The following is a 72,089-nucleotide window of genomic DNA, read 5'->3' on the forward strand; positions in this document are numbered from 1 at the left end:
TGATAAAATATATTGAAAATGTTTATTTAGGTACATAAAAAGAGGAAATACTAGAAGAAGATCAGAGAGGTTGCTCTGTTCTTTTACAGATGGTTACTTTTTACTTCCCTTCTTGCAATTTATCCAAATTCTACTGTGGATTATGAGTTTAAATAGTAAACTAAAAACTGAGACCTCAAATAAGATACCAAGTTGCAGTTGTAATGTTCAATTTCTAGTATGTATCTATTAACATAAATTCCTGGATAATCTGCTGAGGTCTGGAAATCACCAGGATTCTAATAAATAAATCACATATGATTCGTGCATTGCATATTTATCTCCTATATAATTTATACTTAATCAATATTAAATAAATACTTTAAATAATATATATCAATTTAGAGATTGGCTGAGGTATCCTTGGTCATCTGTGCTTACATCCCTGAAGGAAAAATTGGGATAATTGGCGTAGTCGGCAGTAGATGGCTCCCACTAATTTGGTTCTATATATTCCTCCTACTGTGCATGAAATATTAGAAAATCTATTGTGAAAAGATGTTTATTGAGTTGCTCAATATAACATACAATACAGAATATTCAAAATAAAGTGTGACATTAATATCTCTACTGCCATTACTAAAATAATTCTTGTTTTCATTAATGTTTATTGATAAAATTATAGAGAAATTTGTATTCTTGATTAGTGTTAAGGAACAGCAGACAGTACCAAGTGGGAATGGATGGAGCCAGTATTATAAGAACCCAATAAACTGGGTCTACATATTTGGCACTTTAGTCACCTCCCTTATATCACACAATATATAATACTCTGTATAGACACTGAGAAAGCTAAATGAATGTACAGAATTGCTAGTCATTTATCAAGTGCAATAGGTTAAGTTCATCTTCATTTTTGGGTTTTATTCACAAAGTACGCAGAGATCTCTGGGGTCGGGGGATACAACTTCCTTGAAGAACAATGTATAAGTCCTTAAGGAATGTCAGGCTCCACTTACAGTCCCATCTCTCAACTCTGCCATTAGAACAATGGGTTTTTGTGGTTGAGTAAGTCCTTGAGACACTATTTTCAGAGGGATCTGCAAATGTTAAACAGCATATGAGAACCAGTTCATGAAACACTGTTAACAACAGAAGCAAAGTAGATGAGATACATTAAGGACAATAAAGTTTTACAAACATATAAAAATTACTTTTAGCATAATATATCTTTACTTCTTTATACTTCTTTAGTAATCTGTCTCATCCTGATCAGTTAAAGCATTCATCAATACATTCATTCAAGAAAAAAAAATTTTTTTAATGTATGTGTATATATATACTAGAGGCCCAGTGCATGATTGAATCATGCACGTGTAGGGTCCCCTACACGCTTTCGCTTTTCGCTTTTCGCGGTGGGGCTGGGTGCCTGTCCACTGGTGCACCAGGCCTTTCGGAAGTCTCCGGCTCGGCGGAGGCTTCTGAAAGGCCTGGTGCCAGAGCAGACAGGCACCCAGCTCCCACGCTTTTGATGGTCCGCAGCCGCTGAGGGGGGCTACCCTGCTGTTGAGAGGCCTCTCAACAGCTGCTGAGTGGGGGCTGCCTCGGACACCTCGTTACCCTGCCGTTGAGAGGCGCAACTGGGTGTCCGCAGCAGGTGGATCTGGCCGTTGCGAGGCACAGGGGGTGGGAGTCCCGCCCCTGCGCCTCTCAACAGCAGGGTAGCCCCCCTCAGTGGCAGCGGATCCGTGCCTCTCAATGGCCGATAGGCCACCCCGAGTCCCGCCCCCCAGCCTCCCGCTGGGCAATCGTGGGCGTAGCGGAGTGATGGTAATTTACATGTTACTCTATTATTAGATAGGATATATATATATATATATATATATATATATATATATATATATATATCACCTATTCTGTACCAGGCCAAAGACAAAACTATGTTTGTTTGGTTTTGGTTTAAATTTTAAATAAAAAGGATGTGTTTTTTAAATTTAAACCAGATTGTTAGGCATTATGGGAAAATATTTGGAAAAGCCAGGTAGAGTTCATTTCGTGCATGTTGAAACTTGCAAATTAATCCTGAGTACATATTCCATGTTTTAATTATATGGACCATCCTCGACTTCCAAAGCCCAGCCACCTCTACCAGTGGAAACCTTCCAGTTTCATGATGGAAGAAGGTCTTTGTGAAGTATTGTGCCTGTTTTCTAACACCTCCTAGGTCCCATGTGTAGTGTAAATAGTGAACATCTGAAGACCTATACATTCCTTTGACAAATTTTTTAGCTCAGTTTTCACCCAGTCACTTCTTCAGTATTGGGGGAGCCTCCAACACAGAAACCTTCTGATCTCAGTTCACTGAAGGGCAAGAAAATTGTCATGGAGGGTGAGAAGCACCAGCAATAGAAGACTGGAAGTTTTTGGGGAGTGTCTGCCCCACCCCAGGTGTGCCAGAGACCCATTTCCTCTCAGGGCTGAGTCCCTCATGTGTATATACTTACAGGACTCCTACACAGCTGCCTAAAGCCACAAATAAGGTGGAAATTATCTCTATCTTCCTCTTCCCTGAGAAAGCTTACTTAAGGAAAGGAGCTGCATAATAAACACACGAGTCCTAGAAATAAGCCTTATTATAGGGCCTTGCTTGATATGAATCAATGGCAACTATTCTGCATGTTCTTCAAAGAAGAGACTCCAGATCTACCTATTAATGTAAAACCTTCCTATTTTGTAATTTCACCTCAAGGCATGTGTATGTAATGCTCATTGTTAAATTTTTCAAATTAAATTGATTAAAATTTGTATCCAAGAGCTCCAAATCAACTGCAAATCACTCTTTAAGCATTTTCTGCATGACTACAAGGTACCATTGGGAATTTATGAAAAGAATAAAATGAGGTGCTAGAATTAAAGACATTCTTATGTACATAAAGAACCAAACTGGATAGTTTAATGAAAAAGTATTAGGTTAGGTGGTACGAGTGATGATACTAGCCTGCAGTAACAATAATATGGCAGAGGAAAAATGGGCTCTGGACTAAATGGGGAAGACTTCTGGAAGGGTTTTGGGAATGAACTCAGACTTGAAGGATGAGAGGAGAATGAGAAAAACATCACAGAATTCTTATTAGATGTAAAAGGAGCCCAGTTTGATCACAGCAGGGCTGCCAGAAGGAGGGGTCAAGTAGCCAGGATGGCCCTGGAAATCAGGCAGAAATGCTTTCATCAGTGATTCTCAACCTTGACTGCACATGAGAGTCAAAGGTGGAGCTTTTAAAGCCACAAAAAATTAATTATTTTAGTATCTGAGATGACTTAGGCATCAAGATTCTTCATAACTCTCCACTTATTTTGTTGTATAGCCAGTGGTTGAGAACCACAACTAACACAAGAAATTCTGTAAGTTCTAGTGGAAAAGAACAGTGTTCGAAAGTCATGATTCAGTTATCACTATACTTCAGGACTGTGCACAGCACTTTCTCTTCCTTCTGGTGGACTTGAAACCAAATTTAAACTTTTCTCAAAGGACTCTACATCATCATGTCACACTAACTACGTTGACTCTAGATTGCCTTTATAGTTGGATATTTATAAAAACACAGGCTTAGCACTCCAGACTAATGGGATCATAAAGGTCACAGATGACTCCAAATACAACCTCTAGCTTAGAGAATAAATTATTAAACAATAAGTGAGCACATTCATACATACACATGCATATAGTATACACACACACATATACGTTTTTACAAATTTCCCAATAAAACATTATTTTGGCAGAGTGGTAACATGCTAAGTATCTGACCTGTGTTTCTTTGCAAGGTTTGAAGGAGAAGTTCTGTAAAACTCTGACGATAGCAAGTTTCATGTTCATGATAGCGAACCTCATTCCAATGCAGTTTCGGGGTCCACTTCCAAAGGGCATATATGTGTACGGATTTATACTGTCCTGGTTCTTCTTACTGAACCTGGTTCCACAACAGTAGATTAAAACAATTAATAAAACATATACACCATAATAGCCACATGTTTGGGGTTCTAGTATACAGGATACTCCAGTGGGCTAGTCAGTGAGATCCTGCTCTGGTTATTTTGCTGTGAGAAATATAAGCTAGAGATCATTTCCACTCCCCTTACTCTTTAGGAGCTTTCAGTTTCATTGAAGAAAAAAGATGAATGCTGTTTAAAAGAAAATTTGTTTTTAAACACTAAATTACATTCAGGATGTTGAAATATTCACACTCTAAAGGCAAGAAAGAAATGAAGGAAAAGATGGTTTCTCCCTCCATCAAACTCATGCTTGTCACATGCTCATGGAGGAAGGAAGCAGGAATAATACTTCCTATTAGTATTTTTTTCCTTCCCTTCCCTTTTTTCCCCTCCCCTCCCCTGACCTCCCCCCTTCTGTCTGGCTGTCTCTCTCTCCCTCTCCTTCTCTCTCTCTCTCTCTCTCTCTCTCTCTCTCTCTCTCTCTCTCTCTCTCTCTCTCTCTCTCTCATTGAACAGCTTAAATCAGATGACTCATATTGGCATATGATACTCCTCTACTCTAGTATGATCACTGGTTTCCTTAGTATCTGTTTCACTAGCCTATAAATTCTCTGAATGGTAGATCTATGATTTATTCAAATTTGACTCCTCAATATTTTATTATTTTAAGGAAAAATATGTATTTGGGAAAAGTGATCATGGCATCGTGGTTATATATTTTTTAAGAGTTCTTATATTTTGGGAAACATTGAAAATATTTACAGATGCTGTGCCTTAAGATAATGTGGAAATTAGGAGGGGGATATCGATGGCATATGGATAGGGCAGTGGATATGGGTTGATGGCTGTAAGGCAGGTGATGAACACATATAGATGCGTTATAAGTATTTCATAGATGTGTATGTAGGAAATGCTTCTATATATACATATACTTTTGTATATGTTAAAAAAATTTTAAAACATGGATTTTTCACGAACTGGCCCACTTTCTGACACATGGTCAGCACTTACTCTTTGATGACTGATGAAGCAAAGTACAAGATGACTAACGGATATGTGAAAAAATACTCACCACCGCTAACTATAAGGGAAATGCAAATAAAAATTACAATGAGATACCAGCTCATTCCAGTTAGGACAAGAAATAAATATTGTAGAGGATGTGGAAAAAGAAAGCTCTCATACACTGCTGGTGCAAATATAAACTGGTGTAGCCACTATGGAAAACAGTATGGAAGTTCCTCAAAAACATTAAGAAAAGAGTTACCATAAGACCCAGCAATCTAGAGGAACCAAGATGGCGGCATAGTTAAACAACTAATCTGCTGCCTCACACAACAATTTCAAAAATACAACTAAAAGACAAAAACGTCTGCCACCCAGAACCACGGGAAAGCTGGCTGAGTGGAAGATTTACAACTAAGAAGAGTAAGAAGCACAATCGCTGAAAAGCTGAGGTATGGAGGCACGCGAATCGGGCCGGCGGCGGGCGGCTGGGTGCGCGGCTTTTCTTCAACCCGCAGGGAGACAAGCTCCCGATCACTCTGAAATCCAGTTTCTGGGGACACTCGGGGGACCCAGGCACCTACGGGGAGAAGCTGGACTCTCGGCCATCGGGTCGGAAAGTGAGAGTGACTTTTTTGCAGTGGTGCACCCAGCAATCATTGTTTACTGCGCTGGAACGCGGGGCGCAGGGACTTGGAAACATGGAAAGGCAGAGACGGCTGACGCAGCCATCGCCGTTGGCCACGCCCCAGCCTAGTGATGCCCTGAGACCCCGCCCAGCCCTGAGGCCCCACCCTGAGGCCCCGCCCCGCACATTCTACAAACCCGCCCCGGCTCCACACAGCGGCTTTTGCATATAAATGGCCTGTTCTGGAGCAGCTTAACCAACTGCAGCTCCAGTCAGACTGCTCCAAAACTGCCCAAGCAAAGGAGGAGAAAACTAGCCCTTGCTGTAGCTCCTGCTGGGGGACACACAGTACACAAGGGTACACCAAGAGTGTCCACCTCAAGTAACTGGGAGGCTGACCCGTTGAACCAATAGGACACCTAGTACACAAAACTACCCTACCAACTTAGGGAAGCAGAGAATATGAGAAGGCAAGGAAACAGATCACAAACCAAAGAAATGGAGGAGAACAAGCGACTGGACATAGAGTTCAAAACCACGGTTATAAGGTTTTTCAAGAATTTCATGGAAAAGGCCGATAAATTCAATGAGGACCAACTAGAAATTAAACGTACACTGACTGAGATAAAAAATATTATACAGAGACCCAAAAGCAGACTAGAGGATTGCAAGAATCAACTCAAAGATTTGGAATACAAAGAGGCCAAGGACACTCTTCCTGAAAAGGCCGATAAATTCAATGAGGACCAACTAGAAATTAAACATACACTGACTGAGATAAAAAATATTATACAGAGACCCAAAAGCAGACTAGAGGATTGCAAGAATCAACTCAAAGATTTGGAATACAAAGAGGCCAAGGACACTCTTCCAGAGAAGCATGAAGAGAAGAGAATTCAGAAAGTTGAAGATAGTGTAAGAAGCCTCTGGGACAACTTCAAGCGAACCAACATCAGAATTATGGGGGTACCAGAAGAAGGGAGAGAGCAAGATGCTGAAAACCTATTTGAAGAAATAATGAACGAAAACTTCCCCCACCTGATGAAAGAAATAGACTTACAAGTCCAGGAAGCACACAGAACCCCAAACAAAAGGAATCCAAAGAGGACCACACCAAGACACATCATAATTAAAATGCCAAGAGCAAAAGACAAAGAGAGAATCTTACAAGCAGCAAGAGAAAAACAGTTAGTTACCTACAAGGGAGCTCCCATACGATTATCAGCTAATTTCTCAACAGAAACCATGCAGGCCAGACAGGAGTGGCAAGAAATATTCAAAGTGATGAATAGCAGGAACCTACAACCAAGACTACTCTACCCAGAAAAGTTATCATTCAGAATTGAAGGGCAGATAAAGAGCTTCACAGATAAGAAAAAGCTAAAGGAGTTCATCACCACCAAACCAGCATTATATGAAATGCTGAAAGGTATTCTTTAAAAAGAGGAAAAAGAAGAAGAAAGATAAAAATTATGAACAACAAATACATATCTATCAACAAGTGAATCTAAAAGTCAAGTGAATTAAAAATCTGAGGAACAGAATAAACTGGTGAACTTAATAGAATCAGGCATAGAATGGGAGTGGATTGATAATTCTCAGGGGGAAAGGGGTGTCTGTGTGGGGAGTATGGGAAGAGACTGGACAAAAATCATACACCTATGGATAAGGACAGCGGGGGGGGGGGGGGTAAGGGAAGGGGGGGGGGGTAGGAACTGGGTGGTGGGGAGATATGTGGGGAAAAAGGAGAAACAATTGTAATCTGAACAATAAAGATTCATAAAAAAAAAAAAAAAATAAGACCCAGCAATCTCTCTTCTGGATATTTACGTGAAAATTTTGAAATTTGAACATACTTATTCATAAAGATACACATACCCCTGTATTCATTAACATATTATTTATAATAGTCAAGACATGAAAACAAAACAAGTGTTTTACAACAGATAATTGGATAAAGAAGATATGGTACATATATACAGTGGAATAATACTCAGCCATAAAAAGATAAATTATTGCCAATTGTAACAACATGGATGGATCTTGAATGTATTATGTTAAGTGAAATAAATTAAACAGAAAATGATAAGAACTACATGATTTCAGGCATGAAATCCTAGGTAACAGAGGAAGCCAAGCTTTTTATATGTAGGATATAAAACAAAAAGCAACAAATAAACAAAAAATAAAATCATAGATATACACAACAGAATGGTGGTTACCAGAGGGGAAGAAAGGTATGAGGAAGATGAAGTGGGTACGGGAGGTTAAATACAAGGTGATTGGAGAAATCTAGACTTTGATAGTAATCCCATAATAAAGTTTACAGAGGTTGTATTATAAAGTTGTACAACTGAAATTATTATAATACTAGAGGCCCGGTGCACGAAATTTGTGCACGGAGGGGAGTTCTCCCTCAGCCAAGCCTATACCCTCTCCAATATGGGACCCCTCGAGGGATGTCCGGCTGCCCGTTTTAGGGCCGATCCCACTGGGATCTCCCTCAGCCAAGCCTATACCCTCTCCAATATGGGACCCCTCGAGGGATGTCCGACTGCCCGTTTAGGGCCGATCCCAGTGGGATCGGCCCTAAACGGGCAGTCGGACATCCCTCTCACAATCCAGGACTGCTGGCTCCCAACTGCTTGCCTGCCTGCCTTCCTGATTGCCCCTAACCGCTTCTGCCTGCCAGCCTGATCACCCCCTAACCACTCCGCTGCCAGCCTGTTTGCCCCCAACTTCCCTCCTCTGCTGGCCTGGTCACCCCTAACTGCCCTCTCCTGCAGGGTTGATCACCTCCAACTGCCCTTTCTTGCAGGCCTGGTCCCTCTCAACTGCCCTCCCTTGCAAGCTGGGTGCCTCCCAACTGCCCTCTCCTGCTGGCCATCTTGTGTCCACATGGGGGCAGCTATATTGTGTGTTGCAGTGATGATCAATCTGCATATTATTCTTTTATTAGATAGGATAGAGGCCTGGTACAGGGGTGGGGGCCAGCTGGTTTGCCCTGAAGGGCATCCCGGATCAGGTGGGAGTTCCCTTGGGGTGTGGGACGGCCTGAGCGAGGGGCCTGTGGTGGTTTGCAGGCTGGCCACGCCCCCTGGCAACCCAAGCAGAGGCCCTGGTATCTGGAATTTATTTTCCTTCTACAATTGAAACTTTGTAGCCTGGAGCGGAGCCAAGCCTGGGGTTCCCTCAGAGGCCGCAGCCATTTGTGTTGGGGTTATAATTGAAACTTTGTTGCCTTAAGCGGGTGGGCCCAGCTAGGGTGTGCGGAAAGCTTTGCTTCCCCTGTTGCCGGTGGCAACCCTGGCCTGCTCTCTCAAGCTCCATTCTGCCGCCATTTGTTTGAATTTGTTTACCTTCTATAATTGAAACTTTGTAGCTTGAGTGGAGGCTGAGGCCTGGAAAGGGCAGGCGGAAAGCTTGGCTTCCTCTGTTACCTAGGAAACCTTGCTCTCTGTGGCTGTAGCCATCTTGGTTTAGGTTAATTTGCATGCTTGCTCTGATTGGATGGTGGGCATGGCTTGTGGGCGTGGCTTGTGGGTGTGTTGGAGGTATGGTCAATTTGCATATTTGTCTATTATTAGATTAGATTAGTGTTACCCCAATAAATAGAATTAAAAATGAAGTACAGAAAAGGTCTCCGATTTTACGTTCATGAAGCTACAAGGAGGGGAACTGCTGAGCTTGGAGAGGTTTCTTTGCAAGGTTTGAAGAAGTTCTGTAAAACTCTGACAATAGCAAGTTGCAAGAATGAAATTGTATGCCCTGGTAGCTAGCATCCCATAGAGGCCCCCGTTCCAGAAAACAGAGGACTTGGTCAACTAACTTTCTTCAACAAGTACTATGTGTAGACGCTATGCTAGAATAAGGACACCATGGCAAATGAGACGAGGTCCATGCCATTAGGGATCGTATAGTTGTGCTAATCAAAGTCTAGATCCAAGGTAGTGTCCTCAATAGTTCTTTCCAATTTTGCTCACCAATACACTAAATGGGAAGCATCAGCTCTTCCCAGAGTCCAAGCTGTGCCCAAAGCCAAACTTGGCTCTGAATTCCCAGAAGAACATGCTAACGACCCCTAAAGAGGAGGGTCTTAGAATGTCTAGAGAGCAGATGACTTCCCTTTGGAAGAGTCACCAAATACTGAGAGTAGGAGGAAGCTGGTCCAGGACTGCAGCCAAGACAGACCAGGGAAACTGTGTTCACCTCTACCCTTAAGGAACTGCTTAAACCATCAAAGGTGAGGACCTCTCAGGTTGTCAGCCTGCACTCTCCCAATAATGCTAAAGGAACAGCAGCCAATGTTTTTAAAAATGGAATGTGGGAACATTGGTGGTAAATTCACAGATTAAAGAAAACAACACAGAAAAACTTAAAGAAAAAAAGCCTATATTTCTAAAATCATTAGTGATTAAGTAAATTATGGCATATGTATACAATCACAAACAGATAAATATATATTTATATAAGGTGGTGTTTTATACATAGGATGTAGTTTATGGTTTACTGTTAAATAAAGTAGTATAAAATATAATTATCATTCAAATTTTTAAAAATCTCCATATGCATGGAAAATGTCAATAATGACATATATCACATTATTAATGAGGCCTATATTAAAGTATTTGGACTATAGACAAATACAACTTTCTTTAATCTAGAGATTATAAAATAATCACTCTTATAATAAGAAAAACTTCTAAAAATAAATAGGTGTGCATATAAATGATTGTACAACCACACATTAATCATCTATACTAAAAGACATCAGAATATGTCCAACCAGCCTGGATTAGGGTGGGTTCCCTTTCTCAGGGGTCCAGTACCTTTCAGGACGGAACTCCTCAGGTTCTGACCAATACGCTGCGTCTCGTTGAAGAATAAAACTTGGCACCATCACTACTGTCCCTTTGGGAATGAACACCCCATTGATTTCCACATCCTTCTTACAGACCCTCTCAAGTCTACCAGCAATTGGGAATAATCTGAGGGATTCATTCATCACCATGTCAAGATACTCCATCTGTGCCAGGGCATCATAGGTGGGAGTCGCCTGGGAAGAAAGAAACAGATTTTGATAAACTGAGATTTGAGATCAACTTTCAACTCAGTCTATGTAGTTCTAAAGAAATGTTAGGAGCTCCAAAGAATAACTTATTTGAGTAAAGGACCTTAAGATTTACAGACATTTTAATATCTGTCGTGTCCTTTAACCTGCTTAATGGCACATCGAGATGTGTGGAGTAGTTATAAGTATGGGAGACGTTGGGGACAATACCCTAAACGGGACCGGAAATCCCTCACCTTACCATATAGTGATTTTTTTAATCTCATGTGACTAATAGACGATGGCCCCTACTCTTAATCTTAATTTCTTAAATGAAATATGTTAAGGTCACTTAATTTCTTAAATGAAATATGTTTGTTTTCAAAAGAGAGGCCACACTTCTGCACCAAGGAAAGAGAATGTGTAAAAGAGCAAAATCCCAACTTGACATAAAGATTTTTAGTTGAAAAATCCTATTATTTTTATATACATATATATTTTTATTGATTTCAAAAAGGAAGGAAGATGGAGAGAGAGAGATAGAAATATCAATGATGAGAGAGAATTATTGATTGGCTGTCTCTTCCACACCTGTACTGGGGATTGAGCCCACAACCCGGGCATGTGCCCTTGACTGGAATTGAACTCGGGACCCTCAGTCTGCAGGCTGACGCTCTATCCACTAAGCCAAACCGGCTAGGGCCAACCCTGTAGATTATATATATAATTTGGAGAGAAAAAACTATATAATATAGAATTTATAAATAACTTGACGAGAAACAGGTTTCTTTCTAAACCAAATAGGGTACATGAAGAGTATGATGGGATGCTAGCTACCAGGGCACACAACTTCATTCTAGTGAAAGTTATAAAGAGGTGGCATCCCACTCAGCCTCAGGCTGCCTTGCTGGAACAGTCTCCTAGTTGTTGCTTCAGGGTTTGACTGTAAGCTGTGAAGATCTCATACAAGCCTCTCCAGCCCCAGAGGCCAGTCTCTTCATACCACAAAGAGTTCCAGTTTTGTCAGGAATCTGAAAACAGTGTGGGCAATACAGTATGTGGTCACCTCTTGGTGTTATATTGAAGAGGCAATATTGTAGAGGTTAAGGGTTTGGCTAGTGGCTTCTTCACCACTAGCTATATGACTAGTATATGAAAATTATTTCACCTCTCGGTACCTCGGTTTTCTGATATGTTACGTGGAGATATTTAGAGTTGGCACTTCATAGGGTTGTATGGCAGAGACATCACCGCTCACCCAATATCCATGTGGTCTCCACATCTCCCAGCCCACTTAAAGCTAGCGGAAACCAGCTTTGAGAATGGGCTGTGAGCTGAGATGATACATGTTAACTGGAAGCCAAAACACTTGAAAATCCAGTGAACAACACTCTACTTCTTTATTCCCCAACCAAGATGAAGGCCTTGTGTTCCAGAAAGTGCAGCTACAAGAAAGTGGGGTCTTGCCCTAGCCGGTATGGCTCAGTGGATGGAGCATCAGCCTGCGGACTAAAAGAGCCGGGTTCGATTCCAGTCAAGGGCACATGCCCAGGTTGCAGGCTTGATTCCCAGTAGGGGGCATGCAGGAGGCAGCAAATCAATGATTCTCTCTCATCATTGATGTTTCTCTCTCTCCCTCTCCCTTCCACCTGAGATCAATAAAAAAATATTTTTTTAAAAAGAGAAAGTGGGGCCTTTTTAGCTTATATTTCTGAGTAACTATGTAGAGCCAAGATTCCCACTCCTACCCTCCTCTAACAATCCATGTTGTATATATAAATATGAGAAGTAAATTTTTGCTATGTAAAGCCATTTAGATTTCAGGACCAATCTGTTACCAAGGCATAACCTAGCCTATCCTGCTTAATACAGAATTTGTTAAGATTAAATTCATTTATAAATACAAGGTATTTAGAATAGACACATATAGTAAGGAGCAAATGTTTACTTATAGTGTTGTAATTGTTACTAAAAAATAGAAAAGAACACAATGATTTAGCTAGTCTCTGTCTCTTAGTGACCTTTCCATCTTATTGCTATCAGAAGAATGCCAATGTGAGTTTTCCCAGAGAAGAAAGATAATCTCCAATTAAATAGGTTCTAAAATCTTTTCCTTATATCTGAAAGACCTAAGACTCAGAAAGGTCATACGACTTGTCCAAAATCATAGTCTATCTTCTATTCCCTACCCTATACTCTCTCCTGTATGTCAGGCTTCTTCTAGTCTGGAATGTTTACCCAGGGTGGTATATTACACTATTTGTGCCTGTTCTCCACCATTGTGTGTGTCCATGCCCTTAGTCATCTAACTTTGTGCCCTCCTATTATGATGCTGGGTTGACCATGGTGCATGCTTTAAATTAATGGAATGTTGGCTAAGTGTGATGCAAGCAGAGTTCTGAAAGGCACCCATATGATTGGGCTTATTGCTCTTTCCCTCTGACATTGCCTGAGAAGAACATACCCAGGCTAGTTTTCTGGAGTATGGGAGATGTGTGGATCATATGTGAAGCTGATTCACCCAGCCGCTTAGCCAAGGCTAGCCTAGATCAGCCAAGTCCAGGCAATATCAACACAGATAATTATCCAGACACTTGAGCAATAAATATTTGTTTATCGTTAATTGCCACTGAGGGTGTGTGTTTTTTCCATTCGACATTATTGTGATAACAGATAACTGCTATGCCAGGAAAAGCACTTTGTCCAAAATTTTATTATCTGTGAAAAGTACACATTACCTATATTTCTTTGTTTGTTTTCACCACTTTACATCCTTCCTAAATAGCACAGATGAAGAACTGATGCTTATGCTCTTTACAAAAATTATCCTATGAAATGGTGAGTAAGCATTCTTGGTTAGGTTTAACTTTCTCCCTCTCTCTGCAGGTATCATCCACTTACCTTATTGGGAAATGTCACCTCAATCTCCTCTTGCAGTTTCTGTTGCACATCAGGGTGAATGGCCATAAGATACATAAAGAAGGAAAGAGAAGTGCTAGTGGTTTCATAGCCAGCAAAAATAAAGATAATAGATTGGGCGACAAGCTCCAGGTCGGACATAGCTAAAAGGAAAAGAAAGGTCAATGTAAATCATCACAGTTTAGATTATGGAGAAAAAAATGGAAATTCAGATCAAACTAGGGGGATTTGTACTCTGATGTGTATATTGCAGATCCAGAAAAAGGCAAAAAAATGTCTTAATCCAGTTTTTCCAAAGGTCTACACTATTCTTGGTCACCTGCTCCTGGATACATCACTCTCATCACTATCTCATCTGTGTAATTCCACAGCATGTTATTGAGAATCTTAAAAGTAGTTTAGCTACAAGTAATATGGGATAGCATTCTCTCCCAGGAAATTTTTAAATTATTCTTTAAAATGTTGAGACAGTTTACAATACTAAAGTTTATGTAAAGAAAAACTAAAGTATCTTTCTTCTAAACATGTTTCCAGGAACTTAAAAGAACAGTAATTGGCTACAGATAAACTCTTGTACTCAATGTATTTATTGTCTATGGACCAGCAGCATCAGCAGTATCTGGGAGTTTATTAGAAATGCAGAATACTGAAGACGGCAGTATCAGGAGCTTCCTTCAGCCAGGAGGAATGGAGAACAGTGGCTCTCCACTGTTGGGCCAGATGGTGGTGTTTCAGAGAAAGAAATGGAACCAGAGTCCTGCCAATGCTCAGACTCCCAAAACTCGCATCCTGTTGCCTTGGGAGTATGGCCAAGGAGCATCCTATATAATAAAAGGCTAATATGCAAATCGACCAAACGACTGAACAACCAATCACTATAATGCGCACTGACCACCAGGGGGCAGACGCTCAATGCAGGAGCTGCCCCCTGGTGGTCAGTGCACTCCCACAAGAGAAGCACTGCTCAGCCAGAAGCCGGGCTCACGACTGGCGAGCGCAGCAGTGGTGGCAGGAGCCTCTCCCGCCTCCCTGGCAGTCAGACATCCCCCGAGGGATCCTGGACTGTGAGAGGGCACAGACTGGGCTTAGGGAACCCCCCCTGAGTGCACGAATTTCATGCACTGGGCCTCTAGAATTATCTAAAAACCAAGAGTTATTGCAGTAGAACCACGGTTTCCCTCTGTGACTGATCCCCAGGTTGGGTGCTTGGAGGCAACCCCATGGAGAACAGGGGTCACCATTACAGTGAGGGAAAACAAACCCCACCTCCAAGCAGCGAGGCTTTACTGTCTTATAAAAGCCCTGGAGGTCAAATCTGGATCACAGAGGTAAAAAATCTTGTGATTCAGTGCCATCTACTGGAAAATAGTAGAAAGACCTCTTCAGAGGAAGCTGTTATAGGCCATTAATATCGACAGATATAAATGTGTAGGCAAAGGAGAACAGCAAATACCACGAATAACTACGGAAACGAGGATGATTGAAAGAAAATGAAAAATCCCCCAAAAGCAAGTTGGAACTCATGGAAATATGTGATATAAATGACAGAGATTTGATGATTGCAATTCTGTAAATACTCAACAAAATGCAAGAAAATGCAGACAGGCAATTCAATACACTCAGAAAACAAATCAATGAACAAAATGAATACTTTACCAAAGAGATTGAAAGTTTTAAAAAGAACCAATCAGAAATCCTGAAAATAAAGCATGCAATTAAGGGGATTAAGAATAAATTACTAAGCATAGAAAACAGAGCCAAGAAGATGGAGGAAAGAATTATGCCATCAGAAAAAGCAATCCTATATAATAAGAGAGGAATATGCTAATTATCCATTATGCCATGAGGCATAACGACCGACCACGTAATGACCGGATCACAGATCTGCAGGAGGGTGGGGCAGCGAACTACAAGTGGGTGGCAGAGAGCTACAGGAGGAGGCAGGGCAGCAAGCTATGAGAGGGGTAGGAGGGAGGAGGACTGGGGGAGCTACAAGAGGGTGGGGCAGTGGGCAGAGAGCTACAGGAGGGCAGCAGTGAGCTACTGGCTACAAGAGGGTGGCAGAGAGCTACAGGAGGGGGCAGGGCAGCAAGCAAGTGGGAGGCAAAGAGCTACAGGAGGGGGCAGGGCAGCAAGCTATGGGGGGGGGCGAGGGGAGCTACAGGAGGGCAGCAGCGAGCTACTGGCGCATGGATTCATGCACAGGGCTACTAGTATTAGAATAATGGGCATTCCAGAAGAGGAATAAAGGGAGAAGAGAAGGGAGAGTCTATTCAAACTAATAGTGGCCTCCTTTTTTATTTTCTCTTGAGAGAATAAACATGGTTAAGATCTAATCTATTTGTGTGGGAATGGATTAGGACCTTTTGATACTTAGAGCACTGAAATAAACACGGTACTTCCCACAAAGTTGTAATTCACAACTAAAAACAAGAAGTGTCTACCGAGTTCTGATTTTTCAAACATTATTTTTATGATGCTGTTGGGGGTAAATTCAACTATCAAATTCCTTTCCCCAGCTAGGATATACCCCATGATATCCAAAATTTAGAGCTGTGCTGCCCAATAGGTAGCCACTAGCTACATTTAATTAATTATTTACATTTTAATTAATTAAAATTAAGATTCAGTTTTCAGTTTCATTGCTTACATGTCAAGTGTGTAATAGCCACATGTGCCTAGTAGTAAATCTATTGATATATAATATGTTCTCTTTCATCACAGAAGGTTGTATTAAACTAGATACTAATAGATAGGGAGAAAGAAAGACATGTATACATAGATATGGATATATTTATAGTGCTGTGCTGGAGTCATCCCTGTTCTTTAGAACCAATTATTAAATATTCTGAAATTGTGTGAGATAGTTTTCAAGCCATTAGTAGTTTAAAATTAACTATGATGGAAGTATTTATATCATAGGAATAAACAATAATACTTGGATTTTCCTTTTTTGAGAGAAAATATGTTTACATCACTAATTATGGGTGGATATAGAAATATTTATGTTTATGAGACCTGTATAAATATATTTGATGTTCTTAGACTTGTCCACTGAGACAATCTAGAAGTAAGGAAACCCTAGGAGCAATGAACACTCCTAGATCTAATTTTGGTTTCTAAATACCATTTCTCACTAAAATAAACCAGAATTCCTTGGTGAAATGGCAGGCTCTAGGGCTGATCAGGGGAAATAGAGAGAAATTTGGAATGCCTTGCATCAGAAAGCAAGAAAGTACTCAGAAAAATGATAGGTGAAAAGGATACACGATACTCTCTATACTCTAATGGTGGACATATCTATATATGTAAAAGCCTAAGCAATTGAACGACTGAATGACCAATTGCTATGACGCGCACTGACCACCAGGGAGCAAACGCTCAACGCGGAGCTGCCCCCTGGTGGTCAGTGCGCTTCCACAGTGGGAGTGCTGCTCAGCTGACCAAACCATCCCGGTGGCCCAACAGCCCAGAGGCAGCCACTCACTCCCTCGATAGCCCTGCAGGTCCAATCTTTGGAGAATGGGCCAGGCACTGATGGTCTGGCACCACCAGCATGATCCCAGCAGCACCACTGACCTCCTGGAAGTTGGCCTTGGGCATGTCAGCGGGATGGATCTGAATTCCAGGCCATGGGCGGCCTACCACCCGCCCAGAGGGCTGATCGTGTCCTGCTCCCCCCCACCCCCCTTGGGACGGGCGCCAGACGCAGGGCTCACAGCTGGTGAGCACTGCTGTGGCTGCAAGCCTCTCCTAATTGGGACTGACTGGGTGCAAGCCCGCAGCAGGCACAGCGGGGCCAGGATGAGCAGGAGCGGCAGGTGGTGTTGGACTGTGGGTGTCAGCCCGATCCCCACAGGCCATCCCGAGGGACCCCACCCATACATGAATTCATGCACTGGGCCTCTAGTGTCATTATAAATTTACTAGGGGTCCAGTGCACAAATTCACGCACCTTGAAAGGAACTGTGGGCCACGAGGCTGCAGTGGGCACAGGAGCAGGTCTCGGCCCATTCGCTGTGGCCCCTGGTCCCGTCTGCCGGCAGCCCCACTCCCACCACCGCCGTTCCCATGCACTGACGGCACCAGCCCCACATGCACCCGCTGACAGCATGGAGCAATTGGGGCCAGTGCCAGCAGCAGGTGCAAGCAGGGCCGGCGCTGTCAGCGGGTGAGAGCAGTGGCTGCTGCTCCAATCACCCCTCAGGAGCAGAGGGAGGTGAAGCCCTCAGGGTGATCAGGGCCCGCAGCCGCTGCTCACACCCACTGACAATGCCAAGTGATTGGGACCAGTGGGTGCAAGCAGCGGCTCCAGTGCCAGCTGTGGGTGCAAGCAGGGCCGGCACTGGCAGTAGGTGCAAGAGGCGGCTGCCAGCCCCGATCACCCCTCAGGAGCAGGGGAAGGTGGAGAAGCCCTGAGGGGTGATCGGGGCCAGCAGCCGTCCCTCGCACCCGCTGACAGCGCTGGCCCCACTCACACCCCTGCTGGCACTGGCCCCAATTGCTCCACGCCAATAGCAGGTGCGAGCGGGGCCGGCACCAGCAGCAGGTGCGAGTGCCTGGCAGTACCGTGGCGCACGGGAGCAAAGTATTTCCACTAACCACCAGAGCCTTGCCCCAATGACAGAGACTGGTGCTCCATCTTGGTCTGGTGCCCCCGCTCACCTGCTCCATTATCACACCACAGCCGATGCCTGCCATGGTCCCCGCTCTTCCGCCTGCTGCTGACGCCCGCCATGTTCTGTGCACACCCCCTGGTGGTCAGCGCACATCACAGCGGTCTATTTGCATATTAGGGTTTTATATAGAGAGATTAAAACCCATAGAACATACAACACCAAGTGTGAATCCTAATTTAAACTATGCACTTTGGGCAATAATCATGTCAATGTAGATTCACTGACTGTAACAAATGGTACACTGCTGTTAGGGATTCTGATAGTCAGGGAGGCTGAATATAGGTGAGGGGAGAAGGTTATGGGAAATCTCTATCCCTTTCACACAATTTTGCTGTGAACATAAAACTGCTCTAAAAAATAAAGTTTATTGAAAAAATAGAAAGAAAATAGGACCCCAGAGCCTTCTGAAAGGGCTCCAGTGGACAAACCTGAGAGAATTTGACCATCAAACAAGTAAATATAAAACAAAACTTTACAGTAAATTAAGCTAGTGAACACAATTTAACCAAGGGTTCCAAGTTAAGGTCACCAGTCCTGGGGCGATGTGCTTCCTAAAGTGATGAATTCTCAATGCAAATCTCCATGCAGCTGGATGAGCCAGAGAATAGATATTGGAAACAAGCTCCCGGAGATTCTGATGTAGGGGACCCACAGATCACTGGCTGACTTCAGGGCATAAAGTTCTTGTTTATGATGACCTCCAAGCTTTGAATAAAACTGTGCCCACGTGTTTGTAGAAAGTGCCTCTGGCTACCTTTATTCTGAGCATGTGTCTTCTTCAATTTGATAGAAATTCTCGTCGGCATGAAAATCTTCCTATACATTTTCAGAATCACCACTACCTCTGAGCCTCCCCATCAGTGGCCCTCTGAAGTACACCTTGTTTACCTTTATGGGAGTCCATTTCTTTGGAATTCTGAGAGTTAATCATCAGCTGAAGAAAATCCACTCGGTGCTGGAAGCAGAAGGAGAAATTTCAATGACAAAGAGTCAACTTGTGAAACCAGAAATAAATCAGGAGTGCAGTACTAAACTTCTTTCCTATTAATATGGCCACTTCATATCTTTTTTTTAATTTTATTTTTCTATTACAGTTTACATTCAATATAATTTTGTATTAATTTCAAGCATACAGCATAGTGGTTAGACAATCATATACTTTGCAAGGTGTTCCCCCCCAATATTTCCAGTACCCATCTGTCACCATAGAGAATTATTACAATACTAGAGGCCCAGTGCACGAATTCCTGCATGGGTGGGGCCCCTTGAGGTGGCCTGTGGGGGATTGGGCTGAAACCCACAGTCCAATGCCACCTGCCATTCTTGCTCATCCCAGCCCCACTGCACCTGCCATGGGCTTGCGTCCAGTCAGTCCCAATTGGGAGAGGCTCGCACCACTGCAGCAGCGCTCGCCAGCCATAAGCCCTGCATCTGGCACCCATCCTGAGGGGGGTGGGGGGCCCAGGACACAATAGGATCTCCGGGCGGGTGGTAAAACCACCCTTGCCAGCCCAGAATCTGGAGCCATCCCACTGACATTCACGCCGGTTGTTGGGAGCCACCTGGCAGTCACTTTTATATTATTTTTTCCTTGCGGAGCATCTAGGGAGGGAAAGCAGCCATGGTGCCCAAGGCTGACTTCCAGTGTAATTCTGGGGTGCCCAGCCCTATCCCCATGGCCTGCAGACATTCTTGTGCTGGCCTCCAGGCCCATGGAGGCAAGGCTGGGTTAGCCAGCTTGCAACCTCAATGCCCGGAGAAGACTACTGCCCTCTCCAGTCTCTGAGCAGGCTCCAGTTTAACACAGAGTACACTCCACCAGGGGCCTGATGGGAACTTCCACTGCAGGATGTGTAAAATAAGAGGCTTGGAATTGATGAGTGTTTGCCAATTTAAAACCTGGGGAAGTATGATACCTGGAAAATAATTTTCAAACAGTAATTTTTTATACTTTGACAATTTATGGAAAGAAAGTGGAAAACTTTTCATCTCTATAATATTTATGCAGTGATATACTGACCTTTGTGCCCATTACTATATTACATTTCAGACAGTGTCTCTCTGACTTATCTTTTCTTTCCTAACCTCCACCTTCTTCATTCCCCATAAAATGTTAGAACTTTCCTCCTGTAAACCTACAGTCCTTTATCTGTCTAAAAAAAAAGAAAAGTGCACAAATCATATGTATCCAGCTCAATAAATTATCAAAAGCGTGAACATACTCATGTAATCACCACCAGATTTTACCTTTTGTTTATCTTGGAGGCGATTTTCTTTCATTCTTTTTACAGATTTTTTGAAAAAATCAGTCACACTTCTTGGAAACAGAGTAATATTAAATGCTTCAAAAACTGGGCCAAGGAATGGAAAGAGTGCTGTAAGAAAAAAAGAAAGCACAATGAAAATACAAAACGTACCGGGAGCAATTATAATTTTCTCCACCGATGAGAAGAGTGAAAGACACCAGGCTTCTCAGCCAGGAGCCAGTCCCTCTATGCTCTTTGCTCTGACTTCCAAGCCCATGGCTGAGCGAGGGCAAGTCCACACATACGGGCCATCACTACAGCAGTAGATCAGTGGTCCCTTCCCCATCTTTTGAGTGACTAAAGAAACAGGATTACATCCCTGAACAGCTTTGCCATTATCTATTAAGTAGACTGTCTTTGAATAAACCAGAGCAGTGTCTGATACTTTAATTAATCGCACTGTTCAAGAAATAGTATTCAGATGCACGTGCATGGACACAGCGGAACACTAGACACTAAAATGTAAACAATGATTGCATGTGAGAGTTTAATCATAGGTGAGTCTTATTTTTTCTTTGTCTTTTAAAATAATTCTGAAAATTTTATAAGAACTGTGCATTGTTGGAGAAAAAGGAACCATTGTGCACTGCTGGCGGGAATGCACACTGGTGCAGCCACTGTGGAAAACAGTATGGAGTTTCCTCAAAAAATTAAAAATGGAACTCCCATTTGACCCAGTAATCCCACTTCTAGGAATATGTCCCAAGAAACCAGAAACACCAATCAGAAAGGATATATGCACCCCTATGTTCATAGCAGCACAATTTACCATAGCTAAGATTTGGAAACAGCCTAAGTGCCCATCAGCAGATGAGTGGATTAAAAAACTGTGGTACATCTACACAATGGAATACTACGCTGCTATAAAAAAGAAGGAACTTTTACCATTTGCAACAGCATGGATGGAACTGGACAGCATTATGCTAAGCGAAATAAGCCAGTCGGAGAAAGATAAATATCACATGATCTCACTCATATGTGAGATATAATGATCAACATAAACTGATGAACAAAAATAAATCCAGAGACAAATGGCAGGGGAGGGGTGGTTAGAGACCAACCAAAGGACTTGTATGCATGCATGTTAGCAAAATCAATGGACACAGACACTGGGGCGATGGGGGGCTTGCCCTCGGGGGTGGGAGTGGCAGGGGCAGGGTCAATCAGGGGAAAAAGGAGACATATGTAATACTTAGAACTGTGCATTGTATAATAACATTAATATATACCAAAATATATATTGTAAAAGAATTCGTACACCAGATAGAAATAATACAAAGTATGTCTTTCAACCATAATGGAATGAAATTAGAAATCAATAACAAAGAAAATTGGGAAACTCACTACTATGTGGAAATTAAAAAATACTCTCCTAAATAACCCATGGGTCCTATAAGAAATCAAAAGGGCAATTAGGAAATACTTTGAGATAAATAAAAATGAAGAGAAAGCATATCAAAATTTATGGATGTAGCAAAAGCAGCACTCAGAAAGAAATTTATGACTATAAATGTCTACATTTAAAAAGAACAAAGATCTCAAATCAATAACCAAACTTTCCCCCTTAACACACTGAGAAGAAAGAGCAAACAAAATCAAAAGCAAGAAGGAGGAAGCATATACTACATATGAGGGAAGAAATTAATAAAATAATAAATAAAAACAATAGAGATCAATGAAATCAAAAGACAATAATTTTAGGACATTTAAATAAATTAACCAAGACAAAAGAAGATTCAAACTACTAGCATCAGAAATGAAAAATGGGAGATTACTACTGACATTAATAAAAAACTTTAAAGTAGTGGTATGAACAACTGTATGCCAACAAACTAGATAACTTAGATGAAATGGACAATTTTCTAGAAAGACACAACTATAGAAACTGACTCAAAAATAAATAGACAATTTGAATAAACCTATAGCAAAAAAGAGCTCAAATTAGTAATCAAGAAACTACCCACATGCCCAGACAGCATGACTCAGTGGTTGAACCAAGAGGTCACGGTTCAATCCCTGGTCAAGGCACATGCCTGAGTTTCAGTCTCAATCCCCAGTGGGGGATGTAGAGGAGGCAGCCGATCAATGATTCTCTCTCATCATTGATGTTTCTGATTCGCTCTCCCTCTCCCTTTCTCTCTGAAATCAATACGAATATTTTTAAAGAAACTACCAACAAAGAAAAGCCCAGGTCCAGATGACTTCAGTGATGAATACTACCAAATATTTAAAGAACACCAACTTTTCACAAACTAGAAAAGGAGGGAACACTTCCAAACTTATGGCGCAGGCCAGTATTACCCAGATACAAAAACCAGACAAAGATATCACAGGGAAAGAAAGCTACAGACCAATATATCTTATGAACATGGATGCACTAATCCTTAACAAAATACTAGCCAAACTCAATTCAGAAGTACATAAAAGGAATTATATACCATAAATTCTGGGGTTAGCCCAGAAATGTAAGGTTGTGTAATACATCTATACCAATAGAAAAACACAAACCATATAATCATCTCAATAGATGCAACAAAAGCATTTGACAAAATGCAACACCTTTTTTTGTGATAGAAACAATACCTTAAGAATAGAGGGGAATTTCCTCCCTTGTTAAAGGAAGTCTGAAAAATCCATAGCTAACACCATACTTAATAGTGAAAGCCTGGAAAAAATGTCTATTCAGGTTAAGGCAAACTGAATTTTGTTCTAAGTTCATTAATTTGAGAAAAACAGGCTTTTTAAAATAGTTCTGGGACAACTGGGTAGCCATATGCAAAAGAATGAAGTAGGACTCAGACATTATACCATATATTAAAACAAAATAAAAATGGATCAAAGAATAGAAGTTAAAACATAAAAATTAAAACTTTATACTCTTAGAAGAAAATTAAGGGGTAACTATTTATGACATATTTGGCAATGGATCTTAGACATGACACCAAAAACATAGACAATAAAATATAAAAGACATAAATTATAGTTCATCAAAATAAAAATTTTATGCTTCAAAGGACTCTATCAAGAAAAAGAAAAGACCCCTACAGAATGGGAGAAAAATTCTCAATTCATATATCTGATAAGGAATTTTTACCTAGAATATATAAAGAATTCTTACAACTCAACAAGAAAAACATCCCAAATGTAAATGGTCAAAGGATTTGAATAGAAATTTATCTAAAGAAGATACCACCCTAGTTGGTTTGGCTCAGTGGATAAAGTGTTGATCTGCAGACTGAAAGGTCCTGGGTTTGATTTCAGTCAAGGGCACATGCCCAGGTTGCAGGTTCGATCCTCAGTAGGGGGCACGCAGGAGGCAACTGATCAGTGATTCTCTCTCATCGTTGATGTTTCTATCTCTCCCTTTTCTCTGAAATCAATTTTTAAAAAACATACAAAGATGTAACAAATATATCAAAAGTTGCTCAACATCATTAGTCATTAGAGAAATGCAAATAAAAATCACAATGAGATACCACTTCATATCCACTACAATGGCTATAATACAAAAGATAGAAAAATGTCAACCAAGTGTTGGTGAGGATGTGGAGAAATTGGAACCTTCATACATTACTGATGGGAATGTAAAATGGTGTCACTACTGTAGAATAAAGCTTAGCAGTTCATTGATAATGTAAACAGGGGTTAATATAGGGTTTAGCAATTCCACCCCTGTGTAGAAGTAAAACCAAAAGAAACACCAAAAAATTAAAACAGGTAATCACACACACACACACACACAAAATTGTACAGAAATGTTAATAGTAGCATTATTCACAATAGCCAAAAGGTAGAAACAATCCAAATGTCCATCAACTGATGAATGAATAAACATAATTACTGGTCCATAAAATGGAATATTATTGAGCCATAATAAAATAAAAAGTACTGATATATGCTACAACATGGATATACCTTAAAAACTAAATTTTAAAAAGCCATCCACAAAAGCCCACATATGTGATTCTATTTATATGAAGTGTCCAGCATAGGCAAATCTATAGAGACAGAAATAGATTAGAGGTTGCTTTTGGCTAAGGGGATTTTAAAGTAAAAAATACCATAGATCAGCCAGAATTAGTGGAGTGGGGTCCTATACATGAAAAAGGTTGCTGGTTCAATTCCCAGTCAGGGCACATGCCTGGGTTGCAAGTTCAATCTTGGGGGTGGGCACATACAGAAGGCAACCGGTGGATGTTTCCTCACATCATTGTTCTCTCTCTCTCAATCTCTCTCTTCCCCTCTCTCCCTCATTTTAAGCATGTGCTCCAGTAGAGATTTAAAAAAGTACGGGGGCGGGGTAGGGGCCGGGAGGAGGGGAACAAAGGGTGGGTGGAATGGGAGATATATATAATACTATCAACAATAACATACACACACACACACACACACACACACACACACACACACACAAAATAAAGGCTAAAAAAAATTTAAAGTACCATATATCTAAGTTGACAAAAATATTCTAATGATTAATATAATGATGGCTGTATATATCTCTGAATTACATATACATATTACAAAATAATTACCATATTAATTTTAGTTAACATAAATCACCTCACATAGTTTAAAAATTTTTTCTATTCATGTAATGAGAACTTTAAGAATCTACACTCTTGTTTATCTTATAACTGAAATTTTATACCTTTTGAGCACCTTCATCTAATTCCCCCATCCTCAAATTCTGCCTCTGATAACCACAAGTCATTTCTTATTTTTCTATGAGTATGGGTATTTTTTTAGATTCCATATATAAGTAAGATGATACAGTATTTGTCTTTCTCTGACTTATTTCACTTAGCATAATGTCCCCAAGGTCCATTGATGTTGTTGCAAAAGGTAGGATTTCCTTCTTTTTTATGGCTGAATAGTATCCATTCTATCTATCTATGCCACATATTTTAACCATTTATCTGTCAACAGGCACTAGTTTGTAAAAATGATGGAACTGATATTTTAAATGGATGAATTTTATAGTATGTGAATTATATCTCAAATGAGCTTTTATAAAAAAAGACAGAGAAGAGAGGATGGGAGAGAGGGGGAGAGAGAGAGAGAGAGAGAGAGAGAGAGAGAGAGAGAGAGAGAGAGAGAGAGAGAGAGAGAGGTGGGGAAAGGAGTTAGGAAATGAAAGAGAAAGAAAAATAGTAGTCCACGTACTTATGCAGAGAATGAATGGATCAAGGAAATTAAATTTTAAGAGCTTCTTGATATTTTCCACAAAGGGATCTTGTGGGTTGTTGAGGGAATCGATGTTCACTCCAAATGATGTGCCAGTAATCACATCCATGCTGTAGGCCCCAAAGATGCTGAGTAGAGAAATAAAGACATAGAAAATTAAAATCAGCACCTCCTTACTATCCTTATCCAACACGTACAATAGGAAGGACATGTAAATTCATATACCCAGACAAAGAGCCACACAACTGTGAAAACCATCTGCTGGATCATGTAAAGAATCTATGCTCCTGTCACAGTCAATCATGAGGTGTTGCCAAAACTGGTTTGGCTCAGTGGATAGAGCGTCGGCCTGCGGACTGAGGGGTCCCAGGTTCGATTCCGGTCAAGAGCATGTACATTGGTTGTGGGCACATCCCCAGTAGGGGGTGTGCAAGAGGCAGCTGGTCAATGTTTCTAGCTCTCTGTCCCTCTCCTTTCCTCTCTGTAAAAAATCAATAAAAAATATATTTTAAAAAAATCATGAGGTGTTTATCAGATGCCAGTCATGCAACTGGCCCTGTGGTGGGTTATGGGGACACCAAGGAAAGTTAGATCCACCTGTGAGTAATAGGAGATCAGTCAGAGGGATGGAGACTCAAAATCAGACAAATTACAGTAGTGTGTTTTGAGTCTGGACAATAGTATCCATACTGTGCTTGAGCAGAACAAAAGGTAGGTAATGACTCCTCCTAGTGGAGTCAAGAAAGGTGACATTGACCTGGGTCTTGCCTCACCACAGTGTCTATACTTAGAGCTGATTCTGCTTCAGCACATTACAGAACAGCAGCATCCTGGTCTGAGTTGCCAGGAATGCCATCGCTCCTTCTCTGCACTCCTGCTAAAGCTCCTGAAAGACCCACTCTCCTCAAGTCCAGTGATCTCAAGTTGCCTTGAAGGCAGACTCATTTCTGTAAAATGTAAGAAATAAGAATGCTCCTAGTTTAAGAAATAACAATTAAAAAATCATTCCAGAATCGATTTGGGGAGAATCCCATAGGTAAGTGTCTCCAGTTTTCCCAGATCAGCCCCACTTTACCTCCGTTGTTCCTACATAGTAAAAAGTATCTTACTTTAGACAATAAATGACATGCTTGCCCTATCCATAGTCTATACAGGACTTTCTTTATTTTGAGACTAAAGACAGGAGAAGTGGTGGTAAGGTTTAATATTTCATATTTTGCTGGTATCCTCACCAAGAACATGATGTTTAAATTGTTCCAAGTTCCACATTGTAACTTCCCAGCCTCACCCACTGCCCACCAATATGTACCAGTGCCTTCCCCTGCTACTGTTTCATACTCTCTACACTGAAAACTTTGGTACAATCATGTTTCTACTCTCTAAACTATGTATTTTTGTCTTCAAGGATATCCAAGGTGACAACTAAGCAGACAGATTAATCCTGGTTCGTGTGCACAGGAGAAGATCTTTCTCTCCTGGCTGCCCTGCCTTTTTGGAGGAGCCACATCCTCTTGGGTAGCCCATTGGAGTTCTAACACCACACACCCACTTCTGTCTGGTCATTATAGTAATTCAGTGGGAATTCGGCTCTGGCAGGCGGCTGGGGGGTCTTGGAGCAGAGCTCAGAATCCCAGCAGCTGGCCTCCTACTTACTCTTTCAAGGTGATGGGCTTGCCTTTCTCTGCTTCCTTCCTCAGGTTGCTCACCAACACATCTGCATACTGGCCAATGATGGGGAACATCTAGACACAAAATACAACACCATCCAAAGTTAAATATGAAGACTCAAGACCTAGCTTTCTCAAGCATGGAGTAGTAAGTGATATCTTATAATGATTCTTATAATGTCACTTCTAGGACATAAAGATAAAAGACCATTATTAGGAAGCTCAAATTCAGCAGGCTACCCTTGGAAAGAAACTATCTTACTTTCTACCTGTCCCCAGATGTATTATTTAAGTTTCATATTAAGTATCCTCTTATACTCTTACCTCCTTGAGCTTTCCACTGGTGAAGGTTGGAGACAGCAATGTTCGAATTCTCTTCCAAGTTTCATCCTCAGCTATAGAAATGGCACTTTTCATAAATCCCAATGGACCAATGGACTAGAGTTAAAAGCAAAGGACAGAAATGAAATTAAAGATGGCGGCATAGGTAAACACCTAAACTGTTGCCTCACACAACAATATCAAAACTACAACTAAAAGACAAAACGAACACCATCCAGAACCACAGGAAAGCTGGCTAAGTGGAAATTCTACAACTAAAAGGAAAGAGGAAAGCACATTGAGACTCAGAGGAGCTGCAAAAGGCTGAGGTATGGATACACGCAGAGAGGACGGGCGGCTGTGTGCACGGGTGGCTGAGTGCGCGGCTGGCTTTCTAAAATGGGAGGGAAATGGAAGCTCCTGATGGCGCTGAACTCCAGTCCCGGGCAAGACTCTGGGAACCCAAACTCATTCCGGGGGAATATGGACTGTTAGGAAAAGAGACTCAGGGGAGCTGCGGAAGGCAGAGGTCCGGAAGCGCGCGCCCACAGAGAGGATTGACTGCTGAGTGCATGGGCGGCTGAGTGCGTGGCTGGCTTTCTAAAGCGGGAGGGAGACGGAAGCTCCAGACTGTGCTGAGCTCCAGTTCCAGCCGAGTTTCTGGGAAACCAGACTCATTCGGGGAGAAACTAGACTGTCTGGCAGCAGGCAATACTTGAAGGCGGCTTTCTCTCAGAGGTGCTTGCAGCAATTACCGAGGGACACTGAGACCCAGGGTCCTCATAGGGCACGGCTGACGGGAAGCCAACTCTGTCTGCTCCACCCTGAAACTCCGCCCCATCCAAGCTGAGCACAGAGGCTTTTGCAAGTCTTCTCCCATAAGGGTGTCTCCAGCACAGAAGTTCTCCCAGCGTATACATAGCTGATCCTCACAGCCAACTGGCCTGGAGGTCAATTCCTCCCAGTGATACCAATAATCAAGACTTAACTACAACAAGACTGTGCACACAGTCCACAAAGGGGTGCACCAAAAGTGTCCACCTCAGGTAACTGGAGGAGGCTGAGCCACTGGGCCCTATAGGACACCTAGCACACAAAGCTACTCTACCAACTTAGGGAAGCAGCAAAAATGTGGAGACAAAGAAACAGATCACAAATGAAAGAAATGGAGAAAGCAAATGACTAGATATAAAATTCAAAACCATGGTTATAAGGTTTTTCAAGAATTTTCTAGAAAAGGCTGATAAATTTAGCGAGACCCTCGAGGATATAAAAAAGGACCAACTAGAAATTAAACATACACTGACTGAAATAAAAAATATTATACAGAGACCTAACAGCAGACTAGAGGACCGCAAGAATCAAGTCAAAGATTTGAAATACAAAGAAGCAAAAAACACTCAATTGGAAAAGCAAAAAGAAAAAAGAATCCAAAAACTTGAAGATAGTGTAAGGAGTCTCTGGGACAACCCCAAGCGTACCAACATCAGAATTATGGGGGTGCCAGAAGAAGAGAGAGAGCAAGATACTGAAAATCTATTTGAAGAAATAATGACCAAAAACTTCCCCCACCTGGTGAAAGAAATAGACTTACAAGTCCAGGAAGCACACAGAATCCCAAACAAAAGGAATCCAAAGAGGACCACACCAAGACACATCAAATTAAAATGCCAAGAGCAAAAGACAAAGAGAGAATATTAAAAGCAGCAAGAGAAAAACAGTTAATTACCTACAAGGGAGCACACATACGATTGTCAGCTGATTTCTCAACAGAAACTATGCAAGCCAGAAGGAAGTGGCAAGAAATATTCAAAGTGATGAATAGCAAGAACCTACAACCAAGATTACCCAGCAAAGCTATCATTCAGAATTGAAGGTCAGATAAAGAGCTTCACAGACAAGAAAAAGCAAAAGGAGTTTATCACCACCAAACCAGTATTATATGAAATGCTGAAAGGTATTCTCTAAGAAGAGGAAGAAGAAGAAAAAGGTAAAGATAAAAATTATGAACAACAAATACATGTCTATCAACAAGTGAATCTAAAAATCAAGTGAATAAAAAATCTGATGAACAGAATAAGCTGGTGAATATAATAGAATCAGGGGCATAGAAAGGGAATGGACTGACAATTCTCAGGGGGAAAGGAGTGTGGGGGGTGCGGGAAGAGACTGAACAAAAATCGTACAACTATGGATGAGGACAGTGCGGGGGAGGTAAGGGCAGAGGGTGGGGTGGGAACCGGGTGGAGGGGAGCTATGGGGGGAAAAAGAGGAACAATTGTAATAATCTAAACAATAAAGATTTATTAAATTTAAATAAATAAATAAATAAATAAATAATAAATAAATAAAATGGGGCTGCGGAAGCAAAGGACATTTTGCCCCGTGTAAGTTTTGGAGTTCTCAACAGTTGTTAAACAGTCATTAATTATTCAACAAATATTTAGTGACTGTCTACTTAGTAGCAGGCCCTATGCTAGATACTCAATAAATACTTATCCCCAATGCCTAGCATCTCATGAAGATGCAGGAAACATCCAGCCACCTGATGTGGGTTCCAGCCTTTATATTCCAATCTCTTTCTCAAGGCAAATGACCCATATGTTGAGGAAACTGCTCCTCCAGGAGAATAGAGAGGAATAAGACCTAGTACATCCTCCAGAGCTGTGCAGGATAGAAAGGAATTCTTGACAGACAGACAGATAGCTTTAGCAAACTGGTTGCTGCCTCAGACCAGTTCTACCTTTACTTATATCTACAGCATGAGAAACTTGAAAAGGGGATGTTTAATATGGCAGCTTTTAAATAAAACAGTAGGTAATACTGAAAGGATAAGAAATCTATTTGCTATTCTTAAACATGGAAATCCCTTTCCCTTACATTTTCTCACCAGTGATAGAAGATAGTAAAGAACATTATAAAGTGATGAACAAAAAGATAGATACAGAGACAGTAAAGCATCAAACAGACTTTCAAATTACAGGGGGAAAGTTTGGGAAAGGTGGGGGAGTTATGAAATCAAACGAAGGACTTGTATGCATGCATATAAACATAAACAATGGACGCAAAACTCTGGGGGGGGGGAGGGCATGTGTGGGTGTGGGGTGGGGGGCTAATAGTAAGATATGTACACATATAATACCTCAATAAAAATATTTAAAAAAAAACACAAACCTACAGGTAGCATCACATCAATGAGATAAGCCTGGAGTAACATCACCTGTTGGAGTAGGAGACTCCTGCCTCCACTCCCTCCACCCCCTCAAAAAAACAACAATTAGACAACTATCCACAGACAAAAATAGGTCTAAGAGAGCTCAGGAGTTCACTCAAGAAAATCAGCAACAGAGTAGAGCAAAAAATCCCTGAGAATAACTGTAAAAAGTGGATAGGGAAAATAGTCTTATTTTGTCTGCATCATCTCATTCCCCCAGGCCAGTGCTGCTCAGTGCCAGGAGGGAAGTTCCCAGCCTGGGAGACTTCCCCTTGCTGAGAAAAGAGAAATAGGGTGATTGATAATTTTCCCCAGCCTTTCAGGGCATTGTACAAATTACCTGATTTGGAATAGATGATAAGTCTAGAGATAGTTAAGAACAAAGAAGAATAAGAACTACCAGTATCGGCCATGTGGCATGAGTGACCATGATTTTTTGTGTCCAACTCTGCAGAAGACCCCCGTAGCCTTTGAGGCTGAGGAAACCAACTGGGCACAGATGCTGTGAAACCCCTGAAATTGTTACTGCTGACAGCCCCACAGGTTTTCACACTCACAAATTCCAGGAGCCTGAGTCCTGCCCAACCACACTCCACCCCCACTAGTGCTGCCCCAACTCGTGCCAACACCGAGCAGGATCTGTGCCAGCAGACAGCCCTGGCCTCTGTGGCTGGGGATGTGTATACCACTAGCCCAGTCCCCTGCAGATTCCCAGGTGCCTAGAGCCAGCTCTGACTATTAGTGGACTACACTGTCACATATGCCCACAGCTAATCCCTGCAGCCACACACCTGCACACTTTTAGCCTCAACTCCATCACCAGCTCCCACTGCCCTGCATGTCTTCGTAGGTAGCTGCTATAACTACATGAGTATACATTGACAGCCCAGGCACTCTAATCTATTTGTGTGCCCACAGCTGGCCCCAACCCCTGCCACTGGAACCGTATCTCACCATTGTACTCCTGTGCCTGCAATTAGCCCCAAGAATTTGCATACCACTAAATTTGGCTGCCACTGCTGCCTGTCCCAGTCCCTCACCACTGGACCTCTTGATGCTGTTGAAAACCCCACCGCCCTTGCAGCCACAATGGAACAAACACAGCTCTTGCTGTCAAGGATCATATAGTCGGTTAGGTTGTGAACCCCTGCTATCTGGCCAATGTTGCCCATCAGACCTGGAGCCACTACACACCTGCACCACTAGACCAAAGGTCACTCCAGTGTGCCCCAACACATAAGTAAAGGTCTTTCCTTATTAAAGTTACTTTATAAAATCTGCCAGAAGTAACTGCTTCTTCAAATGCACAGACACCATTGCAAAACTACAGTAACCACAAAGAATCAGAGAAACATGATTCCACCAAAGGAATCCAAAAAACTTCTAGTAGCAGACCCCAAAGAAAGATCACAAATGGCCTTAACAAAGTATTAAAAATACTTGTCCTACCAAGAGAGATATCTTGGCTGTGGAGATCCCCCTAAGGAGTAGGGGGACCCAGCACTACATCAGGTCCCCCAGCCCGGGGTTCCAATACTGGGAAGAGAATCCTCATAATTTCTGGCTGTGAAACCCAGCAGGAATTGATGAGAGGGATGGAGGCTGCTGGAGTCTCAGGCAGTTCCTCTTAAATGATCTGTGCAGGAACTAACTCAAACTCATTCCCTCTGGCATCGGGGCAGGAACTCAGGGGAGGCTTTCTTCCAGACGAAGGTGCTCGCAGCGGTTGTTGTTCCTGTGCAGGAACCTCCCCTGTGCAGGGCTTACTGGCAGCCATTTCTGTTTGCTCCACCCTGCTGATTCCCTGAGACCCCACCCCATCCAGTTTTATAATCCCACCCAAGCTGTGCACAGGGGCTTTTGCATATGAATGATCTGTCCTTTCTCAGGCTAAAAATTTGTCAAATAAACTGCAGCTGGATCAGGGAACCCTTTCAATAAAAGGCTACAACCAAGATTACCCAGCAAAGCTATCATTTAGAATCAAAGGTCAGATAAAGAGCTTCACAGGTAAGAAAAAGCAAAAGGAGTTCATCACCACCAAACCAGTATTTTACATGAAATGCTGAAGGGTATTCTCTTAAAAGAGGAAGAAGAACAAAAAGGTAAAGATAAAAAATTATGAACAACAAAGTGACAAAAAATACATATCTATCAACAAGTGAACCTAAAAATCAAATGAATAAAAAAATCTGATGAACAGAACAGACTGGTGAATGTAATAGAATCAGGGGAATGGAAAGGGAGCAGACTGACAATTCTCAGGGGGAAGGGATTGTGGGGGGTGCAGTAAGAGATTGGACAAAGAGCTTACACCTATGGATGAGGTTAGTGGGGTGGGGAAGGCCTGGAGTGAGGTGGGAACTGGGTGGAGGGGAGCAAGGGGGGAAAGAAGAGGAACATCTGTAATAATCTGAACAATAAAGGTTTTAAAAACATATATGAACAATAAAGTGACAACAAATACATATCTATCAACAATTGAATCTAAAAATCAAATGAATAAAAAAATCTGATGAACAGAATAAACTGGTGACTGGAATAGAATCAGGGGCATGGAAATGGAACAGACTGATGGTTCTCAGAGGGAAGGGGGTGTGCAGGGTACGGGAAGAGATTAGACAAAGATCTTATATGCATGTATGCATTACCTATGAATACAGACAATAGGGTGGTGAGGGCCTGGGGTGGGGTGGGAACCGGGTAGAGAGGAGCTATGGGGGGGGCGGGGAGAAGAGGAACATCTGTAATAATCTCAACAATAAAGATTCTTTTTAAAAGAATATAACAAAAAGACAAGCTACACACTATGACTATAAAAGAATAGTAAGAGGGAGCCTTATGGAGATGGAAGAGTTCTATATATTCATTTATGGCAGTAGTTACACAAATCTACACAAATTATAAATTTTATAAGAAATTCACAAATGAGTGCATATAAAAATTATGAAATCTGAATAACCTCTATAGATAAAGTACTGATGTCAATTTCCTGCTCTGATATTGTACTATAGTTATACTAGAGGCCCAGTGCACGAAATTCGTGCATGGGGGCGGGGGGGTGTACCTCAGCCCAGCTTGCACCCTCTCCAATCTGGGACCCCTCAAGGGATGTCCAACTGCCCGTTTAGGCCAGATCCCACCGGACATCCCTCTGACAATCCAGGACTGCTGGCTCCCAACTGCTTGCCTTCCTGATTGCCCCTAACCGCTTCTGCCTGCCAGCCTGATCACTCCCTAACCACTCCCATGCCAGCCTGATTGATGTCTAACTGCTCCCTTGCCAGCCTGTTTGCCCCCAACTTCCTTCCTCTGCCGGCCTGGTCACCCGTAACTGCCCTCCTCCGCAGGGTTGATTGCCTCCAACTGCCCTCCCTTGCAGGCCTGGTCCCTCTCAACAGCCTTCCCTTGCAGGCCTGGTCCCTCCCAACTGCCCTCCCCTGGTGGCCATCTTGTGGTGGCCATCTTATGTCCACATGGGGGCATGATCTTTCACCACATAGGGGCAGCTATCTTGATCTTGTGTGTTGGAGTGATGGTCAATCTGCATATTACTCTTTTATTAGATAGAATAGAGGCCTGGTGCACAGGTGGGGACCAACTGGTTTGCCCTGAAGGGTGTCCTGGATCAGGGCGGGGTTCCCTTGGGGCATGGAGAGGCCTGGGCGAGGAGCCTGTGGTGGTTTGCAGGCCAGCCATGCCCCTGGCGACCCAAGCAGAGGCCCTGGTATCTGGAATTTATTTACCTTCTACAATTGAAACTTTGTAGTCTGGAGCGGAGCCAAGCCTCCTGCTCAATCCTTGGCTGCCGCCATTTCTGTTTGGATTTGTTTACCTTCTATAATTGAAACTTTGTACCCTTGAGTGGAGGCCTGGGCCCACCAGAGTGTGTGGAAAGCTTGGCTTCCTCTGTTGCCGGGGAAACCCAAGCCTCCCTTCTGGTAACCATCTTAGCTGGGGTTAATTTGCATACTCGCCCTGATTTGGCTGGTGGGCGTGGCTTGGCTGATGGGCGTGGCTTATGTAGCAGAGTGATGGTTAATTTGCATATTACTCTTTTATTAGAGATGATGGGATACTAGAGGCCCGGTGCACGAAAATTCGTGCACGCAGGGGGTGTCCCTCAGCCCAGCCTGTGCCCTCTTGCAGTCTGGGAGCCCTCAGGAGATGTCTGACCAGGCCGAACAATCAGGGAACAGCGCGGCCGGCAAGCGGCCGGCCCCGCCCCCTATTGCCCCACTGCTGCCACCACTGGTGGACTCCCTCTGTGGTAGGCAACCAGGCAGGCTGATCAGGAGATGGCACCAGCTGGCAAGCAACTGGCCCCACAGCCCCCAATCTCCCCACTGCCACTGCTGGTTGCTGCCACCCCCCCCCCCACCGCCATCCCCTCCTTCTGCCCGCTGGCACACACCCTGGCTGGCCTGGTGCCACCTGCTCACCGGCTCCACCCCCTGCTGACCAGTCATTCTGCTGTTCAGTCGGTCCTTTTATTATATAGGACTAGAGGCCCAGTGCACAAAATTCATGCACAGGTGGTCCCTCAGCCTGGCCTGCACCCTCTCCAATCCGAGACCCCTTGGGGGATGTCCGACTGCCAGATCCCTGTGGGATGGGGCCTAAACCGGCAGTCAGACATCCCTCTTACAATCTGGGACGACTGGCTCCTAACCACTTCACCTGCCTGATTGCCCCTAACCCCTCTGCCTGCCTGATCATCCCAACTGCCCTCCTCTGATCATCCCAACTGCCCTCCCCTGCCATCCTGATTGCCCCTAACTGCTCTCCCTGCCAGCCTGATTGCCCCTAACCGCCTCTGCCTCGGCCCCCACCACCATGGCTTTGTCCGGAAGGAAGGCAGGACGACTGGAAGATGTCCAGTTGATCCGGTCTAATTAGCATATTACCCTTTTATTAGTATAAATTACTATTGGGGGAAACAGAGTGAAAATGAGATATTCCTGCATTTTTATAACTTCCTGTCAATTTATTATTATTTCAATATTAAACATTATAAATAAATAACAATTTAATTTTTAAAAGAATGGATGCCTACCCGCCGATTTGTGAAGACAGAATAACATTCTTTCACTAGGACTGTTTTGATCACTTCTAGATCGGTGATCGCCAACACAGGCTGCCGACCATCATAGAACCTATGTTAGGAAAACAGAGCTGATTAAATTGAACAAGCTCGTTTCTGCAGCTGGTGCCACAACTGGAAGTCTAGACTTCCATTCTGATGCTACATAATCCACATTCCTAGAGATCATTTTTAGAAATAACATTAAAACATTTAAATCCAAGTGGTGTGTACATGGGAATTTCTTATATCATTCTTTAAAAATTTTGTATATTTAAAATATTTCATTATCAAAAAGGAAGTTAAGTTAGTAAATATATGAAGGCAAATAAAATAAATTACCTGACAACAGAAAAAAAATACATAGAGCCCACCTACTCAGTTACTTAAAAATATTTGGAAGTTATATAAAAACTAGGGGCCCAGTGCACGAATTCATGCACCTTTAACCCTTTGCACTCACTTGCTTTTTTTCTCGATTCCTTTATTCTACTCGGGATTTAATTTTTTAAATACCCCAGATTTTACAAAGCGCGGCAGTAGAATAAAAAACTGGAGTTTCTTTTCATGCAAACTTATTTATTTGGATTTTTTATATTTCAAATTATTGATACATTCAAAGAGTATAAAAAGAGCCACTACCGATGCTAACCGTGTCGAGTCACACTCGACATCCGAGTGCAAAAGGTTAAAGGAACTTTGGGCCGTGAGGCTGCGGTGGGCATAGGGGTGAGTCTCGGCCCATCCACCGTGCCCCTGCCTAGCCCCCTTTCTGCAGCCCCTGGTCCTCTCTCTGCTGGCAGTCCTGCTCTCACACACTGATGGCCCAACCCCACTAGCATCCACTGACGGCGCGGAGTGATTAGGGCCAGCGCCAGCAGCAGGTGCAAGTGGCTGCTGCTACCCCAATTGCCACTCAGGAGCAGGGAGAGGTGGAGAAGCCCTCAGGGGTGATCAGGGCCTGCAGCTGCCACTCGCACCCACTGACAGCACCAAGCAATTGGGACCAATGCCAGGCACTGGCAGCAGGTGTGAACGGTGGCTCCAGCATCAGCTGTGGGTGCAAGCAGGGCCATCACTGGCAGTGGGTGCACCTCAGGAGCAGGAGGAAGTGGAGAAGCCCTGAGGGGCAATCGGGGCTGGCAGCTGCCGCTCGCACCTGCTGATAGTGCCAAGCGATCAGGGCCAGCTCTGGTGCCGGCAGCAGGTGCAAGTGCCTGGTGGGACTGTGGCGCATGGGAGCAAAGAATTTTCAGTAACCACCAGAGGCTTGCCCTGATAACAGCAACCAGCCTTGGTCTGGCGCCCCCACTCACCTGCTCCACTATCCACCACGGCCAATGCCTGCCATGTTACGTACATGGCCCCTGATGGTCAGCGTACGTCATAGCAACCAGTTGTTCAATTGTTCAGCCGTCTGGTCTATTTGCATATTAGGGTTTTATATATATACTAGTGACCCAGTGCACAAAATTCATGCACAGACGGGGAGTTCCCTCAGCCCAGCCTGCACCCTCTCCAATCAGGTCCCCTTGGGGAATCGGGTCTAAACTGGCAGTCGGACATCCCTCTCGCAATCTGGGACCGCTGGCTCCTAACCACTCACCTGCCTGCCTGCCTGATCGCCCCTAACTGCCCTCCCCTGCTGACCTGATCTCACCCCCAACAACCCTCCCCTGCCAGTCAGGTTGCCCCCAACTGCCCTCCCCTGACGGCCTGATCTCGCCCCCAATTGCCCTCCCCTCCTGGCCTAATTGCCCCTAACTGCCTCTGCCTCAGCCCCCACCACCATGACTTTGTCCAGAAGGAAGTTGGATGTCCAGAAGATGGCCAGTCGACCTGGTCTAATCAGCATATTACCCTTTTATTAGTATAGATAGATAATATAGGATAGGATTGCTTAAATGAAGGGAAAAACCTTTTTCAGCAGGAGGAGATGCTCTTGGCAGACAAAAATACATAATCCCTATATCTGGACTGATAGCCAGCCATATGCACTATACTGCCTAGCTGGTCATTAACCTTTTGCACTTGGATGTCAAGTGTGACTCGACACGGTTAGCATTAGAATAAAGGAATCGAGAAAAAGCAAGCGAGTGCAAAGGGTTAAAAAATTGAACCACTTTCTTACACCTTCCACCAAATAGCTGTTGCCCTTAAAACCCCTCCTCTGGCCCCACCTTAGGTTCTGCCTTCACAGTTCACCCAGATTAGGTTCTGATTGGTCAGTTTCTATGCCAGTCAGCATCAGAAGCTCTGCCTACTAGGCAGCCATTGGCTCCCCACAGTTTACCCAGATTTGGTTCTGACTGGTCAGTTTCTATGCCAGTCAGCATCTCTGGGCCTGATCAGAGAGGCAGGGCTGATCAGTAGCCCCCGGAGGCCCGGAGAGAAAGAGAGGTATGACTGCTAACGAAGCCCAGAGAGAAAGAGAAAGGCAATGGCTGATCAACAGCTGCCATGGAGACTGCGAATCAGACCCTGCCTCTCTCTCCAGACCTCTCTCCAGGCCTGATCCACCGCCCCCTCAGCAGTCAGTTCTGGGTCACCATGCCTGCCGCAGCAGCAGTCAGTGTTGGGGCGCCACAGCAACCCAGCAATGACTGCAGGACTGACTTCCAGTGTTCGGTTGAGCCTTTGGTCGGTCATTACAGACCCTGGGTTTTTATATATTAGGATACTAGAGGCCCAGTGCACAAATTCGTGCACAGGTGGGGTCCCTTTGTCTGGCCAGCAATTGAGGCCGATCGGGGCTGGCCAGCCTGGGGGAGGGACTGCGGGAGGTTGGCTGTGGGAACACACTGACCACCAGGAGGTAGCTCCTGCATTAAGCATTGCCCCCTGGTGGTCAGTGCAATTCATAGTGACCAGTCAACCAGTTGTTCAGTCGACCGGTGATCATGGTCTCTTAGGCTTTTATTTATAGAGATAGATATAAAAATGCATACGACATACTATTAGATGAAAAGTGTAGACATAGCCCTAGATGGTTTTGCTCAGTGGATAGAGCTTTGGTCCATGGAGTGAGCAGTCCTGAGTTTGTTTCTGCCCAGTGGCACATACCTAGGTTGCAGGCTCAATCCCTGGCCCTAGTCGGGTGCATGTGGAAGGCAACCAATTGATCTCTCTCTCTCACATCAAAGTTTCCCCCTTTCTGTCTCCCTCCCTTCCAATCTCTAAAAATCAATGGAAAAATTCCTCAGAAAAAGTAAAGTGTAAATATACTGATCACAAATATGTAAAAATGTGTCCCCAAATAATAATGACTTGGAATGCTCAAAAAGATATAGTAGGAATATGAATGATTTCTTTGCCTTATTTTCTAAAATTTGTTTACAATTGCTTAAAGGAACTATTTTAACTATTAAGGAGAAGTCCTTGGTAGATTCAAGTTTAGAAATATTTAAAACAAAGGACAAAGAGAATAAAACATACAAAGGAGCATGTACAATTTAGTTAAAAGTGTTTTCTTTTCATTACTTATATTTATCGTATATGTGGGTCCATGTAGGAGACATCACCCAGCAGCAGGACAAGCCACTTTTAACATACATACTACACAAAGCTGACTCTTTCTGTGATACATCCCAACCTGGCCATCTCCTGACTAGTTTACTATAAGTCGAATTACATGAAGTTTACTATAAGTTTAGTAACACTGTCCTCTAGCATTTCTTTTTACTATAAATCATTTTCATTAACTAGAATATAATGGGAGATTTTCCACAAGTCTTACCTATTCTTTCTTTGACTCCTCAGACTACTTTCAGTTTTCCCATATAAAAATGGATGAGGACCACTGCACTTAATGTTGCCCATTTCCAAAAAAATCTTCTGAATCTCAAATTTGTTTCCAATTGTAAGTGGGTGTCAAGTACATTTAGTGTTGAAGCAGTGATATAAATAATTGTGGTGGTACTTAGATTGGTCAGATTGACTATATTTCTTGGATGATTCCCTTCTCCCCATCGTGTTTTTCAAAAACACCTGGGTGGAGAGACACAAGGTTTGGGGCAGGCGTCCTCAAACTATGGCCCGCGGGCCACATGCAGGTGTTTTTGCTGTTTTGTTGTGTTTTTTTTTTATTTCAAAATAAGATATGTGCAGTGTGCATAGGAATTTGTTCATAGTTTTTTTAAAACTATAGTCTGGCCCTCCAACAGTCTGAGGGACAGTGAACTGATCCCCTGTTTAAAAAGTTTGAGGACCCCTAGTTTGGGGTAACTCTTTTTTTTTTTTTTTTTTTATATTTTTTATTTTTTTTATTTTTTTTTTTTTAAATTTCTTTATTGATTAAGGTGTCACATATTTGTCCTCATCCCCCCATTCCCATCCCACCCCTCTCCCCACGCATGCCCCAATCCCCTGTTGAACTTAACCGTTGGATAGGCTTATATGCATGCATACAGGTCCTTTGGTTGAACTCTTCCCCTCCCCCCACCCTCCCCCTACCCTCCCGTATCCTCCCTCTGAGGCCCGATAGTCCGATCGATGCCTCCTTGCTTCTGGTTCTGTTCTTGTTCCTCAGTCTATGTTGTTCATCATTTCCTCTAGATGAACGAGATCAAATGTCACTAGATATATACTAATAAGAACTGAATGTGAGACGAGCAATAATATTTATGCTGACAGGCAAATGAATCAATCTGTAGCGAGCTTCCCCCTGGACCAACAGTTCTTTTGAGACCCAATTTCGATGTCCAGTAGTTCCTTATGTGTACATGTCAGCACTGACCCCTCAGCTCTGGATGGTGGACAAATGGTGGTAATGGAGGTCTGACTCCCTCTGGTTTGGTCTCGGCCGATCCCAGGGGCACGGCGTCACCTGGACTAAGGGGCACGTGGCCTCACCCATATCCAAGGGGCGCGTGGTCTCACCCGGGCCTGGGACCCAGCCTCACCCGGATGGATCCAGGGGCGCACGGCCTCACCCGGACCCAGGATCTGGCTTCACCCGTACCCAAGGACACTTGGCCTCTCCCAGACCCAGGGGCACGTGGCCTCACCCGGGCTTAGTTGCACAAGGCCTCACCTGGATCCAGGGACACATGGTCTCTCCCGGACCCAGGGACGCTTGGCCTCTCCCAGACCCAGGGCCACTTGGGCTCACCCGGGCCTAGGTGCACGAGGCCTCATCTGGATCCAGGGACGCATGGTCTCACCCGGACCCAGGGACGCTTGGCCTCTCCCAGACCCAGGGGCACGTGGCCTCACCCGGGCCTAGGTTCACGAGGCCTCACTCGGATCCAGGGACACATGGTCATACCCAGACCCAGGAACGTTTGGCCACTCCCAGACCCAGGGCCACTTGGGCTCACCCGGGCTTAGGTGCACTAGGCCTCACCCGGATCCAGGGACACATGGTCTCACCCGGACCCAGGGACGCTTGGCCTCTCCCAGACCCAGGGCCACTTGGGCTCACCCGGGCCTAGGTGCACGAGGCCTCACCCGGATCCAGGGACACATGGTCTCACCCGGACCCAGGGACGCTTGGCCTCTCCCAGACCCAGGGCCACTTGGGCTCACCCGGGCCTAGGTGCACGAGGCCTCACCCGGATCCAGGGACACATGGTCTCACCCGGACCCAGGGACGCTTGGCCTCTCCCAGACCCAGGGCCACTTGGGCTCACCCGGGCCTAGGTGCACGAGGCCTCACCCGGATCCAGGGACACATGGTCTCACCCGGACCCAGGGACGCTTGGCCTCTCCCAGACCCAGGGCCACTTGGGCTCACCCGGGCCTAGGTGCACGAGGCCTCACCCGGATCCAGGGACACATGGTCTCACCCGGACCCAGGGACACTTGGCCTCTCCCAGACCCAGGGGCACGTGGCCTCACCCGGGCCTAGGTTCACGAGGCCTCACTCGGATCCAGGGACACATGGTCATACCCAGACCCAGGAACGTTTGGCCACTCCCAGACCCAGGGCCACTTGGGCTCACCCGGGCCTAGGTGCACGAGGCCTCATCCGGATCCAGGGACACATGGTCTCACCCGGACCCAGGGACGCTTGGCCTCTCCCAGACCCAGGGCCACTTGGGCTCACCCGGGCCTAGGTGCACGAGGCCTCACCCGGATCCAGGGACACATGGTCTCACCCGGACCCAGGGACGCTTGGCCTCTCCCAGACCCAGGGCCACTTGGGCTCACCCGGGCCTAGGTGCACGAGGCCTCACCCGGATCCAGGGACACATGGTCTCACCCGGACCCAGGGACGCTTGGCCTCTCCCAGACCCAGGGGCACGTGGCCTCACCCGGGCCTAGGTTCACGAGGCCTCACTCGGATCCAGGGACACATGGTCACACCCAGACCCAGGAACGTTTGGCCACTCCCAGACCCAGGGCCACTTGGGCTCACCCGGGCCTAGGTGCACGAGGCCTCATCCGGATCCAGGGACACATGGTCTCACCCGGACCCAGGGACGCTTGGCCTCTCCCAGACCCAGGGCCACTTGGGCTCACCCAGGCCTAGGTGCACAAGGCCTCACCCGGATCCAGGGACACATGGTCTCACCCGGACCCAGGGACGCTTGGCCTCTCCCAGACCCAGGGCCACTTGGGCTCACCCGGGCCTAGGTGCACGAGGCCTCACCCGGATCCAGGGACACATGGTCTCACCCGGACCCAGGGACGCTTGGCCTCTCCCAGACCCAGGGCCACTTGGGCTCACCCGGGCCTAGGTGCACGAGGCCTCACCCGGATCCAGGGACACATGGTCTCACCCGGACCCAGGGACGCTTGGCCTCTCCCAGACCCAGGGCCACTTGGGCTCACCCGGGCCTAGGTGCACGAGGCCTCACCCGGATCCAGGGACACATGGTCTCACCCGGACCCAGGGACGCTTGGCCTCTCCCAGACCCAGGGCCACTTGGGCTCACCCGGGCCTAGGTGCACGAGGCCTCACCCGGATCCAGGGACACATGGTCTCACCCGGACCCAGGGACGCTTGGCCTCTCCCAGACCCAGGGCCACTTGGGCTCACCCGGGCCTAGGTGCACGAGGCCTCACCCGGATCCAGGGACACATGGTCTCACCCGGACCCAGGGACGCTTGGCCTCTCCCAGACCCAGGGCCACTTGGGCTCACCCGGGCCTAGGTGCACGAGGCCTCACCCGGATCCAGGGACACATGGTCTCACCCGGACCCAGGGACGCTTGGCCTCTCCCAGACCCAGGGCCACTTGGGCTCACCCGGGCCTAGGTGCACGAGGCCTCACCCGGATCCAGGGACACGTAACCCTTTACATATATGACCTCACACCAGCCTTAGAGTTTGTTACAATACCAGGCAACATTCAGATTCCTGGGCCCCAGCCCTGACACTAAGGATTTGGTATTGCTGGGCCCTGAGGTATATTTTTAACACACTCTCCAAGGTGGTTCTTATACACACCCAAGCATGAGAACCACTTTCTTTCTTTAGAGGACTCCATGCAGAGCTCACAAGTAGTCAATATTGGGAGGGCAGTTGGAAATGGGCCAGGGTGACCCAGTGCAGGGTGCTCTTTCTTCTCCATCACATAGCCTTTCTGGACTATGCCAACTCAGTAGGACCTTATGGGTTCTGAGGATGTGAAAAGGGATGAAACAGACTGAGAAGCAAAGCCTTCTCCCCCTTGCTTCTAGGACACAAACACCACGTTACACCTCTCCTGCTGCTCTCAGCACACTTCCAGCAGCTCCGAATGGGACAGCCGCTGCAACTGGCTAAGACCACTTTGCAAAATCCTTAAGTCCATCAGCCTACCAGGAAGCAGTATGGTTTGGAAATATTCTATCTCTTCAAAGTCAGTAGAATAGAGTAGATACAGCAATACTTGTATAAACTAAACTTCTATTGAGAAGTCTTGGCTTAAACATTTTTTAAAACCCAAACTCGAAACTTGTGGAGGAAGTAAAAACAAAGCCACACAGATATGGTTTCCCATCTGTTTACCTAGACCCACAGCCCTTTTTCAAAAGGATATAACAAATCCAAACTTAAAATTAAAGAGTTGGGCTTTTAATTAATAGTCAATTATGGTCCAGCTGGTAGTGGCTCAGTGGCTGAGCTTCAACCCATGCACCAAGAGCTGGTTGGTTCAATTCCCAGTCAGGGCACATGCCCGGTTATGGCCTGATCCCCAGTAAGAGGTGTGCAGAAGGCAGCCAACTGATGATTCTCTCTCATCAATGTTTCTATCTCTGTATTCCTCTCCTTTCTTTTCTCTCTCTAAAATCAATAAAAACAGATTTTTAAAAAATAACATTGTAAAACTATGGTTTATAATGTTTTCAAAGTCAATTATGTAGGTAATTGGTTATGATCGGAATATATTAGAAGGGTCTGAAGTTATGCATTTCATCCAATTAAAGGAGACCAAATGGAGGAAAAATAGAGAAGAGGGGAATAATGAGATACTGGACAGAAAGTGATGCCGGGAGTCCCTAGGCCATCAAATTCAGGAGAGTATGATAACCTGCAACTCCCCATCTGGACTCAGAATGCAGACCTGGACACCTGGTGACATCTGGGGTCCTGGTAGGACAAGCCTCCAAAAGCTTTACAGTAGGCTTTGAGCTGAGATTCTCCTCCACACCAGGGGGGCCCTCATCATAACAGCAAGTCTATCCAATAGGAGTTTCCCTAATACTCACCCCCACATGTTTCCATACTTTTTAAAACAGTCCATGTCAAAATCCCAGAACCCCTGCAAGGAGAAACAAAAGTAGATTATTAATCTAAGTGTACTGAACTCTACCTCTAAAATCTCATAACCCCAGAATTATTACCTCCATAGACACTCCAGAAGTGAAGCTGAGGGAGAGTAAGAGTGACTTGCACACTTTGACCTCCTGGTCAAGCATCCTTTTCATTTATCTCATGAGTCCTCTCTAGAATCCTAGCAGAACTAAGAAGTTTAAGACACCAGGGAACTCTTATAGTCTAGCAGATTTAAACACATCTAAGGCATATTTGCTGAGTGAGAAGAAAGTGACTGAATGAAGGACAAAGTGACTCACTCTCCAATTCTCCAGCTCAACTCGGAAAAGATGAAGAGATGTCACCACTCCAGAAGGACAGAGAAAATTAAAATACCTTCTCTGTGTTTTCACTTCTATAATTAAAAAACACATCTTCTTGTGGCTAAGTTTCAGTTGTGATATTTTATGTTTTAACTATGCAAAGGAAGTTCCAGAAATGTGGGTCTTAGGGTGCACCTTCCAGGAGTTGATCTGGGAAAGGTGGAAGGGAAATTGCCTTTTCAGAGGCAAAAAGAATGGGATTTCCTAAACTAAATGATGCCCTGAAGAACTCAGCTTGGAAAATTAGAATCTGAGAATCTGCTCTACAGGAAACAAAATCTGATGTAGAATGCAGTTTGCATGTAAAGCTCTGCCTGCTGGCTTTATGGACATGAGCTCGTAACCTTCCATGTAGGGGTCAAGCCCTGGGCAAAGCATCAGGGCTAGATCAACCACAAACACTTTGCCAAAATTCACAATCCTTGTGTCACTGAGGTCATTCATTTCAGATAAAATAAATGTTCCATAATTTTGTCCAAACATCTCCTTTCTAGTGATTTTGTGTGAGCAAATATTTGAAGTCCGTGGATAAACACCATCTTACCTCAGTTATACCCACTCCCTCTCAGACTCAGCCCCAGGGTGCCTCCTTTGAGGGCAGACAAGTAGAGCAGACAGCTTTTGTTCCATCTCTCAAATCCCCCAAAGACGTCATGGGGAGCAAATGGTGACTTAGGGCCATGGGAATAACTGCAGGGATTTATCAGTTCTTTAGAGAATTCAAGTGTTTATGTGCAAATTACCCGATGGTGACTACTTGAGCTGCCTAATACACTGAAGTTTCAAAGCTACCCAAGAGGAATCTAGAGAAGGCTACCCTGAGTGTATCCTGTGAACAGGGAAGTCTGACTCTAGCACATCCGACTTCCTGGGGCACGACCAGGCATCCCTTCATGCTTTTCTCCTAATCCTAAGTATGATTATGTCTTCCTGGGAATCTGCACCTCCCAGAAAGAAAATGCTCCTCACGATGCTCACAAGGTGGGACAAGGCGTGTGCTGAATCAGCTGAGAGCTCTGCTGCCCCACTGAGCCAACCCCTGAGGCTCCTGACAGCTGACACTGAGCCTGGGTAAGCCTGGCCCTGCGCAGGGCGGGGCCTATGATGCTCTTTCTGGAAACTTCCTTCTGAGCAAGGCCCTTTTACTAGGGAACTCAGCTGCGATTTCGGAACCATAAGAAGCAAAAGAGGAAGCCCAAACAGCACTCACCTTACGATAGGCCAGAATAGTTCCCACAAAAGGTAGGGGTGTCGGCCCAGGAATTCCCAGCTTCTTAAAAAGTCCGTGTGTATAAGTCCCATATCTGTAAAGTGAAAGAGAAAGCCAGGTTACAGGGATTATGGATTAGGTCCTGCGGCTGGAACAGTCAAGCTAGGGAATGAACATGTAGGTGATAAGTAGTAACAAATCCCATAGCAATAATTACATTCACTCATCACCTCTTTGCCCACTTCCGCTGTGAGATTCAGAGAAAGCGATAGTGATTAGATAAAATCAGTTGAACTTTTCACGGACCCAAGCCCAGAATGAATACTTGATAAATGTTTCCAAATGAGAGTGCTCCTAAGAGGCTGAGGCTGGAATGTTTTCCAGGAGATTCACTCATGGCTATTTAGCAAGTTTGTTTGTTCATAATATTGGAGATTCTAATTCTAGATAGAAAAAGGGAAAATAATTTCTGCTCCAATGATGATATTTTGCTTAACTTCATCCCCTCAGTAACTGAGAGTTACTGCAAGCCTACCGAGACATTGTTCTTACAGTTTGCTCAGTCACATTTATGCTATTTCTTCCCCCTATGCCCTGACCCTGTATTAAGTTCTGATTCTTCTTAAATATATCATCATAAAGAGGCCTTAGAATAGCCACAGTGTACTTATTTCTATAGAAATAAAACTGTGTTCGGGGATTTCACTGGCATCACAGAAATGTGAGTGCCTTTCAGCTACACCCAAGTCTCTGTTGTCAGGCAATTTGGTTGACTTGAGCTCTAGAGAAGGGTGATTGACCCCTATGTTTCCTGAATGAAACTGTATAAAGGAACCTATGAGTAAAGACTCAATTTCCAGGCCATTCTTCCCCTCACTGCATTTGTTTCTTCACCCTGTGATGCTCACCTGCTAAGCACAGTGCCAGGATCACTCATTTTATCAAGATGGCCAGTCAGAAAGCAGTTAGTTTACTGATTCTGTGTCAGCTACCTCAAAATCCCATTGAGGCCAGTGCTTACTATGATAGGCCTGCCTGCATTTGATCTTTCATGTGTCATGTGTGGAGTTTCACAACTGAGAATTCTTAATCCTTGCAAGCCTTCCCACTCCAGTATTACTGAGAGATGCAAGAGTGGAGGATGAAGAGAGGCTGAGGAAAGAGGAAAAATTCATCCATTTTAAGGATTAATTTGCTAGGCCTATAAGTCTCACCTTATAAAGGCAAATTAGAAAAGTATGGCTGAAAAGTAGGCTCTGTATAATGATGGTTCAACATGCCCTATAAGCACTTTCAGCTAAAAGGGGGCCTTCCAAACTTTAGTACCTCCCTGTTGACAGTAAAAGATGTGCTATACAACACAAAATAAGTATCCATGAAATGTCCCAGAAAGTCAAATTAAAACCTTGTTGCCTCTTCTTTGGAGGTTAACCTTTAAGAAAGTATAGGTTTCTAACATTGTATATGATTTTAAGAATCTAATAGAGGCCCGATGCATGAAAATTCATGCACTGGAGGGGGGGGTCCCTCAGCCTGGCCTGCCCCCTCTCAGGGGTGGGAGGCAACCTGTCGATCAGGGTAAGGTGAAGCCCCCATCACACCTCTGCTGCTGCCACTGCCGGCAGCACAAGCCTCAGCCAGTCCTGGTTACCTGAGCCTCAGGCAGCCCTGGGCGGCTGGGTAGCTGCCATCCAAGGCTTGCCTGCACCTCGGGGCAGCCCTGGGCGGCTGGGGGGCTGAGGAAACTGTGGGACTTCAGAGGCAGGCACACGGAGCGGCTGGACCCAATTAAACCCATTTCTGCTTCTGAACTTTCAGCATGTTACATAAACTCTCAAGTGAGGCCAAGCAATTAAATGAATGTGTCAGCAACATTGATCCCACTGAGTGATCTGGTCTAGAGTCTAGACTCACATGGTTCCATAACAAGGCATTGGGTGGGCTGGGTGAATTCCTTGGTTTCTTTCCAACTTCCCTCTTTTTGGTAGTGAAATGCTGCTTTAGGTGCAAAGGGGCTAACAATAAAACCAATCATTTTTATTGCATTTACATCGTGTTGCCATAAGAGAGCACTGTCTACTCTATAGCTACTGATTCATGGCTGTACCAGTGTCTTCTAAGGCTAGTGTTGTTTAACCAGTAGTGCCAGTATCTAGTGATGGACCCATTGCCACACAGATCACACAGTGTGACTTCGATGGTGTCCTATCCCCAGATTTCAAGCAGATGAGATGCCTACACTGTTGCCCTCTTAATGACCTCTTGCAAGACCAGGACCTGGAGTATCTGGGAAAAATATTCTCCCAATCCATCCAGAATGCCTCTCTTATCATCACTGGCTCACAATCTCGCTTACTCACCTGAGGTGTGAGATTAAAATAACTGGCTAGGCAAGTATATTTTTAAACATATATGTAATCTATGTTATAGAAGTATGTATTTGTACAATGGACTCATATTCCTGACATTATTCTAGTAGGGTGAAGTTATTTACACACTTTTGTGGACATAAATCCTGAACCAACAGCCTCTTTTATCCTACAGAAAGAACATGCTGGAAAAAGTCTTATCTCAGTAAAAAACAAAACTAAAATTAAATAAAATTAAACATTATCAATTAATTTTAAAATGTTATCAGAGAGAAAATATGTTGCCACAATAAACTGTATTTATAATATTTCTTTCATAGAATTGAAACAAAGTGTATATTTTCTATGTTCATGTCATCATGATTTCCTACTCTTTATGAAAGTGAAATTGAGATAGAGAACAAATGGGACAGAGGGGGCCTTCTCCACCCATGTGACCAAAATGACTCCTCCCCCAACCTGTTTCATGATGCCAGGAATCTCATGCTTGAAAGGAATTCCTCTGCTAGATGGTTTGATTCATCCTCCTGCACTGCAACTTAATGGGGGGGAGGGGGAATTTAAACCCAAATTTGCTTTTGGGCTCGTGCCTATGCAGGCAGTTAGCAGATTTCATATTGGGAGAAATAAATCTCTATAATGATGCCAACCCTCCCCAAAGACTAGAAGAAAAGGGTGAAAGAAAAAAAAAATACAGTTTCAAGATTTCTGCTAAATTCCTTCTGCTCTAAAGTTTTCTCACTTAGGGGTAATAATTCTGCCAATTACAAGGTGTGGGAATTGAGTATTAGGAGGGGAATTTTAGGGGAGAGACAGAATAGAGGAAAGAGCTAGTCTGAAGAGAAGGAGGGAAATCTCCAGCCCCCCTGAAGTCCCGGGTGCACCGTCGTACATGGTGTAAATTATCCCAGGCAGTGGGAGGGAGGGGTGCAGGAACAAACCTAGTGACACAAGGGCCATTCCTTATACACATCTCTAGCAGCAGACACAGAACTGGAAAGGTGAAGATAATGAGACAAAACCCCAGGCCATTCCCTCCTGCCTCCAGGGTCCCTGGAGCTGGGAAAGGGGTAAGGACAGAAGCCAGTTGTTTTTAATCTGCCTCAGCTGAATTCTGATTAATTAATCTAGGTTTACCCAAACTGTCAATCAATTAGAAAATTACCGCCAGGAGCAAGTAATGTCCCCAAACACTCAGAAATTGAGAGTTGGAGGCAAATGGGACATTACTCTTTCAACAGATCAGGGTAAGAGCAATAATAATCCCTTTGGTGTTTGTAGCCCCCACCGTTTAAGCAACTTCCCCTGTTGGATCTTTGAAACAGATAAGGCAGAGGGGGCCTGATGAGCTCCCAAGGCCATGATTACAGAGACCATGAGCCTGGACAGTAACTCACAGATAGAGGAGCACCAGGCTGGTAGCCAGAAGAACCCAGGTTTCTGTGGAAAAGCTTGGGATCAGGTCCATGGCCACTTTTGTTGGAGGTTCTCTCGAGTTTTCCTGTCAGCAAGCCTTGTGTGTTACGTATGCTTTGCCAGCCAGCCTGTGCGTGCGAAGCTTCCTTCCCCTCCCGGCTGCGAATCAGCCTGACTGGAACGTTTGCAGCTGAGAAAGTGGGCGAGGCTAGAGCAGCAAGCACTTAAAGGGCCCTCTGTGCGCCAACTGCAGAGGCCCACTCCACCTTGAAAGTTGGCAAAGCATCATGGAAACTCCCACTTTGACCACCCTTGAGTTCATATTCTGTGGGAAATCAATAAACAACTCACTCCATTTTATTGGTAAACCCAAAGGTTACAGAAACTCAAGTAAAGCCACTGGCATTAAATCTTTCAACTGCCCTTGACTCCATGACTGCCTGCACTAAAAAATACTTGAAATCCTTCAAACAATCCAGGTCTACAGATCTTTACCCATGCAGTTTTCTTCCCCGGTGCCCCCTTGATGACTCCTGCTCATCCTTCAAAACCTAGCTCAGAGAAATTCTGCTCTGTTATGTCTTCATAGCCAATGTCCCTGAACGGATACAACCACTTTTTCCTCTTGGTAACTTCTAGTCTCTATTATTGTCCTCGATCCTCTAGCACCATTGTTGGTCTCCACACCAAGTTCCCTTATCAAATTGAGGTCTTCTGAAGGGCACAGTCTGATATTAATCACCATTATGTCACTAGTCCCTAGCAAAACACTTTACGCGTAGTTTGTATTAAGAAATGTTGGCAGAGTTGAGTTGGTAAAAGTGGTATTGCTGGGTCTTCTGCATGTCCTTTCCCTGTGGCTCTTTGGTGACCACTCCATCTTCCTGGCTTGTTAATGCAACAAGAGGGCCTGGCTGTGCCTCGGTAATTATCATTGCACGTTCGGGCTGATCCATCAGGATTTTGTTGACTAGGTGTCCCAAAGGAGAGGCAGGACATGGATGAGATGGTAATGATTACACCAAGCTTATCGATTCATCCCGCTTCCTGTCTGCCCCCTCCCCCCAGAGGTCCTGCAGCAGACAGGGAGTTAGACAAATGTATGGCCAAAGAATGGCTCCCTGTCTCTGAAAAGACCACAAGTCCAAGACCAATGGGTGTGAAGAGGAGAACAGCAGCCAGATGGCCTCCACCGACATGACAAATGTCATACCTTACACAACAATGACATGACAAAATGTCACACTATGGTCAGCACACATAGCATGCAAGACTTCAAAGAGGTGAATGAGCTTCTTTTCCTGGGACAAAGAGGGTCAGAGCAGATGGCTTCCTGCTTTGAGCAGCGGGGGATTTTTTTTTTTTTTTATGGGTACTGAGAAGCTGATAGGAGACAACCTGTACTACTACTCCGTGTCACCTGATGGGAGAGATCCAAGTACCGTGCATCTGTAAATTCCACTTGTTGCTTATCATCACTCAGACCCATGGTCTGTGTCTGCTTGGCCTGAGAAACCATGAAGTATGTCAACAACAAAACCTTAAAGGTTCCCAAAAATCAAAGAAGCAGGAGACATTTAAGCTGTGTTTGTGCACTTCCCTTCTCTCTTCATCCTTTCTCACTTTCAGCCCTTCTGCAGAAAGTGATACTCGTCTGTCACCAATTCTTTAGGCCCCTCTGGCCAAAAATTCTCCAGGGTTGCATAAAACTGGATTGAGTAAGTGGATGTCTCATTGGTAAAATGTGGAAAGTCCCAACCATCTCACCTACTTCCTTTTATTTATTTGGAAGCTTGTCATGCAGCCTGAAATTTCTATCATCACAGTTTGTCAACTTTGAGTTATGTTTTGCTCCAGGAGGCACCTGTTAAATTCCACAGCTCCCACTGGAAAGTGTACTGTATGAATACATTTATCCATCTGTGTATTAATTCAAGGCCAAGTGTGTGAATGTGATGTGTAGTTATATCACCAGGCTGTGGGCTACAAGTCATATAGTCCCCATCCTTGAGAGGATCCTCCCTCAAGGAGATCCTCCCTCAAAGTGGAGGGAGAAAGACAAATAACTGTGTTCAGAATGTGGCATACCCCTGGAATCTCTGAGATAATAGAGCCGTACAGACAGGTAAGAAGAAGGGGCTGCAAGCTGGAATATTTATAAAGGACAAACATGAGAGGTTGGAAGATGATCCGGAGGAAAAGTAGAATTAATATATTACCTCAATGTACAATTTAAGAAGTTCTTTCATGTCTCTCTTAATTGACCCTCACGACAACCCTATGAGATAAGTAATGTTGTATTATTTTAATTCCCACTTTACAGATGTGGAAACAAAAGCTCAGGATGGAGGAGTCTTTCCCAAGAAATTAAACTATGAATCCAGGGCATGGAGCCAGGTCTTGTTATTCCAAATTGGACAGTGGCATGCTGGCTCCAATTCCAGGGGCCTCCTGAAATAACTTAGCAGATTACATGGGATGACCTTTCCTTCCACACTGCCCAGCACACTTCTACTGTAGTTGCAAAAATAGTACAGAGCTGGTTGTGACCCAAAAATGACATGCACGTCCTTGTATCCATTACTAAGTTGTGTTTTCACTGAACTGGTCTCAGCAGAAGAAAGATGTTGCAAACAATTCTGACATATCACAATCAAAATTTTTTAGGTTTCCAGGAAAGCAGAAAGTAAAAGATGACAAAAACTAATGAATGAAAGGTAGGCAAATTTCAGAAGACCACGTGGAAGGGAATTAATAAATAGGAAGTGTTGGACAAAAATCATACACCTATGGATAAGGACAGCGGGGGGGGGGAGGTAAGGGAAGAGGGGGGGGTAGGAACTGGGTGGTGGGGAGATATGTGGGGAAAAAGGAGAAACAATTGTAATCTGAACAATAAAGATTCATTAAAAAAATAAATAAATAAATAAATAAATAAATAGGAAGTGTTAAAAGAAACAAGAGATAAGCATCTCAGAATATGTTACAAAAGGGGATAAAGCCTGTACAGTCTTACCTAATGGTTGATATAACCTCCTAAAGTGTTTTGTCTGACACTTGGCTGGTCTCATCCAGGAAATCCTCTACGAGGCCACCAGCAGAGCCTTGTAAAACTTGGAGCTTGCAACATTTCTCTCTTGCTCAAATCCACCAACAACTCCCATCATCCACAAGATAAAATTTAAATGCTTCAAGAAATAAAAAATATAGCATTCCATAGAAATGTAGGAAAGTAGAGTTAACTAATTCACTCCAAAAGAACAATAAAGAGATGGAAAATGAAAGACAAAAAATAAAAATAAAAACTAATCATTCTAGAAGTTTTATCATCTGTCCAGTAGGGGTATCAGAACAAAATAATATAAAAAATAAAACGAATAATTCAAGAAAATTTCTCAGAGTCAAAGCGGGGTAATCTCCAGATTACAAGGCCAATATACAGCACTGCTCAAAATAGTAGCCCCTAGTCACATGGCTGGTCAAATTTAAGTATAAATTAATTAAAATTAAATGAAATCAGAAACATAGTTCCTCAGTGTTCAATAGCCTCATGTGGCTGGTGGCTACCATATTGGACAAAAGAGACAGAGAACATTTGCATCATTGCAGAAAGGTCCATTGAACAGCTCTGTCCTTGAATAATGGATGGAATCAGGGTACCAAGTCACATCATAATAAAATGTCAGAACAACAGGGACAGAAATAAGATTCACAAAAGCTTGCAGAAAGAGTAGGAGAGCAAAAAAATAGGTCCCATACAAAGGCTTAAAATTTAGAAAGGCATTAAACTTCTCAACAGCAAAACTAGAAATAAGATTCTGTTTCTAAACTCAGAGAGAGTAATCTGGCCAGCCTAGAATCTATGCCCAAACTATCAACCTAGCATGAGGATACATATATTAGATGTAGTCAGACATGCAAGTTTTTTTAAAAAAAAATTTTACTCCTATGTATCATTTCTCTGAAAGTTACAAGATAAGTCTCTCTACTAAGTGGATGGAGAAAAACAAGAAAGATGGGCAAGGGATCTGGGAACGGCTCATTCATCCCAGCTGAGAGGCCATGAAATGTCTCTTGGGACAAGGCTGTGCAGAAGCTACCAGGAGCAAACAGCCCAGACCAAAAGCAAAGAGAGAGCCCCTGAAGGGTCTGAACATGTGGAGAGAAGAGTCGAGTCATGCTTCTGGTGGGTAATAAGGACAGAGAAAACTCATCAAATTACAAAAAGATACTATTCATTTCAAGGAAAATGAAAAGTTGTCAAGAACACAAATGGAAGCATAGAAATGTACATGGCTCAACTGTTAATAGTAAGTACTTAAGTCATATTGATGATGCAAACACCAAATAGAAATCAGATTCCTATTCCTGTTTTGAAAAGATGAGAAATGAGAATGAGGCAAGGAGGATATTAGGAACCTAAGTTCCCATCTTCCAGAGTAATCTAGAAATAGGAGTCTAAGAATGTCATTGAATGACATGGCAGTAAACATCAGAAGAAACTAATAAACAGTGAAGTTCAAAGTGAACTCTGGAGGGAAAAACTGAGTGGGGATCAGGTAGGGCAAAGTGCCACTACTTTTGTTATATATCTTATAGAACTGTTTTACATTTTAAAGCATGTATGTCTCTAAATCTGATTTTTTTTTTAATGTAAAAGCTTCAAATAAATGTCAGCTCCTTCCAGCTTCCTCTGGAGCAAAATGCTCCTTCCCTTCACTCCCAAAGCACCAGGCTAACCTCCCACCACATTGAATCAGTCTGTTCTGCCCGCTAAACTGGGAATGTCTCATCCCTGACACGGAGTTAGGAGCAGAAAATGTTTGTGGATCTAAACAGAAGCCTGGACAAGAGCCTCCCTGCTGATCGTGACTAGCCATGTATTTGAGTTCCAAATGAACCTCCTAATAGCAGGTGTTAGAAAATCCCCCAAATGTTTGGTGGTATGACCTACGGGAATGGAAAAGTGGGCTTAGGATCCTCACCTCACCCTAGAACTTGCAGGTGACGGCTCCCTTCCCTGGTTCTACAGAGGGTCCTCAAGGGTCCGCTGCTGCATTTGTGGTTCTGTCAGGCCTGGGAGTCTTCCCTGCTGACCTGGGCCTTTCTCACTGGCACCCAGGCCCCAGCCCCACCCTCTACCCAGCCTTGATGAGAGTGCATGCTCACTGCGGTGGGAGGTCCCCTTAGTTTTCCTGTGGCTGCCACGTACAGGTCTACAGGCTGTCCCTTCAGATCCTATTACAGGCAGAATTGTGTCTCTTTCCCCACCCCCTCCAAAATCCTTATGTTGAAGTCCCAGCTCCTACTACCTCAGAATATGACTGCAGTTGGAGAAAGAACCTTTAAAGCAGGAATTAAGATTAAGTGGGGTCATATGGGTGGGAACTAACACAATAGGACTGGCATCCTTATAAGAAGAGGCAATTAGTACACAGACAGATACAGAGGGGAGACCATGTGAAGAAACTGGGAGAAGACAGCCATCCGCAAGCCAATCAGAGATCTCAGAAGGAATCAACCTTCCGACACCTTGATCTTGACTTCAATCCTCTGAACTAACTTGAATAGCCTGCATGCATGCCTCCCACACCACACAGATATAAAGATATGTAGTTGGTTTCTTTCAAGGTACTTTTACTCTTTCAACTCTGTTATCCTCAGAGTATCTCCCCTATGGCTGCAAGATAACTGCTGCAGCTCTGAGTATCACGTCTTCGTAAGAAAATGGGAAAACACAGGAAGGGGAGGTGGGGATACAAGGAGTTCTCTCCCCACACACTTCTCATCATGGTTTTCACAGAGCACTTCAAAGATTTTTCTTTATGTCCATTGGCTAGAACTGGGTCACATGTCTACTCCTGGACAAATCACTGGCAAAGGGGACAATGGTAACACTTGGCTTTGACCCCTCTTGACCTTGTCACTCAAATGAAATTTCTGTTGTTTTAAGCCACCCAGCTTGTGGTAAGTTGCTATGGCAGCCCTAGGACACTAACATATCTGACATTCAAACATGCTGTGGCAAAAAAAAAAAAGGGGGGGGTGGCGCTCAAGCAGGAAGCACTTCTAGTGGGCATCTTCTGAAATTCCTCCTCGAGTTAAGTCATCAGAGAGCCACAGCACTTAAGTGAGAGGCATGCTTGTCATCTCAGAAAGTGCCAGCTCATTACAAAAGAGCTCCAAATAATGGGAGCAACTGCAGGTGAGGTAAGCAGCATGATTCACAAGTCATATTAGCAAAACAGGAAAAGAAGAAAGAAGGCATGGAAAGCCCTGGGGGATCACGAGGGGAGTGGGACATACAAGAAGAAGTCATGCATTCAACAAGCATTTCTCAGACACCTGCTCTTGCCTCACACAGCCTTGAGAACTTTCGAGTGGAATAATCAAAAAAAGTCTTTCCCTGTAAGAACTCAAAATCTAGTTAAAAAGATACAAATTGATTAATTTGATTAATTGTAATTTAAAACTAGGAAAGATATTATGTCAGTACATTTTTATCCAGATTTCTTCATTCATAAAAAAATATTAATTAACTGCCTATTCTTTACCATTCTCTGCTTTTAGCATTTGAGGTACAACATGATCAACCAAGTTTCTACTCTTAAAGAATTTGCATTCTGAAGCATAGTAATCTCTCCTTTGGAAAACTGCTGTTTGAACTACTCTGTTATTCTTAGTCTCTTATTCTGTAGGTCAACTCTGTTATTTTTAAGCTGTAAAATAACTTTGTTGTTTGCTTGAATATAAAAGATAAATTTAATTGTCTGACCTTGCAAGCTAGCCATCTAAGTGATACGCTGATATTGATGCCAGGTGTCCGTATAGATATGATACTCAAGGTTACAGGTGTTTGTTAGATATGATATGTACTCAAGGTTACAAATTGTCTGTAAAAATAACTTATATCTGAAAAAGATATAAAAAGAGAATGCTTCCTCCTTTGGGTGTTCAGAATTTGACAGAGGTAATCTGCTCTGAACCTGCACGCAATAAAGATGACTCCTAACTAATTGGCTCATTAAGGCGTCTTGTCCAGCTCGCTTATTTGCGATATAACAATTCTAGAAGGAAGAGGTATATCATAAACAAACAAGAAAATATATGTCACAGCAAAATGATAGGAAGTGAGGGAGGGTAGCTCAGAATGGTTGGTTGGCAAAAGTCTCCTAAGGAGGTCATATTTGTGCTGAGTCTTGAATGACAAGAAAGTGTTCTGAGAGGTTGTAGTAAAGGGTTAACTCAACATGCCTGAATTGTCCAATCGCTGCACATTCCATAGAAAGGATTGATCCTGACCAGCTCTAGGAAGATAACCTTTAAGTCTTTGGAATATGTTGCTTAATAAGAGTTTCTTTGACTACCTGGGGGCAATGGGACAAACCAGATAGTTTATGCCAACAATGTGAACTAAGGTGGGGTCTTGGGCCATGCTGTATCAGTCTGACCTTTGGGGGATAGAGACTGAATAACCAAGGTCAGTCACATGGGCACTCAATAAAAACCCTGGACAGCAAGGCTCCAGTGAGCTTCCCTGATTGGCAAAGTATCACACATACTGTTACACATCATTGATGAGAGATTAGGGCTGTCTGTACAACGCCATTGGGAGGGGAACACTGGAAGTTTTGGTCCTACGTACCTTTTACCTTTGCTGATTTTAATCTGTATCTTTTTGCTATGATAAATCAAAAGCTTTACTGAATTCAGTGAGTCCTAGCAAATCACTAAACCTGAGTGTGGTCTTTAGTACATATGACACAGAGAGAAACTGGAGGGAGAACATCCCATGCAAAGAGAATAGCTTTTGCAAAACCCTGAGGTGATCATGCAAATGGGATTTAGACCAAGAATAACCAAGGGGTCTGCCCAGTCACACAATGATGTGGAGGAAGAATTAAATCTAGAACTTAGGTCTCCTGACCCACAACCAGAGATTTTCCCCTGAAACTGCTTAAAATTGTAGAAATGGGGCAGGCTTAGGAGTCATACATACATATTTCTAATCTATCATATGAGGATATTTTTTTATTGATTTTAGAAAGAGCAAGAGAAAGGGAAAGGGGGGGGGGGAGAAAAGAGGAAAGAGAGAGAAACATCAATGTGAGAGAGAAACATCAATTGGTTGCCTCCGATAAGGGCCCCAAGCAGGTATCGAACCCACAACCTGGGTATGTGCCCTGGCTGGGAATCAAACCCGCAACCTTTTGGTGTATGGGACAACACTCCAACCAACTGAGCCACACGGGTCAGGGCTGTTTTTTATTTCTCCGTCAAGCACCACGCCTGGCAAGAGCAAGAGAGGTTAGGAAGACATGCTTATCCAACTGAATGATGGTGAGGGTCTTTTGTGTTCAGTGCTTGCCTCCTGGCCTGCCAACTGCTGATGCTGCCCTCACCTCCCATTCCAGAGCCTTCTTTGAGCCACTTCCAAGAGCCCAAAGCTCTCTCCATAGAATGCAGCACAGCTCTGGAGATCCAAGTCCTTGCATGGAGATAACACAGAATTAATTGCTAGTTTGGAACAGAGGGTACGGCTAGAGGATGAAAGACGGAACAGTAATAAATAGGGCAGCAGGTGAGTCAGCACTCCAAGATATGCCAAAGGGTGAAGTCTGACCTTCTGGATCAGCTCTTTTCAAACAGAGGTGGAAAACAGATGTCAGAATATTACAGTACCAAAGGACAAGGCCTCCCATCAGTTTCAACCAGAACAGCTTTATAAATTGAGGTTAAGCATTCCTTCTAAGAATGTAGTCAAGGGCCACAGAGAGTCTCTGAGTCACAGAGTGAGCTATGAACCTCCTATGCATTGAAGTCAGGGATTGGAGAGAAAGAAATGGCAATTCAGATCAGACGTAAGATTATAGAGGAAACAAAGGCACAACTGGAATTGTATTATATTGGGAGGAAGTAACCTTGGGAGTTCAGACCCATGATCCCACTCCAATCTGCCATTCACTTATTTGACCAGGGGCAAGACCCTTCCACTCCTAACTTCCTGTCTGTAACATAGGGATGTTCCCAGTGCCCAGGTACGAGGTTTCTCTGAGCTAAGTTCAGAATTTCCAAAGTAGCAGACCTAGAAAATAGAGATAGAAGGCAGGGTAGTGACTAAAATCTGTAGCTGATGGGACATGTTAGAACTCAAATCAACTCACCAATGACAACACTATTTGATATTTTCCTACAGCACTGCCTCCACTGGTATCATCCTTGTTGAATATTTAAAACAATGACCTCAACTTGGCATGTTAATAGAATAAAAAATGGAGTCACAAACCAAAATTATAATAGATATATGATTTTATATTTGTTTATATATTCACATTTACTGGAGAACTTTATTTTTGTATGGTTTTGAGTTACAGTGTAGAGGGGTGGAGGAGGAGAATCCATTTCTACCTCCCTATTACAGTACTAAGGGAATGTTACATAGCCCCTGCCTTCTTCCTGAGAGGTATTTGAAAATTTCTGGCTTCTGTTATTGCTAAAGTAATTTCATAAGCATTAGGTTTTATTGATTAAAGTCCTCAGATAATTTAATGGGTATGAACTTATTATGCTTCACTCAATTATCACAGGCCTTTTACTTTGGTGAATATAATTTTGGGGCATGCAAATAACAACCTTTTAAGTTCAACTTCATTGTATATATTCTGAGGGAATTGAAACTGCCAAAGAAATCTTGACTTTTAGTGGCAATAATATATATATAAAAGCCTAAGCAACCATTACAACCTAACGACTGGAATGACTGGAACAACCTGTGGACCAGTCGCTATGAAGCGCACTGACCACGAGGAGGCAGCCCCTCAATGCAGGAGCTGCCCCCTGGTGGTCAGTGCACTCCCACAGCCAACCTCGCTCAGCCGGCCAATGGTCCTTGGTCCATCCCCCTCTCCCACCCACCCCACCCCACCCCCCCACACCCCACCCCCACCCCCACTGGCCCCCATCAGCCCCTGGTGCTAAACCATTTGTAGACAACCTGCTTCTGGATTGGGGGTTTGTATGTAGCTGAGCAGCTCCCTCACTGCGATCTAATGGAAGTCAGCCCTCAACACCAGGGTTTGTCTCGCTCCTGTCCTCTCCCTTCCCCCAGGGCCACCCACCCACTGCGGTGGTGGTGGTGGTGGTGGTGGTGGTGGTGGTGGTGGTGGTGGTGGTGGCTGCGGCGGCGCTGCAGCGAGGGATGGAGGGCGGGGGAGGCAGGGAACTGCGCGGTGGCAGGGTGCCCACAGCAGCGTCCGGCATCCATTCCTTCTGCGCCTGACGACAGGCACCTTTGGGCCCCGGGCTGGGACAGGGAACTGGGAGTGGGTGGCGGCAGGCACCGCCTCTTTCCCAGGGTGGCCAAGGGGCGGCTCCCTCCTAGGAGCTGGGGCCAACCTCTCGAGGTCCCTCCCCTTCCCATACCCACCCCCCTACCCCCCTTGCACAAATTCATGCCCCGGGTCTCTAGTCTCATAATAGTGTGTTCCTTGGGTGAGCTAAGTTTATACTCTCAACCCGCCTGAACTAACCTGATTATAATAGGAACTTCCTAAGGTTCATGTGCAAAGTTCAGTTCATTGTTTAATGTTCAACAAGAAAAATGCCAGTGAGGTGGTGCTGTAGGAAAATATCAAATAGTGTTATCATTGTTGAATTGATTTGAGTTACAACATGTTCCATCTGGCTGCTGATCTTAGCCACCACCCTGCCTACTAATCTCTTTCTTTTAGGTCTATTATAGGATTAAGAGACAAAAGCATAGAACTCAGCTTGAGGAGGTCACTCATTCAACAGCCACTCCTCCCATTATATTTTTCCCCTTATTGCAAAGCTGCTACATGTATACAATGACTGAAAGAATTTAATGCAACCAACACATGGATTCGCTTACAACTTTTACTTCTAAGGAACTTACTGCCATCTGTCTTTTCAAGGACTCAGATTCACACTGAAATCCAGCTATGTTCGAAGAATCTAAGTTTAAGTGAGCTACAATATAAAAGAAGTAAAAAAAAATTGCTCTAGAGACAGAACTATATTAAACATATTAATGAATATATGAACAAAAAGCAGTGACTTAGGGCTGTTATTTTTCTCCACAGCAGGAAGAGAGTAATCAATTCAGGCAGTTACATCTCCAGATCCTCAGGTTTTAATAAAGCATCTCATCATCACGATAAGAATGATCAAAAACCCCTGAGAGTTGTACACCTGAAACTAATAAAATAATGTATGTCCACTGTAAAAGAAAATATCTGAGAGGAGAAGGGTTCAAAATAATAGTGTAGAAAGACCCTGAGCTTACCTTCTCCCAAGGACACAAGAGATTTACAGCTACATCGAAAAATAATTTTATTTGGATGAAAAGAACAGTGCCTTCACAATAAAAGAAAAAATGAGATGCATTGAGAATTACAGGAGGGGCAGAGATATAGCCTTGCCTGAGACACCACCCGAGATGCAGTGACCCACAGGTGGGAAAGATCCTTCCCTTCCAAAAAAGAAACTCTCCCTTGAGGAGTGAAGGGCTCCACATCAGATATCCCAATTCTGGGGACTGACACTGAAGAAATGAGTCCCCAAAATGTCTGGTTTGGGGGGGGGGGGGAGGGGGGATTAAGGCCAGGAGAAAAAGAACTGTAGGGAACGGAAAAACTGCTCTTAAAGAGCTTGCACACCAGCCCACACCCCCTGAAATCCAGCACAAAAACATCAGTGTGACAAGCTCTTAGGCCATAAGAGAGGGAGTCCTATTTACTAACTTTAAAGAGGCTGCTGAAGAGGCAGTAACCTGCAAGGACTTTATCCAAAAACAAAAATGCTGGTAGACACCATTTTTGTGATTTTATTTTAACCTGCTGATGAAAGAAATGACAGGCACCATTTCAATGGAAAAAATATCCTCTGGTGAGGATTAACCTAAATAAATAAATAAATACATACATACATACATACATACATACATACATAACTGATAGGAGGGGTGGAGATGCAAAACGGGCTGTCCCACACTCACACATGGCAGTTGAGAATCGGGAGGGATATCTCAGCTGTGGAGGTCCCTGCTGAGGAAGTAGGGGTCCTAGCCCAGAGTACCAGTGCTAGGAAGAGGAGTCCCCACAATATCTGGTTGTAAAAATCAGCAGGGATTCCATCTGGATGAAAGGAGGGCTGCTGAGAACCCCGAGTTCCTCTTACAAGGCCCATGCACAGACTCACTCACTCCTGTGAACAGACTTCAACAGTCACCCTAAGCTTCAGCAAAGGGACAGAGCTTGGAAATCACCAGGACCTCACAGGGAGAAACTGAATAACTGAATTATGAGGTTTCAGCGAGAGGGCTGGAGGGGCAGCAGCCATTGTTCCTATGCTGAGCCCTCACACACACACACACACACACACACACACACAGCCTACAGGTTCAGGCTAATGCAAAATCAGAATCAGTATAAGCCAGGTGAACACCCAGTTGCTCACCCTGGTGACTCCCTGATACTCTGCCCCACCCAACTGGAGCACAGCCCAAGCCTCTTTCAATGGCTGTGCCTCATAGACAGTCAGCCTTGGCCCACACTGCAGACTTTCTTAAAAACTGGCCTCAGTGTGCCCTGTGTGCCTCTTGCTGCGTGGGTCCAGGTCCAGCCAGCCTCAGTTCACGGTGTTGTCCAACACAGGCAGCTACCAACTGTGGACCACTTAGTGACTTCTACCTGGTGGCCCCACATCAGTCACAGGCAGCAGGTGACTTTGGCCTACACCAGAGCCCCTCCTAAGAGGCCCCAGAACAAACATACCTCAGATTGGACTCAGACCACAACAGAGCACCACCCAACGAGCTCCAAAAATGATACACACAAAGGTTTGGTCATGGCGGGCACAAGAGCCCCACTTGGGTGAATGCCACTCCATGGGGTAGGCAGCTCACCTGCTGTGGTGATGGCGAATCAGCCTGAGGGTCACTGCAATCCACTGACATGCCAACAGCAATCAAGGCTCAATTATAAGAGGAAAACCCACACAAAGGACATCACTGGAGCACCCAGCTCAGATGACCAAGGAAACTATGCCACTGCACCCCACAGGACACCTACTACATGAGACTACCCTGCCAAAACTGGGAAACACACTTAATACATTGAAACAAAGAAAGAGAGCAGCCAAACGAGGAGACAAAAAAGAAATATGTCCCAAATAAAAGAAAGGAGAAAACTCCATAAAAAGAACTTGCAGATGATATGATACTATACAGAGAGAATCCTAAAGATTCCACTATAAAGTAATTAGAACTGAGAAATAAATGTACTAAAGTAATAGGACACAAAATTAATATTCAGAATTCAGTTGCATTTTAATATACCAATAACAAACTATCAGAAAGAGAAATTTAAAAAACAATCCCATTTACATTTCCATATACAATAAAATTCCTATGAATAAATTTAAACAAGGAGGTTAAAGACCTGTATTCAGAAAATTATAAGACTGAAGAAAAATATTAAAGAAGATATAAATAAATGGAAGCATATACCATGGTCATGGATAGGAAGAATTGACAATGTTAAAATGTTCAGACTACCCAAAGCAATCTATGGATTCAATTCAATCTCTATGAAAATATCAATGGCATTTTTCATAGATCTAGAACAAATAATCCTAAAATTTATATGGAACCACAAAAGACCCCAAATAACAATAGTAATCTTGAAAAAGAAGAGCAAAGATTGAGGTATTATGCTACCTATACTACATGCTAGAGTAATCAAAACAGCATAGTACTGGCATAAAAAACAGACCACAAATCAAAGGAACAGAATAGGTATCCCAGAAATAAATCCACATCTATACAGTCAATTAATCTATGACAAAGGTGACAAGAATATATAATACAATGAGGTAAAGATTGTTTCTTCAAAATATGGTGTTTAGGAGCATGCAGGAAGCAGCCAATCAATGATTCTCTCTCATCATTAATGTTTCTATTTCTCTTTTCCTCTCCCTTCCTCTCTGAAATCAATAAATATATATTTTTTTAAAAGTGGTGGTATATATCTATCTCTATAATAGAGGAATATGCAAATTAGCCAGGACGCCATAATGTCACGACCAAACAGCAGGGACCTGACGCTACATGGTGCCTTGCCAGGGCGAGGGACCTCAGGCCACGGCCCCTGCCCAGCGGGGCTTGACGGGGACCTCAGGCCGCGCCCCCCACCCTGGTGCCGGACCAGGGGACCTGAGACTGCGCCCCCCACCCAGCACCAGGCCAGGGACCTGAGGCTTTGCCCCCCCACCCAGAGGGGCTTGACAGGGGTGGGGCTGGCTAGGTCTGGGTCTCACCCAATGGGGGTGGGGCCAGCCGGGTCTGGGTCTCCTGTGTTTTCAAAGTGCATGCGGGTGATGGGTGGGTACTTGACTCTAGCTTCCACGGTGTGCCCCAGACTCTGACAGGAGGGAGATTTTCATATACATTTTACTAATTTTCTTTCATCTCAGACACTTCTATTATAGAGAAAGGGCAAATAGCAATATTAAAATATTTCCTCTATGCATACGAGCCTAACCAATGGTTAAGGACAACAGGGAAGTGGGGGTATCCGTGTGGAGGGGTGTGGGATGGGAATGGGGGGGTGAGGACAAATATGTGACACCTTAATCAATAAAGAAATTTTTTTTTAATATATTTTATTGATTTTTTACAGAGAGGAAGGGAGAGGGATAGAGAGCTAGAAACATTGATGAGAGAGAAACATCGACCAGCTGCCTCCTGCACACCCCCTACCGGGGATGTGCCCGCAGCCAATGTACATGCCCTTGACCAGAATCGAACCCGGGACCCTTCAGTCCGCAGACCGACGCTCTATCCATTGAGCTAAACCGGTTTCGGCCAATAAAGAAATTTAAAAAATAAATAAATAAATAAAATAAAATAAAATATTTCCTCTAATTAATTCCCTTTTAATGTGCACGAATTTTGTGCACCGGGCCACACGTGTGTGTGTGTGTGTGTGTGTGTGTGTGTGTGTGTGTGTGTGTTATAATGGAATGTTACTCAGCCATAAAAAAGAATTAAATCTTACCATTTGCGACAACATGGATGGACCTAGAGGGTATTATGCTAAGTGAAATAAGACAGAGAAAGAGAAATGTCATATGATTTCACTTATATGTGGAATTTAAAAAACAAAATAGCCAAAGCCGGTTTGGCTCAGTAGATAGAGCGTCAGCCTGCGAACTGAAAGGTCCCAGGTTCGATTCCGGTCAAGGGCATGTATCTTGGTTGCGGGCACATCCCCCCTGGAGGGTGTGCAGGAGGCAGCTGATCGATGTTTCTCTCTCATCGATGTTTCTAGCTCTCTATCCCTCTCCCTTCCTCTCTGTAAAAAATCAATAAAATATATTTTTAAAAAATAAATAAATAAATGAACATACAAAACAGACTCATAGATACAGAGAACAAACTGATGCTTGCCAGATGGGAAGGAAGTTGGGGGAGGGGAGCTAGGTGAGAAAGGTGAAGGGATTAAGAAGTACAAATGGGCACTGTGGCCAGTGTTGCTAACATTGGCCCAGACACTGAAGGGTGGCTGGTTTAATTCCCGGACAAGGTCATGTACCTGGGTTACAGTTTCAATCCCTGGCCCCAGCTGGGGCGTGTGTGAGAGGCAACCAATTGATGTGTCTCTCACATCAATGTTTCTCTCTCTCTCTCTCTCTCTCTCTCTCAAAATCAGTGGGAAAAAATATCCTCAGGTGAGGATTAACATTAAATCTGCAAATTTACATCTTTGTGCCTAATAAACTTCAATAAGAAAAAACAAACACAGAAAATAGTAAGTATTGGTGAGGATGTGAATAAATTAGAACCCTGTGTAATGTAGGTGAGAATGCAAAATGGTACATCTGCTATAGAAAACAGTATAGTGGGTTCTCAAAAAATTAAAAATAGAACTACCAAATGACCCAGAAATTTTACTTCTGCGTTTATACCCAAAGGACTTGAAAGCAGGGACTTGAACAGGTATTGTACACCCATGTTCACAGCAGCATTATTCACAGTAGCCAAAAGGTGGGAGCAACTGAAATGTCCATCAACAGATGAATAAACAAAATTTACTATATCTTTACAATGGAATATTATTCAGCCTTAAAAAGGAAGGAAATCCTGGCACATGCTGCAACACTGATGGACCTTGAGAACATTATGCTCTCATAATAGAATATAGAATGAATGTACTTGACACTACCAAACTGTATACTTCAAAATGGTTAAGATGGTAAATTTGATGTTATGTGCATTTTATTACAATGTTTTTAAATGACCATCAGCATGAGCATTGAAGTTCTGATCTGATTGAAGAAACAAGATAAATTCCCTGGAATGCAAATTAAAAGTAAGAAAATATTAAGATTTTCCCTGTAGACAAAAGTAACAAATTAAACCACTGAAAGCAATAACTTTCCAGTAAAAAAAAAACTTTAAGGAGATAATGTGTCTGGAGCTCAGGAGAACTGGGTCCAACCAGACCCAAGGCAATTATTGCATATTTATTTTTAACAATGCCCTTTAGGTATTGCTCCCTAGAGGCCCAGCATAGCCCTGCAAATAATCTAAGTGTGAGACCCACACACCTCTCCTTGACCCAACAATCGGGGAATGGAGCCCTGTTCCTTAGCCTCCTTGTTCACCCTGTCTTCCACCCACAGGCTTGTTCCTCATCTTGCTTTCCATTGAGCCCAGGATTTTGCCTCTGGCTGTAGGTGGCTTGTGAGCCGTCTGCCCTTTCTTAGCCAGAAGAAGCAACTCAGGAGGAGGTAGTTTCCTTGGGCAGGATTGGCAGAAGTCAAACCAACTGGACAGGTCAGTGCCAATGTAGGTACAGGAGGAGACACTCCTCTCTCAACGCCCCAAAATATGTAAGCCTACAGACATCTCCTCCTCCCCCACTTCTCAAAGACAAGCAGAAACACAGACCAGTAGGGGACTTGGAAATCATGCAGTGATCCAACCCCTTCACTTTACAGACAAGAAAGCAGAGTACAGACTTATTAAAATCACACAGGATTAGATTCCTGGACAACTTCTCTCAGCCCCTGCCCTCCTTCCTGACCATAGAGGCCTATCCAGCAATTCCAACCTTATCTAATGCTTATCTTTGGCAGAGAAATCTGAGTATGTTTGCTGGCATTAAGACAGGCTCAGAAGAACAGCAGTTGACTGCCTACAGTGGCCTAATTTTTACATCATGTTGAATGTAAGCAATTTAGCAGGAGGGAAAAAAAATGAACAAAATTAAACCTCAAACTGTTCCCATTACCTTCCAAATTAACCTATTACTTGGTGAATGTACAAACATTCTGGAATAGATGTCATCTATATGTACATGTTATCTTATGTTCTGCTTTTGAAGTCTGTGTCATAGACAAATATCCATAAATCAACATATTCTTTCCATTTTAAACATCTGTATAGTATTCCACAGAATTGATACATCATAGTTGCAAAGATATTCCCCTATTATTTTGAACCTTTGGTTGTTTTAAGTCTTTTTTAAATTTAGGAACAAAATATCTTTGAATAAATTATCTTCTTTTTCCATCTGATTTATTTCCTGCTCTAAGGTCCTCAATATAAAATTCCTACATTTATATACATTTATGCAATCCCTGTAAAGCTCTGTAAATTAGAGAGCTTTACTTCCTACCTATTGAGATTGAGGTAGAATTTTAAAGCTAATATTTAAATACTTAGTATACTGACTGGTATAGAGTGTATATTTATTAATTTATTCCTGATAATAACATATCTATACTCTTATTGGAAAGCATGATCATCTGAGTATATTTAAATCTTTCTATTATAATCTATTTATATCTTACAATTCCTTTATTTATACATTATACTTTTTTGAACAAATATTTATGTTTTCCAAGTTTAATTAAAATCCAAATATTCAATTTTATCATAAGGGCAATGAAACCACCCTTTTCAATTCCTTTTTTGAGGGGTGGTTATTTATTTTTTATATGCCAGTAAGCAATTTATTGATTTTTATGTGATATTATAGCCTGCAACTTTGCCTAGCTAACTTATTTTTAGTGATGACTTAACTTATTTTAATAGCTTAGTTATAAGACACTTTGCATAATAGCTATGTTTTTATTTCTTTTTTCTTTTCAGGTAGCCATTAACAGCATTTCTAGTGAAATATTAAATAAGGAAAGATAACAGAGAACACCCATATCTTGTTCTTCTTTTTAGGAAAAAAGTTTGTCTTCAATAAACATGCTGTTGACTCTTATTTTTAAATACACAGTTTATCATATTAAGAAAAACACACCTAATGTTTTCAGAGTTTTAATCTATAAAGTGATGATAAATTTATCCAGATCTAATTACATTATGTTGATATTTTGTTTGTGATTAACTAAGTTAATAGAGTCCTTTGAGTTTAATAGCTAATTCTTTTAATGTGTTGGGTATTTAGTTTGCAGATATTTTATTTGGGGCATTTGCACCTATGTCTAAAATGAAATTGGTCTAAAATGTTCCCTTCATTGTCTTTGTTTAGTTTGGATTAAAGTCATACTTGCCTCTAAAAACGAATTTTTAAAAATGATAGTAATAATAATAGGCACGTTAAGTAGATGCTTACTATATACAATACACTGTTCTATGCACATTATGGGTATTTTCTCATTTAGTCCTCACAACAACCCTGCTAAGAGATATTATTACTCTATCCATTTTACAGATTATTGTTATAATTTTCTTTGTTTTTAAATTTATTACTAAGTTAATTATTGGTTCTTGAAAAGTCAGAAAATTTTCTTCCTTGGAGTCAAATGCCCTTTTAAAACTATTTTATAATTTTTCATATTATATTTACATTCTTTAATTCTTTCGTACCTTTGGCTACTTACAAATATATAAAATATCCCCAAAGGTTTCTCCCAATCTCAAAGACATAGGTCAAAAAGGGGACAATTAAGAACAGTTATCCATTCATTCAACAACAACGGCATAAAAACTATATGAGTTTCTCGTATAGTCCAGGCATAGATCTAGAAACTGGGAATAGAGTAATACATAAAAATAAAGTTCCTGTTCTAATGAGCTTATATTCTAGAGAAAGAGAAGATAGATAGATAGATAGATAGATAGATAGATAGATAGATAGATAGATAGATAGATAGATAATAGATAGATAATAGATAGATAAATAGACAGGTATTAATAAATGACTAGAATAAAAACAAGGCAAAATAAAGAGGGAGACAGAGATAGGAGTACTATTTTAGATAGGTAGTAGAGGGAAACCCTTAACAGAGATGATATTTGAGCAGAAATCAGAATGAACTAAAGGGAAGAGAATTCCAAGCTGATGGGTAACAAAAGGCTCAGAGGTAGGAACATGCTTGATGTTTCCAGAAACAGTGAAGAGGCCATTGTGATCAACATACAGAAAGTGAGAGGCAATAGCAGTGAGATCAGGGAGAGGGCAGAGGTGGGAGTCATGCATTGCCTCGTAAAATTTGGCAAGGACTTTGAGTTTTGCTCTGAGTGAGATGAGAAGCCGTTAGAGGATTTTGAATAGAGAATTGACATGGTCTGACTTATATTTCTTAATGTTCACTCTGGTTGCTGTGTAGAAACTATTGGAGGTAGGACAAGGATATAAACAGGAAGCCCATTTAAGAGACTATTGCACTAATCTGGAAGTAAATAATGATTTGGGGGGCCATGACTATAGCAGTCAACACAGAGAAAGTGGTCCCATTTGGGATATATTTCATAGGTAGAGATGACAATATTTGCCAATATATGGATGAGGATAGTTTTTTAAAAAGAGTTAAGGATAGTGCCAAGGTTTTGGCTTGAGCAATTAGAATAAGATGGGGATGGCTAAGGAAGTAGCAGGTTTGAGGACTGGGAGACCAGTGAGACAGTTTTGAACAAGTCTGAGATGCCTGTTAGACATCCCAGTGGATAAGGAGCGTGGGCAGTTAGACATAAATAAGTTTGAGGTCCAAGAGAAAAATCCCAAACTGGAGATAGAAATTTGGATGGTATTGAAAGCTTTGGGAGTAATGATACTACTTAAGGAATGAGTGTAAATCAAGGAGTCGATGGGGTATCTCAACAGCTAGAGATCAGAAGAATGAGAATGAGCAAAAGACAAGGAGAGCAAGTACCCATATTTTTCGGCGTATAAGGACTTTTTAACCCAGGAAAATCTTCTCAAAAGTCGGGGGTCTTATACGCCGGAAAATACGGTATTTACAATTTAGAATTAAAGTGAGTTATTGCCAAATGATGGGTGGGTTATCGTATTTTCCGGCGTATAAGACCCCCGACTTTTGAGAAGATTTTCCTGGGTTAAAAAGTCATCTTATACGCCAGAAAATACGGTAACCTATAAGGGAGGAGAGATGCCAAGACAAAACTGTGCTTCAAAACCAAGTGAAGGAAGTGTCTGAAGATGGGGGATGTGCCAAACTATGCCAACTCTGGCTCGTTGGTTTCAGTAAAATGGAGCCTGAGAACTAACCTCAGAGTTAGCAATGGCAGCCTCGACAAGGGAATTTCAGGAGAGAATGGGAAGAGGGGAACTGGAGAGTGAGTCCTGACTGCATCCGGTGGACTTTTGTGGAAAGGGGGCATAGAGAAATGAGCTAACAGCTAGAGGAAAATGTGGGTGAAGGGTAGATTTTTTTTTTTGAAAACTGGGAGATGCTTGCATGTTGACAGGAATCATCCAGAAGCTAGGGGGAAATCTTTTTGGTTTTAAGTTAGTAGATTCTCTTAGCTTTATTTTCTTGAAATAGGAATATTTGGGAAGAGTATTTTCCTAACAAGTAAGAAATAGTAACAAGAAAATTTACTTTTCCCATATCTCTGGGGAAGTGGGAAGATTGCAAAGAAAAGGAAGATGGAGTCACCCTGGTTTAAAGGAATATAATCAATGAAGGGTCTGAGTTTTTGGACTACACATACTGCGGCTCCCGTTCACAAGCTTTGGTCAGTCTCAGAACCTATGTGCAGCCACACAACCGAGTCCTCTCTCCTCAGTACAGATGGTCCTCTTCCACCCCATCCCTGCTCTACATTCCCTTTCTCCTGTCCCAACATTGGCCACTCCAGGAATCCCTGATCCATTTACCCAGATGCCCCAAGTTTAAGTTTACCCAATCGTACTTTTTTATAAGTATAAATATTTTTATTGATTTCACAGGAAGGGACAGGGAAAGATAAAAATATCAATGATGAGAGTGAATCATTGATTGGCTGCCTTGAGCCCCCAACCTGGGCATGTGCCCTGAACGGCAATCGAACCGTAACCTCTTGGTTCATAGATCGATGCTTAACCACTGAGCCACACCAGTTAGGCCAGCTGTACTTCTTAAAGTGAAATTGAAGGAGCACTGCTTTGAAATCAGACTGACCTGGAAACAAATCCTGATGTCTTTAGGAAATTATTTAAACCATCCAGTCTGTTTATTCATCTATATAGTGAAAAGAAGAATTCTTATCTTACACAGGTTGTTGTTAGGGTTAAATTAAATACATGCACTTGCTGAGCCCCATATTATGCCATACAGTACATACTCAATAAATGTCACCTCCCTGGTCTAAGGGCTGTTTCCTATGTGAAAGTTTTACATTTGACAAGAAGCTTCTTAGGAATGAGAAAAATGTTCTTTATTGTTTTCTTTTCTCTCAGATAACCCAATAAAGAGCTCTTAGTCAGAATTGATCAAATGAAGATCTCAACCATATTAAATGTTTCCCTTCATTTTCACTTTTCACCAAATAGGTTTCCCTCCTCTTAGGCTCCTGCATTTCTATATTTCTATCTTACATTTGTCCTTTACTCAAAGATTTCTGCCTCTGTATCACCAAACACTTGAATCCCTAAAAAGAAAAAATCAAGTTGCCCCATCCGGGTGGCTCAGTTGGTTGGACATTGTCCCACACACCAAGAAGGTTGTGGGTTCAA

General features: G+C 43.3%; 1 protein-coding gene across 2 annotated transcripts; it reads right to left on the bottom strand.

The window, feature by feature from the left end:
* Window positions 1–467: 467 nt before the first annotated feature.
* LOC103286223 (cytochrome P450 3A12) lies at window positions 468–50,242 on the bottom strand. 2 transcript variants are annotated; one of them, XM_054714914.1, is made up of 13 exons: window positions 50,073–50,242; window positions 46,307–46,400; window positions 44,668–44,720; window positions 36,005–36,104; window positions 27,738–27,851; window positions 27,400–27,488; window positions 25,726–25,874; window positions 20,501–20,628; window positions 19,142–19,208; window positions 13,557–13,717; window positions 10,435–10,661; window positions 3,788–3,950; window positions 468–1,079 (listed from the first exon to the last, which is right to left on the bottom strand). In XM_054714914.1, the coding sequence occupies exons 1-13, from the start codon at window positions 50,141–50,143 to the stop codon at window positions 984–986; spliced, it is 1,512 nt and encodes a 503-aa protein (XP_054570889.1). In that variant the 5' UTR covers window positions 50,144–50,242; the 3' UTR covers window positions 468–983. The 2 variants fall into 2 exon arrangements, with proteins under 2 accessions (XP_054570889.1, XP_054570890.1); XM_054714915.1 differs by lacking the exons at window positions 36,005–36,104; window positions 46,307–46,400; window positions 50,073–50,242 and having other exon boundaries at window positions 44,668–44,714.
* Window positions 50,243–72,089: the final 21,847 nt, after the last annotated feature.

This window comes from Eptesicus fuscus, chromosome 4 (genome assembly GCF_027574615.1).
Source record: "Eptesicus fuscus isolate TK198812 chromosome 4, DD_ASM_mEF_20220401, whole genome shotgun sequence".
Lineage (NCBI taxonomy): Eukaryota > Metazoa > Chordata > Mammalia > Chiroptera > Vespertilionidae > Eptesicus > Eptesicus fuscus.

Excerpts from the sequence above, each read along its gene's own strand:
- LOC103286223 (XM_054714914.1), bottom strand. The coding sequence starts at position 50,143 with ATGGACCTGATCCCAAGCTTTTCCACAGAAACCTGGGTTCTTCTGGCT. Across the intron at positions 19,209-20,500 it reads GCCTCCAAGATAAACAAAAG|CACCGAGTGGATTTTCTTCA; the intron begins GTAAAATCTGGT and ends TTCTGCTTCCAG. Across the intron at positions 10,662-13,556 it reads AGGTGACATTTCCCAATAAG|GCGACTCCCACCTATGATGC; the intron begins GTAAGTGGATGA and ends CTTTCTTCCCAG.